Source organism: Aegilops tauschii, chromosome 2, assembly GCF_002575655.3.
Source record: "Aegilops tauschii subsp. strangulata cultivar AL8/78 chromosome 2, Aet v6.0, whole genome shotgun sequence".
NCBI classification, from domain to species: Eukaryota; Viridiplantae; Streptophyta; class Magnoliopsida; order Poales; family Poaceae; genus Aegilops; species Aegilops tauschii.
Genome location: NC_053036.3, coordinates 151,308,384 through 151,380,472, shown reverse-complemented (window position 1 = coordinate 151,380,472; position 72,089 = coordinate 151,308,384). Strand labels below are relative to the sequence as shown.

The window sequence follows — 72,089 nt, the reverse complement described above, 5'->3', positions numbered from 1 at the left end:
CGAGGGGAAAACGAGGGAAAACACAAGAGGATCTCTCAAACCAACAAGATATAGTCACACATATGCTAGATCCGAGTACACATAGAGATCACACGGTCCAAAATCAACAAGGGACGATACATGGGGTAACCGGTTCTTCTCCGTGAGGAGGTCTTGATGGGGCCACCCGTGAGGGGGTCTTGAATCCAAGGTGGATCTTCTCCGTAGAGGCGCGTGGTCTCTCTCGTCGAGTAGATCCGTATGGATGAGCAAAGCTCTATCTCAAATGAGCTAAACCTATGCTAACCCTCAAATGGAGGAGGGGGAGTATATGTAGTCTAAGCCACGAAGGGGTAAGTGAGGGGCGAAGGGGTACACGGGCCTCGGCCCAAGTCACGCGCGCAGGCATGGTCCGGATGATCCGGATGGTGCCCGGATGATCCGAGCGGCCGTCCGGATGATCCGGCTTCATCGAGCAGGCTTCGGGTGTCTTCGGGCACATTACCCGGATCGTCCGGGTCTGGGTCCGGATCATCCGGGCTTGGTCCGGATCGTTCGGCTGGGGATCCGGATGATCCGGGCAAGTCCAGTCTTGCTCCGATCTTCTTCTTCCTTCTCCTCTTCCATGCTTGGCCTTGGTCCTTGGATCCTCCATGGTCATCTAGGTTGTACCTGAGTATATGCAAGGTCCATGCATGAGGTAGTAACCATGTCTCATATGTGGAAAGTGACAATTCGAAGAGGAGTGAGTTCACCTTGTGTCCAATGGCGTATGGTCGAGGTCTCATCGTATGTCCTCTTAGGGCTTGGGGAGTAGTCGAAGTGTACATGGAAATGATCTTAGGATGCACCGCATCATCTCCCCCCCCCCCTGGGAAAGATCCGACCTCGGATCGTGATCCTCATCACCATGGGAACGGTTTTCGTGGACGGACCTGTAGTTGGATGGAGTTGAAGGCATGACGCAATTCAAGTACTCCAAGGTGTCTCCGGTATGTGGTACATGCAAAATGAGCAAACACAAAGTACACTTGGAAATACAATAGTTAGCGCACACAAAGTGTCCGTCATAGAAGAATGAGTCCGTGCGGCAAGATTGTTCGTGACAAAGTGCATGAAGCGGGAGAACCCAATCACAATGGTTGAAAACAGGCAAACCTCTCTCTCGGGCGACTCCGGGGGTCCCCGCCGCCACTCTCCGGCCGGCCTCCACTAGCCCACCCCTCCCCTCGCCGTCGCCGGAGGAGGCCGTCGGGCGAAGCCCCGCGGCGGACGGCGGCGGCGAGGCTGCGTGCAGCCTCCTCTCCAGCCTGCTGCGTTCTCTCCTTCTCCCTCAGACCCAAAATTCCCCCCACACCTCCTGCTTCCATGCTTGCTTGGCTATGGCTGTCGGCCGTCTAAATGCATCGGCTGCCCCTGCTCTGGCCCCATGGTTGCCGAATGTGGCTGCTGATCCTTGTGGACGGGGTGCTGATCGGTAAAAAATCAAGCTGACGGCTTGTGTGGACAACTGCTCGGTGTGGCGCTGTGAGGGCGCGGCTGAGTGGCCAGCGGTGGCCGCCGTGGTGGCCCCGCGGGTTCGATGGCGGGGGGTTGCGGGCACGGGCGTGCTGGCGCGGGGCGTCCTCGTCCTGGGTGCGCGCGGCCCTGGGCGTGCGGCGCGGTCGTGGTGGCACCCGGTGCTGGTGCGGGCGGCCACCGGCGCGCGTCGAGTCAGGGGAGCTGCGGGGCGAGGTGGAACTGGAGCGGCTGGCACGCCGGCTCCAGATCTGGTAGTGGTCGGAGCTTGCCGAGATCCCTGTCCCCGATTTGGCGATCTTCGAGGCGGTCGGTCATGGGACGGTGCTCGGCGGCTTGGTTGGCGCTGCCGGCAGTGTTGGTGGATGCCTGGCTTGCTTCTGGCTTGGGGCATGCCGGTCGTGATGGCGGGTGGCCTGGCGGCGATCTCAGGCTGGATCTGACCTGCAGTGGTCTGAATCGGGTCCTGTGCGGCGGTGCTCTGGGAGAAATCCCTGCTCACCCATTGTGTGAGCCGACCACGACGGCACCTCCCTGGCGTCGTATACCTTCCTAGAGGCGTGGTCTTCGAGCTGTTCCGTGTGGATCTACTTCGGCGTGGTTCAGGCCATCTTGCTGTAGGGATGTGCTCAAACTTCGGGTGAGAACCTTTCATCGACTATGTCGATGTCGGCGGCAGCGGCATCTATGGACGTCTTCTTCCTCGCAGGAGATGCCGCTGTGGAGCTCCAGCACCTATGGTATTTTGCTTTGTGGTCTCCGGGTGAAAACCCAAGATCGGGCTTGCCGGATCGGATGATGGTGTTGTGTCTTCGACAGCATTACCTCCTTGGAGGCGTCATCTTGGAGGCCCAAACCACGGCTCATGTTGCTGTTGTGTGGTTGAGGCTGGTGCGTTTGGTGGTGGTGATGCGGCCAGCTTGGGGCCGACGGTGGTGTGTTTCTTTTCCAGGTGTTTCTCTTGGTTGTCCTTCGCGTGGTCTCCGTCCTGTTCCTGTGCATGCTCAAGACCCTCCCATGGTTGCCATTGTGCTGTGGCGAGCTTTGGGCTCTTGGTGTTGTCTTGGTTCACCTTTGCTCAATGACGACGCAATCATGCCTCCCCAACCTGCTAATCGTTCCGACCGCCCGTGGCGGATCTTCCGGTCAAGGTTCGTGTTATGGTTTGGCACTCGTTGATTATGGTTGAACCTCTGTTGTGCCATGGGGCTCGGTACGCATGCCGGTGCAGTGTGTTAGGTTGTTTGCAGAGTCTTGGTATTGTGATCCCTCGACAGAACGCCACATCTACTTGTGTCTCTCGTGGTGTTGGTCTTTCTGCCTGCTAGCTAGGTCATGCCCTCTCCTGGGTGGCACTTTTTTCTCATCTTCTGTAACCTTGTTACATGTATGGTTTTCGGCCCGGTTTCCCTCATAAATGGGGTCATCTTGTTTAGGTTTTTGATCCGGTTTCCCTTATAAACTGGATCAGCCAAAGCTTAAGGGGTGACTCTTGGCTTTGGCAGCTTTTTGAGCAATATATTCAGGTGGGGATCCTCTCCCCCCCCCCCCCGGTGACCGTTCGAAAAAAAAACAAAGTGCATGAAGCTTATCAAGATGATCTAGAAAGATATGCAAAGCATTCATGGGCGGAAATGCAATCGTTGTGCACACAAATGTGTTGTGAATATGATCAATGCCACCACGGTGCAAAATGATGTCGTAGTGAGACGGTTTATCAATAGCATGAATATGGCAAGGGATGCTCAATATGGTTGTGTTATCATGCAAATGATGGTGGTGAATGTGATCATTATGTATGAATATGCCATCAAGGAAGATCACATCAAATTTGCTAAGGAAATGCACAAGTTCATATATCATGGATGACATAGAAATACAAGATGCAACAAGGCAATCATAAGGTGAGTCAATCCATGCATAAGATGCAAATTTGCTATGGGTATGATATGTCCATCGAGCATGACATGTGGTAGCACAATCAACAAATATGGATGTGGTGGTACAAAAAGTCAAAGGAGTGTTGATGTACCAAAGCTCGATGCCGTGGCATTCCTCAACTTGAAGGTCCATAGGGTCCATCTCCAATGTCGGTCCTCCCTCCAATATGTGTATCATGTAGACAAAGAGAAGAAAACAACAGTGAAAGAATGACCCATCCTGCGTAATTGAGGATGGCTCAAAGGGAAGGAGTTCACCTCATGAATGTTCTCAAAGATGTTGGAGTTGCGCATCATGTATGCCTTCACATAACCAATATGTCTCATGACGGTAATGCCTTGTGAATCCTTCAAAACGAAAGAACATGACAAACACTCGGAAAAACAGTTGAGGTTAGCGGAAATGCAAACCTATCATTCGTGTGGTAAGATATCCAACAAGTGTATGCATCATGCTCATCATAAGAAAGGACAAGGGAGCATTTCATAGTATGGACGCATATGATGCGAGAGCAACCAAATAAAACAGGCTCGATCAAACAAGCATGCATCACAAGTAATATGTCCAAGTCTCCATGATCAATATGCATCGCAAGTTGGCACTCAATACAAGGTCATATGAGAGATGCAACCAATGGAGACAAGAGACAATGATCAAGACAAATCAAGTGAGAGGCATGAACATATATGTCATCAACCCAAGAAAGCGAGTAAGAATGGAACATGGGTGATGCGACAAAGCAAGCAATCATAGCGATCAAGTGGTGTGAGCTAGTAGTGCGCAGATGCAACATACTAGAGGTAATCATGGAAATCATGTCATGTGTGCAGATAGTGTGCATGAATAATTCACATGACATAGCACAAGCATGAAAGCAAGATATGAGGAAAGTATCATCATTGTATTGGCAAGAAGTCCTAGGTAAATGGTAATGGAACATCATGACTCTCCCAACACAAGAATCAACAGTAGCATGAGGCACATGATAAACATGGCAATAGCAACAAGGATCTCCACCAAGCATGCAAATACACATATGAGTAGTAAAATGGTGAATCATGGGTAGATGCAAGCAAGGGTCACAATTGCATGGCAAAGGCATAGAAGCAAGCATAACATGCAAAGTGAACATGGTAAAATGGGCATAATGTGACAAGTGATATATAGCACATAGCCGTGTGAAAGCCAAGTAGAAGAGATGTGCGTAGTCCTTGCGCGAAGGGAATGGTGGTAAGGATAGTCCACGGGATCCCAAGTCATCGTTGCTCTCAAGAGCTCGTTTCGTCAACTCTTGGGATTGAGACGTTGACGAGTATACATGAGTACCTACATAAGACAAAGACAAAGGGAAAATTGTGTGTGCGTTGTAGATGTACACATCATCCATCATGATGCGCACGTGCATGTGTTGGTTAGCAGAAAATATCCAATGCTCAAATAAATGAGATGCGTGATATAGAAACATGTCATCCATCATGAGAGGTTTGTTATTATGTATAGGATAATGGAGACTCAAATTGTGTAATGCATCATGAGAAATATGTAGAGCATTGTTATTCATGGAATGCATATGGTGCACGCAATTATGGGAATCATGCAAAGTATGGAATGCATCAAAATCTCCTAATATGGTTGAGGAAACTATGGGGGTCTCCTCATGAGTATTTGTAGAAACATCACATGGAGAATATTGACAACATCCAAAACAATGCATATTTGGAACAATGTGATCATGGCATGTCATAGTAGATGACTTGCGCAAATCATGTAAAGGAAGCATGGCAATATCATCACATGAAAAACAAAAGCCAATGACCATCATCTCGTCATCTATGCCATAAGTGCAAATGGGATTTATTTTAATGGGGCGTGCATAGCTACTATGTTGAGATTGAAATGATGCAATATGGGAGATCTCACTCATAGCATATGACAAGTTCAATGGATTGTCAAACATGACATGACCAATAGAATTTTCACATGATATCCTATGGAGCATAGCATCACAACTAGGAAACTCAACATGCTCATCATCATATTCATCATAAATTGGTAAGTCATGACATGAGGGAGTCGCACTAGCATGAAGCATGGTAATAGGTGTGTCAACATCATGCAAGCAATCATTGGTAATATAGTCCACTGGTGGGACAAGAGAAGCACCATCACCTATGTTACCTTTAGAGCATCGCTCATTTGTTGTAGGTGAGGTGTCGTAGACCAAGTCGTGGTCATCTTCATCTTGATGGAACCATGTGGGGGGTGCATCATCGTCCACCATGGCCATCATCATCTCCATTAGAGGTATGGACTCGTCGAGGAAAGGCATGTCGTCAGGTAGGAGACCTAGCACCAAAGAAGAAAACACACTCAGAGTAGAGGTTGAGTCATTAGAAATCATAGTGGCCTCACGTGCCGTGTCAACTACCTCTCTCACTAAGTGTTGTGGCTCACTCACTCCCTCTTGGATGCTCTCACTCGTATGGTTGGTGGAGTCACTCAAATGGCTCTCAACCTCACATAGGATGTGTGGCATGCTCTCATGTGTGGGGCTAGTGGTGGTCACACTCATCCTCTCATAGGAAATGCACTCAATTTCACATATGGTGGAGTCACTCATATCACTCATGGTGGGGCGGCTCTCCTCACATGGCAATTGGTGCATCTCTTCATATGTCGGTGTTGGAGAGATGTTGGTGCAAATGTTTCCATGCTCAAGCATGTCGTAGTCGTAGCCGTGGATGAAGGCCGAAGGTGGCACATCATCACTCTCCTCCAAGAGCAAAGATAAGGTCTAATGTGCGGTCTCGTAGCTTGACTCAGAGTATGAGTCCAATATGGGCGCCGTCTTCATGTTGTTGAAGAGGTTCGTGCTCGTTGCCGTGGTCGAAGGGGATGTCCCGTGCTCGACCTTCTTGTCACCGTCTTGTTGTTGGAGGCCCATATGATGTGGCACCTCGTAGCTCGTCTCCATGACCGAAGGAAATTTCCCATGCTCGGCCATCTCTCTTGAGGGGCTTCCGGAGATGGAAGTGTCGCCCTCGCTTGTAGGTGGTCGCCTTGTTGTTGAAGATGTCGATGTAGGCGAACTCATGAGAAGTAGGCGAAGATGCCGTACGTCCAAAGGCGAAGATGCCTTGAGAACACTTGGCGAAGATGCCGAAGTGGTGGTGGTCGTCGTAGCTCCGTCTTGGTGGTGCTCGTCTCGCGGTCTTCTCTTTTGCTCATGAAGCTTGGACTTGGCATGAAGTAAATCTTGTTGGGACTTGTAGGTTTGCGCGTGTGGAGCATCTACATGATGATGGTGTCGTTGTCGTACTTGAGCTCGTAGTAGATGTCGTTCGTCGTCGTCGTGCACATGTTGCTTGGAGGTGACTTGCCCTTCATGACGATGTTGACGATGGTCGCCAAGGAGATGTGGACGTGGACGACTTGCGCTTGCATCTTGTTTGCGCTCCGAAGACTTGTGACTCGAATGTCGCCGCCTTGAGGATGATGAAGGGGAAGAACGGTTGATCAACAAGGTCCGAATCTCCTCCATCCTTGCATCTTGCTCCTCTTTTTGTGCGGAAAGCTTGTTTTCGATGTAGTCCCTTTTCCTTGCTTCGGAGTGACGAATGTCGATGGAGATGTTCTCGATGTGCTCTCGCAATCTTGATTGTGCGCCTTGCATTTGTCGTTGTAGATCGAAGATGGATGCTTTGGTGATGTAGTTGTTCACGCCGTCATTGTTGTCGAAGACCGGAGATGAAATGCCTTGCCTATCCATCACAAGACTCGAGCAAATATGAGTGGGAGAAAGAGAAGAACTTATACCAAATGTACCTTGACCGATGTTGAAGATGGATCAATGATCACTCAATAGTGTAACAAGGAAATAGCACAATTGGTACCGATCTTGTCAATTTCTCACACCTACACAAATAAGGCTTATGGTGGAGCTCGGTGAGGATAGTGGCGCAAAAATTTGATGCAAAATGTTAGCATGAGTCAGTAATGTTGAAAGAGATTCACAAATTCGCAAGTGAAATAAGTAGACCAATAGCAATGAATGGCACACGGAAACGCACACACGGATAGATAAATGGGGTCGTGCAACCAAGGAATGAGCACAAAATGTGGAATCCACGGAAAACGCTCGTGTTGCACAACTCAAGAGAGACGCTAGCACGATTGCTCAATACGCGGATACGACACTTGTGCACAATCTATAAGATGCAAAGATATATCAACTTCTATCCCAAGTATGCTATTATGTATGGTTCCCGGTGTTTCTCAAGATGATCCAAGATGATCGGATATGACAATCTTATATGCAATGTGGTATGATGCTATGGCACTTGCTTACAAGCTTCTTTGCTCTTTCTCTTTTGCTTAAAAGCTTATTCTTTCTTTCTTTTTTTTATATGGCCACAATGCGAAATGCACAAACAAGATAGCAATTGTGTATATGAGGGAACAATCTTGTGACACAAGGGATGATATGATGATACCAATATGAGATGGTATGTATGCAATGGAAGGGTGGATCACTAATGTGCACAAGTAATGTTGCCAGCAATACTCAAATGGCTAGTCTCGATAGGCAAGTGATGCAAAATGGGCTAGGGGTTATCAATGCAATTGCAAGGGTAATATACAATGATGTCGTCGAGGTTACCGTCTGTGTCGATGATGAGAGGCGGTGTTGTCGTTGTCGACCCGTTCCTAATTAGCCGAAACACTTTAGGAAACGGAAAAACCACGAACTCAAAATCTCCAAAGGCAAATGTCAAATGGTGGTAGCAGAAATGCAATGATGGTTTTGCGAGTAGGCAATGCGGGGGTGGAGGGTTATTGGATTATGTGAGTCGGATTTGAAGGTCACCGTCCCTAAGTAGCTGAAACACCTTAGGAGACACAACTCACAACTCAAACAAAATTGAGTTAAGTTGAGGTGGCGGAAGTGTATGGTGGGCAAGCCTATGCAGAAGTGGTGGTGGTTGATGAAGAAACAATCGTCCCTAAGTAGCTGAAACACCTTAGGAGACTCGAATCACTACTCAAGCAACCACATATGCAATGGGGATCAAAATGGGTTAGGTTGTGGAAGTCGGCGGTGGTAATGCGGATGATATGGTGGAAGCCCTAGGCAAAGATGCCAAAGTTCCAAAATTTTGATGGAGTAAAATGATGTTGGTGGTATTTTTGTGGGATGGGGGATGTCAATAGCTTCAAAACGAGGTAAAGAACGTCAAAAACGGACTCCGGATGAATTAGTTATGGCCGAAACAAGAATTCAGCCGAGTCAGTGTTAGGGTTACCCTGACATCCGGGAGGAGGTCCGGCTGATCCGGGTCAGGTCCGGATGATCCGGGTTCGTCAGCTCTGGTTCGGGTATTCGGGTGTGTGGGTTATCCGGACGTCCGAGGGGGTGTCCAGCTGATCCCGGGGATGTCCGGATGATCCGGGAGAAGGTCCGGATGATCCGGGCAGGTCAAACTGCTCGGGATTTCCTCTCGGAGACGAATTTTTGGGCGGAAATGGATGATTTTCGAGGCAAAATTGAGGAGATTTTGTGGATGGAAGGTGGGGAAACTTGGGGAAATGCTAGATCCACTCGAAACCAAGAGAATCCATGGATCAAAATCAACAAAACATCATGAAAATCAACAAATCAAAAAAAAATTGGGGCTATTTTTGGTGGGGATTTTTGAATTTAGGACGAAATCAATCAAAATAAGGCTAGAAAAAGAGGGGTAGGGGCTCCAAATTCGTGATCAACCTTGGTCTGATCCAAGATGATGTAGGGTGGAACCCTAAACGGCCAATCTTTCACGAAAGGAGCGGATCCCAACTAAGAACACGAGGGGAAAACGAGGGAAAACACAAGAGGATCTCTCAAACCAACAAGATATAGTCACACATATGCTAGATCCGAGTACACATAGCACTACAAAAAAGACACATCCGTGACATTTTGGGCCGAACGAAAAAAAATTCTGTCATACATATGACACTTCTATGACGATAATTGTGACAAAACCCGGTATCATCATAGATGTGGTGGGCTCCTACTTCTATGACAAAAAATCATGACAGAAAATGGGCTTTTCGTCCTGGGCGGGCCAGAGACGCAGCTGCATGACATTCTTTGGGCCGTCCATGACGGAAAAAACGGTGGTAGAAGCGAGGGCGAGGGAAATTTCGGGGAGTTCCCGGTTACGGTGGGAGGTCGGGGGCCGAGCGATGCGCGTTTCTCTCGTACACGTACGCGCGTGTGTGCGAGGCGTTGGCTCTAACTGAACCCGAGCGAGGCGTTGGGCTCTAACTGAACCCGAGCGATTGCACTGCAGGCTACACATTACTGAACCCGAGCGATCGATCGATGGCTGTTAACTGAACCCGATCGAGCAATTCCTTCGCTGCTGCTGCTAACTGAAGCCGATCGATTGGATGAACAGTGAGCGTTGCGGGGGGGGGGGGGGGGGGGGGTTGGATGAACAGTGAGCGGTGGCGTTGCCTCTGGATGAACAGGACCCCATGGTGTGGTGGGCTGGATGAACAGTAGACGGTGGAGGGGTGCCCGTGGAGGGGTGGTTGAACAGGACCCCGTGGTGTGGAGGGCTGGATGAATAGTAAACGGTGGAGGGGTGCCCGTGGAGGGGTGGTTGAACAGTAGCCGGTGGAGTAGCGCGCGGTGGAGGCTGGATGAACAGGAGCCCGTGGAGGCTGGAGGAGGTCGACGGTAGCCCATGGAGGCTGGAGGAGGTCGACGGTGGAGATGAAAAGTATCCCGTGGAGTCCCGTTTTGCGGTACGCCACACCCCTCCCGATCAACAGGACCCCATTTCGACCGTAGGAGGTCCGTTTCGTCCATTTTGCGGTACGCCACACCCCTCCCGATCAACAGGACCCCCGTTTCGACCGTAGGAGGTCCGTTTCGTCCGTTTTGCGGTACGCCAGACCCCTCCCGGTGAACAGGATCCTGTTTCGAACGTGGCCGGTCGAACACAAGGCCGTTTCCTCCGTTCTGCGGTACGCCAGGCCTTGTTTCCATCGCATGTTCCGTCCAAGCCCTCCCGATGAACACGACCACGCATTCCATTCTGATCCTGCCGGTTGGCTCCCACGCGTTTCGTTGCCTCCCGATGAACACGACGCATTCCGTTGCCTCCCCATGAACACGACGCATTCCGTTGCCTCCCCATGAACACGACGACGACGTTGTTTCTCCGTTCCGACCCAGCCATGTCAACGAGCCCTCGCCGTACGTATGCGCGAGTAGGCGTTCGAGACCCCGCCCGTAGGTACACATACATGGCCGTATTTTCTTTCTTGCACCCTGGCCGCTGTACGTACGTGTACATGCTACGTGCGCGCCTCTACTACAACACGTGCGCGCCTCTACATCCACCAGTATATATGTACGTACATGTTCGCGACCAGAATGACAACGCTACGTACGCTTCGACCAGGTGGGTCCCGACTGACAGGCACTTCCTTGCGTGCGAAGATGTAGCTGGTGGGTCCCAGCAGTCAGGGGGCGAATCGTTTTGTTTTTTTTTTGCCCGGACGCACTTCCTTGCGTGCGAAGGTGTAGCTGGTGGGTCCCAGCAGTCAGGGGGAATTGTTTTTTCGCGAAATACGATGGCCCGTCCGGTGGGTCCCCGCTGTCAGGTGGAGGAATAATTATTTTGCGCGTAATAAGGAGGCACTTCCTTGCTGCGGCCGTGGACCCAGCTGTTAGCGTCTCCACGCACAGTACTCTTCCGATGGAAGTCGGTCGTTGACCACATTGACCACGCCACGCCGAGAGCACCACGGCGGTGGACGACGGCGAGGCCTAGGAAGGGGACAACACGGAGGCAGGGAAGACTCGGCAGTTGTTTCCCACGCGGAGGGGAGTACGACTGTACGAGGGTTTACTGGTTCGTCTGCCGTTGCCGGAGAATAACAGCAGGTGTGGGTGAGTAGAGGGATGGCTAGGCCAGCGATGGGAGTACGGTGGGGCGGTGAGGCCTGCGCGGCAGCACAGCCGGCCGCGGGGAGGAGGGAGCAGGCAGTCCCGCCGGCACTTGTTTGAGCGGCTGGAGCAGGAAGAGCAGAGATTGAAGAAGCACGACGGCCGTTGGATGGACATCCAATAGTCAGTGCTTGTGCGTCAACCTTTTTTTAGGAAAGCCTCAAATCTGTGGAAAACAGCATACAGCCCATCTGCCATTATTTCTAATAATTTACAGCCCATTTGCTAATTCTTAAGGTTTTTTTTGGAGCCCATATTCTTTTTGTTAGCATTACAGCCCATATTGTGGCCACCGTTAAAAAATTATACGAAATTTTGCATATTTCGGTGCGGTCCGAACTGTTTTTAATCCCAAAATTTCGACTCACATTCAAACTGATTTTAAAAATAAATGTATATCAATATAAAATCCAACAAATTCTCCACGCATAAAAATTAATGTAATTTAAAATCTTGAAATGAAAAAAAAGATATTTGAAACTAATTGCCGGTTTGATGTGTTTTAAAAATGTACAGCCCATTTCTCATTACTGATGGGCCATTTTCTCGGCCAGCCGAATGAAAGCTCTCCTCGTCTTGAAAGATTTGCAGCCCAACAGGCCTGACAAAGCGACTTACTTGGCAAATCACAAAAAAACTGGGATGTGGCCATGGACCCAGCTGTCAGCCTCTCCACGTACAGTACTCTTCCGATGGAAGTCATTCCTTGACCACGTTGACCATGCCGCGCGGAGAGCACCACGGCGGTGGACGACAGCGAGGCCTAGGAAGGGGGCGACGTGGAGCCGGGGAAGACGCAGCAGTGGAAGCTCGCACGGAGAGTAGTACAAGGGTTCACTGGTTCGGCTGCGGTGTGAGGCTGCCGTCGCCGCAGAATAACAGGGGGTGTGGGTGAGTGGAGGGATGGCCTGGCCAGAGGTGGGAGTAGTATGGGGGCGGTGAGGCCTCCACGGCAGCACAACCGGCCACGGGAGGCAGGAGCAGGCGGCACGACCGGCGCTGCTTTGGGCGGCTGGACCAAGAAGACCAGAGGTTGAAGAAGCACTACGGCCGTTGCATGGACATCGTACGGTCACTGAAGCTAGAATCGTTTATATTGACTAAGTTGACAAAGCCCTTGGTACGCTCCAACTTAGTAGGCCCATAGGTCAGCCTCCGAAACGGTGCGCCCCAGATGTCAGGGGGAGGAATCATTTTTTGGGCGGCCGAAGCTAAGAATATCCGAGATTGAAGAAGAAGCACGACATCCGTTGGATAGACATCCAACGGCCACTGCTGCTAGAACCGTGTGTTGACTATAATAAGTTGACAAAGCCTTGCATACGCGTCAACTTATTTTTTTTAGGGGACGCGTCACTTAGTAGGCCCACAAGTGTGTGGCAGAGAACTTATAGCCCATTTGCGTTTTTTAAGAATGTACAGCCCATTTTTGAATTCTAATGGAATTTACAACAGCCCATTTACAGTTTGTTAAAAGTATAGCCCATTTTCTAGCTAGGACAACGATTAATAATTTCAACCAGCCGTTGAAGACAGAATTCAATAAAATTTCCCACATTTTGATGGGATCCGAAATATTTTTATCCCAAAATTTCTAGTCAGATTAAATATAAATTTGTATTACGTAAAAAAATCCAACGAAACATTGCGCGCGCAACAATGAAAATTTAAGATTTTCAAAATCCATAAATAATATTTTATAAACTAATTTTGTGTTTGGTGCATTTTTTTATAGTTACTGTCCAGTTTTTATAATTACATCCCATTTATTATTTTTTAAAGCTCATTTTCCTGTTAAGCCTAATGCATCCCTCCTAGGAAAGATTTGCAGCCCAGCGGGGCGGAGAATAACAAGTTGACCTTGCCTGGGTATTCCTCAAAAAGATGTATAGCTGGGCTAGCCATTTTCATCTTCAAAAAATTAGTATCTGGGCTGGATATCTGGCCTGGGCTAGACGGGCCACAGCTCGCCCAGTTAATACCCTGCTCTCCTCTGAACATCAACGAAATCATCGCCAAGAAAAACTCTGCAGTGCTCACGCCTCAAAAACACAAATACTGCTCGAGCTACTTGGTCCCAGCTGTCGGCCACACCTTGTGCAATTCTCTCATTTATATTGACTACATAGGTTGACAATGGTGTGGGACCGTGATGTCAGGAAACCAGGAGAAAGCAAAAAAATATAGTTGTACATAATAAGGAGGCACTTGCGTACGTACGGCTATGGCCCTAGTGGGTCCCTAGTGTCATCCAGTCAAAATAAAGTCATCTCCTGAATCCTCATGTTCGTTGACGATGTTAACAATGCTCGGCGCCACGGCGAGCGCAACAACTCGAAGGACAATGGAGAGGGCCTCGCGGGCCCTACGGATGGTCTGATACAGCGCCCGCTGCTCATTCAGGAAGCCAGGATCATCGGACACCTATGAGCACCTTAGAGAAACTGAGACGGCATGAAACGGTAAGGCCGCGCTTGGGAGCTCTGGTTTATTTCAAACATGTATTAACATACAAGTGTAATTTACTCGTCATCGGAAACAATGCGTAAAATATAGGCGTAATGAAACCGAGGGCCCGAGGTCTGTAAGTAAAACCGGCGGGTTATGCGTGTAATTTGAGAGACCATTGTATATTTTATGAGCACTGCTATATGGACGACATTACCAGACGATACATGCACGACGTGCGTATCATGCCATCCATGGGCAAGGCTGAAACAGTAGCTAACGGCTGGATTAGCAATCGCCCGAGTGTCGTTCAGCGTTTTTATCGTGTGTGAGGTACTTCCGATATTTTACTATTCAAAATAGAACAACCAAGCGCCTTCGCCCGAGACCATCTGCTTTAATTTACAAGCGTCAGTTTTACAAGCGGTTTTGGTTGGAAAACGGCAATCCAATCACGGCCTAATATCATGAGTTGGTCGGAAGATCATATGGTTTCACGTCTAACCTACCCGACTTGTCGTATAGGCTATGAATGAAACATCAGACGATGAACTTCTTAAGCATGGAAACAACAGAAGAGGATGATCTTCTTAACAAGCAAATCACTGGCATTAGATCGACATGCAAAACAATACGAAGCATTATTCTCAGGAGGCACGGTGAACAGCTCGTGATGCCGCATGCCACAACATTCCAAGCTCAACTTTGCAATCAAACACAAGGCCTGGCATTACATAGACAATATTCAGAACAAACTCTTAACACAGGAATATCTCAGCAGAGTAACTATTTACTTCTAAACTGAACACAGGAATAGGAAAAAACACTCGATGCTGCTCACAGCAAGGGCGTCCCACTCAAAAATATCAAATGCATGTCTTCTGGCTAACATCAATGAGCAAATTTTGACAAGGTTTTGCAATTCCAATATATTAAACTAACGTCTTCTTGCTAACATCAATGATTAAACTTTGACAAGCTTTTCCCATTCAAAATATGTAATGCCTATGATCGTGGAGTCCTGTCGTAGCTTCTTGTACTTGTTTGGGCACTTTTTGCCCAGGGCACTCCACGTGTTGTTAAATTGCCAATGGTCTCTGCAGACTAGTCATGTCACCGGTGTCTAATAATACTCTATAAAGCTTCTCGGTCATTCCTTCTGTAATGTAGCGCAAACAGTGACTGCTTCTTTCTGCAAAGTGGAACGACCAACTGGACCCAGTAATGCAGCAGTTTGCCTTGGACACATTGGCTCCTTTTGTGCAGTTCAACTAAAATCGAAGTCGGAATAAAACCGAGCTTTAATTTTGATATCCCTATAAGCAACAATAGGTATAAGGGAAACAATTACTAAGAAATAACGGTTGATGACTTGTACTCCCAGAAGAAAAGCATCTACTGATCTACTTTATCTTAATGGGAAACAAAGCAGGAGAGTAGCAATTCTCCATCAGTGTGATTCATTCATATTGACTGAGACATTATCTTAACAATGCCTTGTTTCAACATGTATAAAGAACGACAAAGCAGAAAAGTACCATTCCTGAAACAATGCAACTGATTCATTTTAACAGAGACATTATCTTAACAATACCTTGGTTAAACATGTAGAAAGAACTACAAAGCAGGATAGTACCATTCCTAACAAGTGTTGCAGTTTTGAACTAAGATTCAGTAGTTAATTAATTCTGAGAGTGGCATTGCTTAATTTTACCAGCGGCATTAGATTAACGAAAAGCATAAACAGTTCCAGGGGAGAGTGGGCGCAACAACAGTATGTGCTTCCATCTACTTATAAAGGGGGTGATGCAGAGTTTGTTGTAACAAAGCAACAAGCATCATGTTTGGGTTGGTCCCATTTTTGTTCACTACTTAATGGGAAAAGACAGCAATACAATAGCTTCAATTCAACATTTATTTAAAACTGTACCAATACAAGTAGCACAACATCTCAAAGCACACTGCACAATCATGTGGATGAAGGCCTGTACTGACCTTTCATGATACGGACAAAGATAAAATACGAATCTCGATCTCCTTTTGTGCAGTTCCACCAAAATTAAGCAAAGTCACCGGTGTGACATTCAAGTTGAACTACACAAAACACTCTTAAAACATAAGTGTTTCGAGTAGCGAAGCAAAATATCGCAATAGTAACAAGTTGAATCGATAGCCCTGTTTTAACAGAGGCAAAAAAGGAAACAATTACTTGCCGATAAAGGAGGATGAAACAAACGGTGACAGAAAGAAGCATCTAACTTATCTTGGATGGAAAACAAAGTAGGACAGTAGCATTTCTAAAACGGTTGCATTGATTCATATTAACAGAGACATTCTCTTGAAACAACATTCGTTAAAAAATGTAATTTACTTTTAACAGTGGCATTGCTTCAATTTTCCGGCGGCATTCTTAGATTAACAACAGCAAAATAGTTGTATGGGACGTGCCAGCACCATGTGCGTCCACACGTATAAATGGGTGATGCAGAGTATGTAGCCAAGCAGCATATATGCGTTGGTCCCATATTTGTTCTCTTTAAACCTTCTTCCTATGTGAGGGCAGCAAATATAGTCCTGCACAAACTACCCGACCCCCCCAGTTTCTTTCCCTTTTCAACAAAGAGATCGGTTCCTTACAGATGTGTGTACTGGGTTACCCCCTTTTTCCCTTTTCGACCTACAAAGCGGCTGGATAGCCAGTCTATACTACTTTCCGCCCCTCCTTTCCTCATTGAACCACGTCCTAGATTCTTGCTCCAGCTGTGACGCCCCCAATTCGACCGTACACTAATCATGCACGCAAATGTGTACGATCAAGATCAGGGACTCACGGGAAGATATCACAACACAACTCTAAAACATAAATAAGTCATACAAGCATCATAATACAAGCCAGGGGCCTCGAGGGCTCGAATACAAGTGCTCGATCACAGACGAGTCAGCGGAAGCAACAATATCTGAGTACAGACATAAGTTAAACAAGTTTGCCTTAAGAAGGCTAGCACAAACTGGGATACAGATCGAAAGAGGCGCAGGCCTCCTGCCTGGGATCCTCCTAACTACTCCTGGTCGTCGTCAGCGGGCTGCACGTAGTAGTAGGCACCTCCAGTGTCGTAGGAGTCGTCGTCGACAGTGGCATCTGGCTCCTGGACTCCAGCATCTGGTTGCGACAACCAGGTAGAAAGGAAAAGGGGGAAAAGAGGGAGAGAGGCAACCGTGAATACTCATCCAAAGTACTCGCAAGCAAGGAGCTACACTACATATGCATGGGTATATGTGTAAAGGGCCATATCAGTGGACTGAACTGCTGAATGCCAGAATAAGAGGGGGATAGCTAGTCCTGTCGAAGACTACGCTTCTGGCCATCTCCATCTTGCAGCATGTAGAAGAGAGTAGATTGAAGTCCTCCAAGTAGCATCGCATAGCATAATCCTACCCGGCGATCCCCTCCTCGTCGCCCTGTTAGAGAGCGATCACCGGGTTGTATCTGGCACTTGGAAGGGTGTATTTTATTAAGTATCTGGTTCTAGTTGTCATAAGGTCAAGGTACAACTCCGGGTCGTCCTTTTACCGAGGGACACGGCTATTCGAATAGATAAACTTCCCTGCAGGGGTGCACCACATAACCCAACACGCTCGATCCCATTTGGCCGGACACACTTTTCTGGGTCATGCCCGGCCGCGGAAGATCAACACGTCGCAGCCCCACCTAGGCTCAACAGAGAGGTCAACACGCCGGTCTAAATCCTATGCGCGCAGGGGTCTGGGCCCATCGCCCATTGCACACCTGCACGTTGCGTACGCGGCCGGAAGCAGACCTAGCCTAGCAGGCGTTCCAGTCCAATCCGGCGCGCGCCGCTCCGTCACTGACGTCAAGAAGAGCTTCGGCTGATACCACGACGTCGAGTGCCCATAACTGTTCCCGCGTAGTTGGTTAGTGCGTATAGACCAAATGGCCAGACTCAGATCAAATACCAAGATCTCGTTAAGCATGTTAAGTATCCGCGAACGCCGACCAGGGCCAGGCCCACCTCTCTCCTAGGTGGTCTCAACCTGCCCTGTCGCTCCGCCATAAAGTAACAGTCAGGGGCCGTCAGGAACCCAGGCCCACCTCTACCGGGATGGAGCCACCTGTCCTTTCAGCCCCCTCATCAGAATCACTTGCGGGTACTCAACGAGCCGACCCGACCTTAGTCACCACATGTGTCAAGTATACAAAGTACATAGTATATACCCGTGATCACCTCCCGAAGTGATCACGGCCCAGTAGTATAGCATGGCAGACGGACAAGAGTGTAGGGCCACTGATGGAACACTAGCATCCTATACTAAGCAGTAGGATAGCAGGTAAGGGCAACAACTGTAGCAACAATGACAGGTTATGCATCAGGATAGGATTAACGAAAAGCAGTAACATGCTACACTAATCTAATGCAAGCAGTATAGAGAAGAATAGGCGATATCTGGTGATCAAGGGGGGGGCTTGCCTGGTTGCTCAGACAAGAAGGAGGGGTCGTCGGTGACGTAGTCGACCACAGGGGCATCAGCATCGTCACGGGGTCTACCGAAGAGAAGAGGGGGAGAAACAATAAATACATAGCAAGCAAGTGCATAACAGGACAACAGGCAGAGCTAGACGTGTTCTAACGCGGTATGAGGTGATACCGGTGAAGGGGGGAAACATCCGGGAAAGTATCCCCGGTGTTTCACGTTTTCGGACAGATGAACCGGAGGTGAAATGTTGCAGGTTCACTATTCTAGGGACGCGTGGCGGTCGAACGGACTGCGTATTCGGATTCGTCTCGTCGTTCTGAGCAACTTTCATGTAGAAAGTATTTTCATCCGAGTTACGGATTATTTTATATGATTTTCTAAAGATTTAATCATTTTTTGAATTTTAATTAATTATTTAATTCAACATTATCCAAAACAGTGTTGCGATGACATCAGCATGACATCATGCTGACGTCAGCAGTCATCTGACACGTGGGTCCCACATGTCATAGACTGATTAGGGTAATTAGGGTTAACTAATTAATTAACTATTAATTAAACTACTTAATTAAATTAGATTAATCTAAACAGGGTTAATTAACTAATTAATTATTTATTTTTATTTTATTTTTATTTATTTATTTATATATTATTATTCCTTTTAATTCCCTTATTTATTTATTTATTTTATTTTTATTTTTTAACAAAAACGTTCTGGAGGGGTCCCATGTGTCTGTGGCCCAGAGGGGCCTATCGGGCGAGCTGGCACTAGCGGGCGCCCGGGCGCTAATGGGCGCTGGAGGCGGGCGCAACCCAGCTGGCCCCGGGCGCCGGCCGGGGCGGAGGTGAGCGCCGTGGGGGGAGGCAGGAGGGGCCGTGCGGTGTGAGGGCTCCGGCGGCTTGCGACCGGTGGGAGCGAGGCGGCGCGGCGGAGCAGATCGGCAGAGGGGAGCAGGGGCGGCGAGCGGTCGCGGTGGCGCGGCGAGGCGATTAGCGTGCGGGGCCGGCGACGGGGGGCGCGGCGCGACGGGACGGATGCGGCACGGGTCAGGCGACGGCGCGCCGCAAGCCGCGGCAGCAGTAGGAACAGCGACGAGGCTCGCCAGGAGGGGCGCGGGCGCAGCAGCAGCAAGTGCAGCAGCAGGGGCAGAGGCGCGCGCGAGCTCGCAGCAGGGGGTTCATGCGGAGCGCGCGGTGAGCGCGTCAGGGGCGCGGAGCACTGGAGGCTTGGGCGCGGCAGTGGTGGCGTCCTACAGCGACGGGAGCGGAGGAGAAGGGGGAAATGGAGGAGGGGCTCACAGGGAGCTGTAGGGAGGTGGAAGTGGGCTCGAGGTGGCCGGAGTCCACGACGGCGAGGCAAACGGCATCGGGGACGAAGAGGTCGAGGAGGTCCGGCGACAGAGAGGACGGCGGCGTCCGGCGCAGGGCGGGGCGTGGCGACGCCGGTGAAGTCGGTGGGGCGCGTCGACGCGACAGGGAGACGGGGACGGGGCGCCGTGCCCCGATCCAGATCGGGCAGAGGGAGGCGAGGAGCGAGGGGAGTGGGGGTTTCTTCCCCGATCCAGATTGGATCGGGAGGGGGAGAGGGAGTGGCGATGTGGGGAAGGGGTGCTAGGGTTTGGTGGTGGGGGCGGGTTAGCAGCCCAGCGGGGGGTTCGGCGCGGGTGGGTTTGCCTGATGGCCTAGCTGGGCCAAGGCCCAGCGGGGGGGAGGGGGTTCTTTGTTTTTTTTTGTTCTGTTTTCTGTTTTGCATTTTTTTCTTTTACTTATTCTCATTTACTGTTTTATTTTATTTCTTTAATAGTTATTGTTTTATAATAAGTTAAAGCCCACACCTAAATTGGAGTTGTAAAAAAAATTTAGTGACTAAATAAACTAGTTTAATATTTGTTTATATTTAATAACACTTATATAATTGTTTTTGCTACTGTTTTATTCATCTCATAGTATTTAAACATTTTATAAAGGTGTGGTTTCTCCACCATAATTATCTATGCAATATTTGCTTCACTCCGAACATTTTAGTTTTAATATTTGTAAACTTTTATTATTTGCTTTTATTTAAATTTTGAATTTGCTTCGGTTCTGAACTATCGAGAGTTTATCAACGGTAAACGGGGTGACGTGGCATCGTTAACGTGGGATTACTGTAGCTTAATTATCCGGGCGTTACAATTCTCCTCCACTACAAGAAATCTCGTCCCGAGATTTAAGAGGGGAGTACGGGGAAAAGTTCTGGTTACGGAATTCTAACGAATCTTCTCGGTCTTGGTTGCTCTTCTCGAAGAAGTTGATCCGTTACGTTGATGTCTTCATTTTTCCTGCTCAAGGTCATCATGATGAAGTTGGCATCCTTTCTTCGGGAACTCCATCGTACTTACGAAGGACAAGGGGTAACTTTGGAATAACAGACCTCTGAACGGTTGACTATCTGGTTGATAACAACGGGGAAGGTGGCGGAAAGTAACTCTCGAATGGAAATTTAAGACAATATCGAGAGCAAAGTAAGGAGGTATCGTGGGGAAGTTTCGAGCGGGCAGGCAATCGTTCGATGCCTGAAGGAGCTACACTACATATGCATGGGTATATGTTTAAAGGGCCATATCAGTGGACTGAACTGCAGAATGCCAGAATAAGAGGGGGATAGCTAGTCCTGTCGAAGACTACGCTTCTGGCCATCTCCATCTTGCAGCATGTAGAAGAGAGTAGATTGAAGTCCTCCAAGTAGCATCGCATAGCATAATCCTACCCCGGCGATCCCCTCCTCGTCGCCCTGTTAGAGAGCGATCACCGGGTTGTATCTGGCACTTGGAAGGGTGTATTTTATTAAGTATTTGGTTCTAGTTGTCATAAGGTCAAGGTACAACTCCAGGTCGTCCTTTTACCGAGGGACACGGCTATTCGAATAGATAAACTTCCCTGCAGGGGTGCACCACATAACCCAACACGCTCGATCCCATTTGGCCGGACACACTTTTCTGGGTCATGCCCGGCCGCGGAAGATCAAAACGTCTGTAACGCCCACGATGCGGCTATATCTCCCACGTGTCGAGGCACGACTTAGAGGCATAACCGCATAGTGGTTTTGTCGCAAGAAGGGTCATCTTCACACAATCCCATGTAATGAACAAGAATGGGATAAAGAGTTGGCTTACAATCGCCACTTCACACAATACATAACAAATATCATCATACATCATCCAAAATACAAACATATAGACTGACTACGGTCAAAATCCAGATGAAAATAAGACAACCCCAAATGCTAGATCCCCGATCGTCCCAACTGGGCTCCACTACTGATCATCAGGAAAAGACACATAGTAACGACCACGTTCCTCGTCGAACTCCCACTTGAGATCGACGCCATCGTCTGCGCTGGCATCGTCGGCACCTGCAACTGGTTTGGTAGAATCTGTGAGTCACGGGGACTCAGCAATCTCACACCCGCGAGATCAAGACTATTTAAGCTTATAGGAAAGGATGGTGCGAATAGGTGGAGCTGCAGCGGCAAAAGCATATATGGTGGCTAACTTGCGCAAATGAGAGCAAGAAGAGAAGCAAAGGAACGGACGTCATCTAGCAATGATCAAGAAGTGATCCTGAACACCTACTTACGTCATACATAACACAGACCGTGTTCACTTCCCGGACTCCGCCGAGAAGAGACCATCACGGCTACACACGCACTTGGTGTATTTTAATTGGGTCAAGTGACAAGTTATCTACAACCGGACATTAACAAACTCCCATCTGCCTCATAACCGCGGGCACGGCTTTCGAAAGATAATACCCTGCAGGGGTGTCCCAACTTAGCCCATCATAAGCTCTCACGGTCAACGAAGGATAAACCTTCTCCCGGAAAGACCCGATCAGTCTCGGAATCCCGGTTTACAAGACATCTCGACAATGGTAAAACAAGACCAGCAAAGCCGCCCGAATGTGCCGACAAATCCCGATAGGAGTTGCACATATCTCGTTCTCAGGGCACACCGGATTGTCCAAGCTTCCGATAGGCCAGTCCAGAGTTGCCCCTGGTGGCCACCGGCGACTGACAGTTTGGACCAATACTCAGAGGAGCACTGGCCCGGGGGTTTAAAGTAAAGATGACCCTCAGGCTCTAGAAAACCCGGGGGAAAAAGGTATAGGTCGCAAATGGTAAAACCAAGGTTGGGCCTTGCTGGAGGAGTTTTATTCAAGGCGAACTGTCAAGGGGGTCCCATAAATCACCCGACCGCGTAAGGAACGCAAACTCAAGGAACATAATCCCGGTATAACAGTAACTAGGGCGGCAAGAGTGGAACAAAACACCAGGCATAAGGCCGAGCCTTCCACCCTTTACCAAAATATATAGATGCATTAATTAAATAAGAGATATTGTGATATCCCAACATATCCATGTTCCGACATGGAACAAACTTCAACTTCACCTGCAACTAGCAACGCTATAAGAGGGGCGGAGCAAAAGCGGTAACTTAGCCAAACAACGGTTTGCTAGGAAAGGATGGTTAGGGATGACAAGGCTAAAATAGGAGACATGATATAGCAAGTGCTAGGTAGCGGAGCATGGCAATAGAGCGAACAACTAGCATAGCAAAGATAGAAGTGATTTCGAGGGGTGGTCATCTTGCCTGCAAGATTCTCAGAGTTGTCGAAAGCTTGATCCTCGTAAGCGTACTCGACAGGTTCCTCGTTCATGAACTCGTCTCCCGGCTCTACCCAAGACAAGAATACAAGCAAACGGAACCACAATCAATCACGAGAAATGCGCAAGCAACATGATGCAAAACATGTATGATATGCAAGATATGATATGCGATGCATATGCGTGCTCCGGAAGGAAAATGATGAACATGGCAGTAACTTGGCAAACCAAGCATGCCACTGGAAAGATGAGATGATTTCGGTCGAAATCGATATAAAGGTCACCGGAATCGGAAGCACGGTTTGCAAATGGCAAGCAAAACAAGAATGACACTAATCTGCGATAAACAGCAAGATAGCACTTAAAATACAACAAGTAACAATGCTACAGCACCCCAACATAGCAAAAAAGCATAAGACAGTAATCTACAGGAGATGCTTGACAAAAGATGAACACTGAGCTACGGCTAGTTCACAACATATCAAGCTCAAACAAGCATGGCAAAAGTGCAAAAGATTACAGGTTCACAGACTTAGTGAAAAACTGGACATGGCAGAAATCAGCATCAGGTAGCAATGTTCAGAGCACGAAAACAACAAGCTACAGGAACTTAACATAGCAAAACAAGGCATGGTAGTGTTATAATAAAAGCACATGACAAAAGTCCCTTAATGACCATAAGCCAAAAAGGACCAGAAGATATGATGGCAAGCAGGTAAACATAGCAAGTTTCGTTATCAGGTTTCAGACTTAGCAGAAAACAGAGCATGGCAGAAATATTAATATGTAGGCCTCTTTGTGAGCTTGATGCACTCACTACAGAGCAATGCATGACAAACCAAGCATACCTACAGCAAGATGGCATGTTTATGAAGCTATCCATGGCAAGAACAATTGCATAGCATGTATGGATCAACTACAATAAGCTTGGCAAAAATGCATATCATGTTAAGAATCTGCCAGAAATATTTTATAGCAAAAGTAGAGCAAGATTGAGTCATGCTATGGTACTCTAAAATTGCAAACAATTGCAGTAATGGATCAATTAAAACTATAGCTACAAAATATCCTTACTGAACATCTCCAAAATATGCATGGATCTCTCTGTAGCATCAAGTTTACATGGCAACAAAATTACAGCAGACAAAGACAGAGAAATCACTAAGTCTCTGAAATCAGAAATATTACGGGGCCTACTTTGCATGCTTGTGCTAGTCACCACAGAGATCACAAAAATACATGGACTACACCACTGGAAAGATGGCATGTCATACTTCAAAACACATGTAGAGCTCATGCTCAAAAGATGCACAGATTAAACGATACAAAAATGACAAATCTCCAACTAGCCCTCTTCCAACGAAGATTTGGGCATCAAGATGACCTCTAATGAAAATGGTGCAATTGAACAAAATGTAGAGCATCACGAGACGAACAATTTGACATATTACACGCGCGAATCGGAGCTACATGCACGAAGTTATCGCATCTCGAACAAGAGCACATGCTGATGGAATTAAGGACTTGGAAGAAAAAACTGGATCGCGAGAAAAAGTCAACGTACGGTGGAGTTGGATCTGGATCGAGCTGTTCGCTCGGGCTCGGGCTCGGGCCGATGGCACTCGGGCTCCGGTGGCCGGAGCTCGCCGGAGGGAGGAAGGAGGGCGGCGCGAGGGCGGCGGAGGAGGAGAGGACGCCGCGGGGGAGCGGCGGCGCCGGCCGGCGGCGGGCGGCGCGGGGCCGGTGGCGGCCGACGGCGGTGCGGGCTTCCGGCGGCGTGGGCACGGGAGGCAGGCGCGGGGCGGCGGCGAACGGGCCGGAGGGCCGGGAGCGGGCTCCGGCGGGCCGCGGGAGGAGAGAGAGAGAGAGAGAGATGGTGACGTGGCGGCGGCGGATTCGCCGGGGCGCGGCGGCGGACGTTGTCCGGCGCGGACGGACGCGTCCGGCGCGGCACGGAGGGAGAGGGTTAGGGTTCGTCTGAGATTTCGTTTTTCGGGATGCCCACTTATAAATAGGTAGAGGGAGCTAGGAGACTCCAAATGAGGTGCGGTTTTCGCCCACACGATCGTGATCGAACGACCTAGAGCATGGAAGAGAGTTTGGTGGGTTTTGGGCTGGTTTTGGAGGGGGTTTTTGCTGGACACTCAAATGGACTTTGCGGAAGCCCGGTTAACCGTTGGAGTACCAAACGACCTCCGAATGGAACGAAACTTGACCGGTAGTCTCTGGGTGGTATAAGAAGACCACTTGACAAGCCTCGGTCCATTCCGAGAAAGTTTGACACACGCACACGAAAGGAAACTAGAGGGGTGCACCGGAGGAGATAGGAGCACCGGATTGGAAAACGGACAACGGGGAAAATGCTCGGATGCATGAGACGAACACGTATGCGAATGCAATGCACATGATGACATGATATGAAAATGCATGACAAGACAAAATACAAAACGAAAGACAAAACCCGACAACGGAGGGAAAAACATATCACATAGCCGAAAATGGCAAGAGTCGGAGTTACGAATATGGCAAGTTACATGCGGGGTGTTACAACACTCCACCACTACGAGAGGATCTCGTCCCGAGATCTAGGACTGAAAGAACTCCGGATATTCGGAACGGAGATGGTCCTCGCGTTCCCAGGTGGCTTCCCGGTCGGAATGGTGCGACCACTTCACTTTCAGAAATTTGATAGACTTGTTGCGAGTCTTGCGCTCAGTTTCTTCAAGAATAGCAACTGGGTGCTCATGATAAGACAAATCTTCTTGGAGGTCAATCTCTTCGAAGTCGATAGTGCGCTCAGGCGTCTTGAAGCACTTGCGGAGCTGTGACACGTGGAACACATCGTGCACGTTCGCGAAGTTGGAAGGAAGTTCAAGTTGATAGGCGAGGTCGCCTCTTTTGCCAATGATCTTGAAAGGACCCACGTATCTAGGGGCAAGCTTCCCTTTGATACCGAAGCGACGAGTGCCTTTCATTGGAGAGACGCGGAGGTAGACATGGTCTCCGATCTCGAAAGCCAAATCACGATGTTTACTATCATAGTAACTCTTCTGGCGCGATTGCGCGGCTTTGAGATTATCACGGATGACTTTACACATTTCTTCAGCTTCAGTGATTAAGTCATTGCCAAGAAGTTGGCGTTCACCAGTCTCTGACCAATTGAGAGGAGTACGGCACTTTCTGCCATAGAGAATCTCGAATGGGGCCTTGCCCGAACTCGCTTGGAAGCTGTTGTTGTAGGAGAATTCAGCATATGGGAGACAATCTTCCCATTTCATGCCAAAGGAAATGACACAAGCCCTGAGCATATCTTCAAGAATTTGATTGACTCGCTCGACTTGGCCACTAGTTTGGGGATGGAAAGCTGTGCTGAAGCGAATGTTTGTGCCCATGGCCTTCTGGAAGGAGTCCCAGAACTTAGAGGTGAAGATGCTTCCACGATCAGAAGAAATCAATTGTGGAATGCCGTGCAAAGAGACAATTCTGGAGGTGTAGAGCTCTGCCAGCTGAGCTGCTGTGATGGATTCTTTGATAGGAAGGAAATGAGCCACTTTAGAGAGCTTGTCGATGACAACAAAGATAGCATCATTTCCGCGCTTGGACTTGGGAAATCCAGTCACGAAGTCCATTTCGATATGATCAAACTTCCATTCTGGGATAGCAAGAGGTTGGAGGAGACCAGCTGGTCGTTTGTGTTCTGCTTTCACTCTTCGGCAGACATCACATTCATTCACGAATTGAGCAATTTCTCGCTTCATTCGAGTCCACCAATACGACTGCTTGAGGTCATGATACATCTTCGTACTTCCAGGATGAATTGAAAGGAGAGAATTGTGCGCTTCGTTCATTATGACTTTCCTTAGATCACCTTTCGGAACCACAATCCGGTCCTCGAAGAACAAAGTGTCTCTGTCATCAATGCGATAGCACTTGTATTTGGAAAGACCCTTGTCGATACCACGTTTCACCTTCTTCACCATGGCATCAAGAAGTTGTGCCTCACGAATTTGATCTTCCAAAGTAGGAGATACAATGAGGTTGGCAAGAACGCCTTGAGGAACAACTTGGAGATTCAGCTTGCGGAAAGCTTCACAAAGATCCGGCTGGAAAGGCTTGAGAATTAAGCTGTTGCAATAAGCTTTCCTGCTTAAAGCATCTGCAATGACATTTGCTTTGCCTGGAGTATATTCGATACTCGGATTGTACTCTTGAATCATTTCGACCCATCGAGTCTGCCTGAGGTTGAGGTTGGGCTGAGTGAAGATATACTTGAGACTCTTGTGATCAGTGAAAATGTCCACTTGTCTTCCCAACAAGAGATGTCTCCACGTAACCAATGCATGGACAACTGCCGCCAACTCAAGATCGTGAGTGGGGTAGTTCTTCTCGTTGGGCTTCAACTGCCGGGAGGTATAGGCCACAACTTTCTTCTCTTGCATTAACACAGCACCGAGACCTTGGAGAGAAGCATCACAGAAAACTTCATACGGCTTGGATTCATCAGGGGGAGTCAAGACAGGAGCTGTGACTAGTTTCTGTTTGAGAGTGTTGAAAGCGACGTCACACTCAGGAGACCAGACATACTTCACATGCTTCTGTAGGAGGTTGGAAAGAGGTTTTGCAATCTTGGAGAAATTCTCAACGAATCTTCGGCAATAGCTTGCAAGACCCAGAAAACTGCGGAGCTGCTTGACATTTTGAGGAGGTTCCCAATCCAGAACTGCGGACACCTTGTCGGGGTTAACAGCGATGCCTTTGGCGGAGATGATGTGACCAAGGAAAATAACTTCATCGAGCCAAAACTCACATTTGGAGAACTTCGCATAGAATTGATACTCTCTGAGCTTGTCGAGCACCAATCGCAAATGTTTGGCATGATCCTGCTTGTTCTTGGAGAAGACCAAGATATCATCGAGATACACCAGAACGAATTCATTGGTATAGGGGTTGAAGATGAAATTCATCATCCGAGAGAACACCGGAGGCGCATTGACAAGGCCGAAAGACACGACAGTATATTCATAAGAATCAAAGCTTGTTCTGAATGCTGTCTTGGGAATATCTTCTTCACGAATGCGAATATGATGATAACCCATACGAAGGTCAAGCTTCGAGAATACTTTAGCGCCTTTGAGTTGCTCAAATAGCTCATTGATGTTGGGAAGTGGATACTTGTTCTTGATTGTCTTCTTGTTCAACGGACGGTAGTCGACACAAAGTCGGTCCGTGCCATCCTTCTTCTTGACAAAAAGAACACCACAACCCCATGGAGAAGAACTCGGTCTGATCAAACCCTGACGTTCTTGTTCATCGAGCTGCTTCTTCAGTTCCTTCAGCTCGTTAGGTCCAAGCTTGTATGGACGCTTGCAAACGGGTACAGTACCAGGCTCTAGTTCGATAACGAACTCAACTGGCCGGTGCGGGGGCATACCCGGAAGCTCTTCTGGAAAGACATCTTGATACTCGCAAACGACTGGAATTTGAGAGATGGCATCCAATTCGCCCTTCTCATTGAGAGAGAAAAACCGAATGGTTTCATCACGAGCGGCAAAAACAATCACATCCTCAGACGAGTGTGTCAATTGAATTTCCCTGGCAGCACAATCAAGTTGAGCCTTGTGCTTAGAAAGCCAGTCCATCCCGAGAATAAGATCAATATCCGAGTCACCAAGAACAATTGGAGAAGACTGGAATTTGTAGTCGCCCATCTTGATGGTAACATTCGGAACCATGGAACTTGCATTCATGCATTTGCCCGGAGAGACAACTGCTAACGGCCTAGGCAATCCTTGGAAATGCAATTCATGCTTGGATGCAAAAGGTCTTGATATGAAAGAAAGAGATGCATCAGTATCAAAAAGAACTTTTGCAGGAATATCATTAACTGAGAGATTACCCATTATCACATCAATAGATTCCTCCGCTTGAGCTGCATTCATCATGTTCACCTTTGCAAACTTTGGATTATGCTTGACCACTGCATTGCTGGAAGATCTGACAGGAGGAGGAGGAGGAAGACGCCTCTGGTTGAAGCACTTGTTAGCATAGTGACCTTTCTGCTGACATTTGTTGCAAGTCACCTCTGAGAGTGGACGGTGATAAGGAGCATTGGACTTAGGAGCTTGATTCTGAGACTTGTTCTGATAGCCAGAGTTGGAAGAATTGGAAGAACCATGGCCACCTTTGTTCTTCTGCTGGTAAGGCTGACGAAACGGAGGAGGAGGAGGCAACCAGAACTTCTGTTGCTTAGCTGACACAAGTGAGGAAGAAGAAGACTGAACTGCGTCTCTGACTCTCTTCTTAGAAGCCTCACACTTGAGCTGAGCAGCCTCTTGCTTTAGTGCCATATTGTAGAATTGATCAAAGTGAGTAGGCTCAACAAGAACGAGAGCGAACTGCAGATCCTCTTTAAGGCCACCTCGGAAGTGATAGATCATGCTCTTCTCATCAGGAACGTCTTGTTTAGCGAAGCGAGCAAGTTTCTGAAACTGAATGTTGTATTGATACACAGACATGTTTCCTTGCTTGAGATTGCGGAACTCCTCACGCTTGCTCTCAACAACACTTTGTGGAATGTGGTGCGCTTTGAAGTCCCGACAGAAGTCAGTCCAAGTGATCACACGACCTCCTCTGGAATCTTTGTATTGTTGATACCAATCAGCAACTTGGTCCTTGAGCTGGAAAGAAGCGAACTTGACAAAGTCCTCAGGCCTGACATTGCTACATTCAAAATGCTTGTTGATGTCCACGAGCCAATCATCGGCATCCGTGGCCTCGGCACAGTAGCTGAAAGACTTGGGCTGATTTGTGAGAAACTGGTTGAGAGTGGCAAAGTGAAACTGATTGTTGCCTTGATCTTGATTGCCTTGATTGCCTTGCCCTTGAGTACGTTCTTGCAAGAGTTGCAGAATCATCTGAGCATTGGCGTTGGTGGCTGCCATGATTGCTTGCCATGCCTCCGGAGGTGGAGGTGGTGGCGGAGGGTTCGCTTGACTCCCTTCATTGCGATCCGGATTCTGACGCGTTGGCGGAGCCATCCTGAAGAGGGTGACATCCGTTAGCATCTTGATAGACAAAAGATAAGTAGAATCAACGGATAGAAATTGCAACATATAGTCTTCACAATAAACATTCGAACGAAGATGAACAAATGAATTCCGTAGTAAATCATCACACTTCCATAAGTTGAGAAGCCACTTGAAAAAGATATGGAATGGACATATGAATTCGAAGCAACTCGAATACCACAATACAAAATAAAACAAAGTATTGGCTTGCAGAATAAGCCAGAACAAACATATGATAGATATTTCGTCCGAAGTTTTCGTGGTGGGGCCCACACGGGCTCAATCGTACAGCACCATCATGTACAAGGCTGTGCACATGATATACGAAGCGTCCCTGAGTCGGCAAAGCCATGGACTCTTTAAGACACAACGAGACCACTGTAAAATCAACCGTATACAGGCGGACCACTAGACGTCGAACCCCAATCTCATATCATGCATCTGTCGGAAAGAAATCCTAAGGCTACTTGAATTCCCACTTATAAACTCCCGAAACTTTCTGGTTATGCAATCTGGTGTTGGGGATACAGGGGACACAAAATATATCACCCAAACTAACAATCCCTAGATCCAGCTGTATCCATCCGTCAACACATAACCAAGAAATCTTCGGAAATCGTTTACCTCAACCTTCGAAAAACATCCATTATACAAGTTATGGCAATACTCCCGAACTCCCGCCCCAGTACTGGGTGGCGTCGAGGTGATCTCACCAACAACTGCATAAAAGAGATTTCGATGTCGGCGAAACTCAGGTATTCCAGAACTGCAACGATAAAATTGTGACGACAACACCTCGGAGCTCAACTCCCCGGGACACTGCCACAACCCCTAAATGTCAGGAGGCACCAAGAACAATGTTCTCGTCACAAATCGATCGGAACGATTCCAAGATACCCGCGTGATCCTAAAAAAAATTTAGTGAAATTTGAGGAGAGAGTAGTCAAAACTTCTACGTCAGGAGACCTCACCAGAGCGACGAAGGGACTGAGGAGTAAAAAGAATCCTACTTTCCGATATATATAATCCTAAGACTCAAAACAGTTTTGTTCTAGACTCAACAACGCCAGCGATTCGATCAAGCAGGGGGCTCCTAAGTCGGGGATGGCTCTGATTACCAACTTGTAACGCCCACGATGCGGCTATATCTCCCACGTGTCGAGGCACGACTTAGAGGCATAACCGCATAGTGGTTTTGTCGCAAGAAGGGTCATCTTCACACAATCCCATGTAATGAACAAGAATGGGATAAAGAGTTGGCTTACAATCGCCACTTCACACAATACATAACAAATATCATCATACATCATCCAAAATACAAACATATAGACTGACTACGGTCAAAATCCAGATGAAAATAAGACAACCCCAAATGCTAGATCCCCGATCGTCCCAACTGGGCTCCACTACTGATCATCAGGAAAAGACACATAGTAACGACCACGTTCCTCGTCGAACTCCCACTTGAGATCGACGCCATCGTCTGCGCTGGCATCGTCGGCACCTGCAACTGGTTTGGTAGAATCTGTGAGTCACGGGGACTCAGCAATCTCACACCCGCGAGATCAAGACTATTTAAGCTTATAGGAAAGGATGGTGCGAATAGGTGGAGCTGCAGCGGCAAAAGCATATATGGTGGCTAACTTGCGCAAATGAGAGCGAGAAGAGAAGCAAAGGAACGGACGTCATCTAGCAATGATCAAGAAGTGATCCTGAACACCTACTTACGTCATACATAACACAGACCGTGTTCACTTCCCGGACTCCGCCGAGAAGAGACCATCACGGCTACACACGCACTTGGTGTATTTTAATTGGGTCAAGTGACAAGTTATCTACAACCGAACATTAACAAACTCCCATCTGCCTCATAACCGCGGGCACGGCTTTCGAAAGATAATACCCTGCAGGGGTGTCCCAACTTAGCCCATCATAAGCTCTCACGGTCAACGAGAGCGGCAGTGGTGGCGTCCTACGGCGACGGGAGCGGAGGAGAAGGGGGAAATGGAGGAGGGGCTCACAGGGAGCTGTAGGGAGGTGGAAGTGAGCTCGAGGTGGCCGGAGTCCACGGCGGCGAGGCAAACGGCGTCGGGGACGAAGAGGTCGAGGAGGTCCGGCGACGGAGAGGACGGCGGCGTCCGACGCAGGGCGGGGCGTGGCGACGCCGGTGAAGTCGGTGGGGCGGCGTCGACGCGACAGGGAGACGGGGACGGGGCGCCGTGCCCCGATCCAGATCGGGCAGAGGGGGGGCGAGGAGCGAGGGGAGTGGGGGTTTCTTCCCCGATCCAGATTGGATCGGGAGGGGGAGAGGGAGTGGCGATGTGGGGAAGGGGTGCTAGGGTTTGGTGGTGGGGGCGGGTTAGCAGCCCAGCGGGGGCTTCGGCGCGGCTGGGTTTGCCTGATGGCCTAGCTGGGCCAAGGCCCAGCGGGGGGGAGGGGGTTCTTTGTTTTTTTTTGTTCTGTTTTCTGTTTTGCATTTTCTTTTCTTTTACTTATTTTCATTTACTGTTTTATTTTATTTCTTTAATAGTTATTGTTTTATAATAAGTTAAAGCCCACACCTAAATTGGAGTTGTAAAAAGTTTTTAGTGACTAAATAAACTAGTTTAATATTTGTTTATATTTAATAACACTTATATAATTGTTTTTGCTACTGTTTTATTCATCTCATAGTATTTAAACATTTTATAAAGGTGTGGTTTCTCCACCATAATTATCTATGCAATATTTGGTTCACTCCGAACATTTTAGTTTTAATATTTGTAAACTTTTATTATTTGCTTTTATTTAAATTTTGAATTTGCTTCGGTTCTGAACTATCGAGAGTTTATCAACGGTAAACGGGGTGACGTGGGATTACTGTAGCTTAATTATCCGGACGTTACACCAGCCCACCGCACCCTTCTTTCCTCTTTGAACCAAGACCTAGATTCGACTACAGATCGAAAAAGATCCACATGCAGCTAGAGCAACGACGGTTTCAAAGAAACTTATACCTTAGGGTCGTCGGGATGTGGCAAGGCGTGCAGCGGGAGGCCGGATCTGCCCACACTACGTACGGCAGCGAGGAAGAAGGGGTCGGTGACCCTCCCGCGCAGGCGCTGGGTGAAAGAGAACAGCGCAGCCGGCAGTGGATTGCCTCCCTCGCCGAAGGCGATAGAGTGAACGCTGCACCTCCTCCCCTTCCCGGTGCGACGGGATACGGATGCCTCCTTCACCAGCTGTGAGGGGGGAGAGAGAGACAAGAGGCCAACGCAGTCTTGTTTAGATCTGGTGAAGAGAGGGTGAGAGACTGTGAATATAGCAAACCCTAGCAAATGAACGCTGAGCCTCCAGCGTGTAACATATATGTAGTGCGGCGAGCGTGTGGAGAGTGCAAACCCTAGCGAACAAGCGTTGAGGCTCCCGCTTATATATATACTACTATAGTACGGACTGAGCTCCGGTGCCTTCACTGCACCTGCTTTTGGCTGTATTACAGGTGAGCCAGCCACATTTTGGGCCCACCTGTCATAAATCCAAAGGCAGGTGCACTAAGTCAATGAAGCTGCGTCCATATAGTACTCTCGTGTATACGACTAATATATAGTGGAGTGGTTTTCTTATTCTCTCCATAACAATCGTTTGAAATTGTGTAAGTACGAAACGAAACTCTTTATTTAATGTACAGTGAAGAAAACTAGTACTACTTCCGATGAACTAACGATCCACGCCCACGCGTCCTGGTCGCACTTCCTGTCCTTCACGTGTGGTACACTACCCTGCCTTAAGTGAACAACCACACATGCGCCAAATTATCAGAAACGTGTGAGAGTGTGTACAAATAAAGAATTTTAATTTCAATTATCGGAAAGGTTTGAGAGTATTACAAAGTTTGACTTCAGTCAAATCTAATATGCGGAGTAAATAAAAATGGAGGGCTACTACGTCCATCCGGGTTTTTAGTCCACACCATTCAAAGTTAATAGCTGGACAAATAAAATTACAGGGGAGCTGGAGACAAAGTTGTGAGAAGGCTTAGAAATCAATACAAAACGTATGCTCTTAGTACCAACGTCGATCCTTCTTCGAGGAAACATTTGGTTCATAGCCAATTGTGTGATAAAATTGCACCAACGTGAAAGACGACTGTGTCTCCAACGCAACCAAGGTGAACTGACGAAGGATATCATCTTTGTGCGTAACAAGCAAAGAGCACTGATGGAAGATAGCTTGTTTTTCATTGAAAATCGATCAACTTCACCAGCCGACGCAACCATGAGGCGCAACCATGAGCATCGATAGGTCATCGTGGTGATGCATCATCCATTTGGCATCAAGTATGGAGACACGCATTGCTGTTTCCAAAAATATAAAAAAGGGTTAACAACGACATCTCAATTGTCAATAAGAATTAATGAAAAGTACACCAACAAACAGAAGCATCATAATTATCTTGATGGGAACTAAACCAGGATACCCGAGAAAAAAAAGCATTTCTTCATTTAACCAGTGATAGTACTACCACCATATGGACAATGACCGCACAACCACCATGTACTTTTTGTCGAAACAACATGTATACCTCCACCGAGGCATAAATCAGGACAACTTTTCGAGTGGCATTTCCTCTATAATAGTACTAGTAGGTGATGTTGGACCAGCCGACGGACCCTAGCTACTATGCATGGGGAGCTGGGGAGTAGTCGCATAGAAGAAAACCCGCACGCAGCGACCTGGGGAGCTGGACCAGTACAAGAAGTTATACCTCAGGTGGGCGAGATGTCGTTTAGGCGGGCGGGATCTGCCCACACGACGGCAGCGAACAAGGGCGCGGAGGATCTTCGTCCGCGCCAGCGCCGGCTCCGAGAGGACGGTGCGCATCGGCTTCCTCCGTCGCCGATGGCGACAACGTCAACGCTGCACCTCCTCACCTCCCGCAGCGGACGGGATTCGGCCGGATCTGTGACCACCGGTGAGGAGAGAGATAGAGTGGACACTGTCATCTTGTTTTGATATGGAGAGGGTGAGAGAGCGAGACGCGAGAAACTCTATCAAACAAGAGGCTATAATGGAGTAAAAAAATCTCTCCATAGCAGTGTTTTAAATAGAATACGCGTGTTCCCGGAAAAAATAAACGAAAACTGGCGGACAATTTTTTAAGGGTCTGTCTAGGACACATCTAGATGTGACATAGTTATGTCACATCTAAGTTGATGTCCACTCTGTTTGTGGTCTATTTTTTTCCTAGTTTTTTTTGTTTCTTGTTGCTACATTATATACTTGTGGGAGCTTAGATGTGATATCCTTAAATAACATCTAGATGTGAATTAGACAAACTGATTTTCTAATGTACCAAGAAAGAAAACTCGATCAAAAACACGCCCCCGCTTCCAGGTCGCGAGAGTCGTCGCGCACACACACATAGACATAGACATGCATATCCGTGTTTACGTAAAATTCCATTTCCATCTCCATCTCCAATCATATTTGTCCAACTGGCACATTATTTACGTTGTTAATTATATACGCAGCAATATTAACGTACAACATCTCTTGTTTGCGCACGTCCGGACCGCTGCCACGGCCGGTCCTGACCAACTCGAACCCTCTTCATCACCCGCGCGTGCTTCCCGCCCGAAACGGTCAGTGCCGCATTCATGCCCGGCCAGAGCGGACGCGACCTCTCACTGGCGCTGGCATTGAATGGCGCGCCGGCCAAGAGAGCGTCGCCGCGCCGCTTCCGGGTGCACGCGGCTACTCCGCGTTCAAAGGTCGCAATAGCCGACTACAACATGCATGTAAAAAGTTCTTGGGAGTCCGTGCTACAGCTAGTTGTCCTCCCCCAACTCGTCAATCTCTTCCAGTAGTGCTAGTACTCCATGGCGCGATCCATCGACAAGCAGGCGGAAAAATTATCGTATACTCGGTTTGCGGTGAGTGGCATGCCGAGCGACCGTGTGGGGTCGAGCCGTGGAGGAGGGTGAGACACGAACACGACAGACGTGATTTAAACGTTGGTTTTGCTCGATGGCGCGATCCAACGAAACGAAACATTGGTTTCTCTCCGTTTCCATTTTTTCTCCGGAAAAACGGAAACTTTCCACTCCGTTTTCATTCCTATTCCAAGGTTGCCCCGTTACAACATTCCATCAAATACAAAGGAAAACTAACACGCATGCTGATGCATCTCAATGATTCATAGATCATAGCCAATATTTACTTCACAACTAAAGAAAAAAGTTGTGAGAGCGTGTACGAAAGAAAAACTACTGATGGGGTCACTACGACTTAAACCCTAAACCCTAAACATGATTTAATTTCATGGCCAGGTAGAACCTGTCGAAGGAAAGACGGCTGGCACCCTCGGATCATACGATGCTTTTGTGCAGTTCCACTAAAATCGACCTGAGCATCCCTGATGGCAAAGATATTGAAGAAGTGTGATTAGAATAATAGTACTGGCACTAGTTCATGAGACATAAACTCATCACAAGTAGAAGCCGGTAGAAGTAGAGAAAGATCGACATGGAGATGGAGCTATGGCAGTGGAGCAAGCCAGCTCCAAAAGGAAGATGGACTACCTGGGACGTCGGGCTGTAGCTAGAAGGGCGGTTGGGACGCGGCATCGGCCCATACCGCGGTGACCCCCGATTGGGACGCACCGACTGTGGGTTTTCTCCCTCGCCGATGTCGACCGCGTCTACGCAGAACATTGTTCCCTTCCCCCAGCTGCGGGATCAGGCCCGTCGTTCTATGCTTGTGAAGAGAGCAACCTAAGCAAGCAGGCTTGTAGCTTAGGCACCTGCTAGTGTATATATAGTGGTTTTCTTTTTCTCTCCATATCAACCATTTTACATTGCGTACGTGTCATTCAAGAGTGAAATGATGGTTGCTTCTTCCGACTAACTTACTGTGTGATTTGACTGCTCCTTAGTGGCCCCTACACGTACTCAATCAGGGTGAGCTAGTGACCGTATAAACACCGGAAAATATATATATTGAGCGCAATGAGCGTATTATGAAGTCCACTAACCGTATTTTTACAAATACACAGTGACAGACAGTGTATTTATCTCGTTTGAAATTAAGCCATATTAACCGGAGAGGAGGAAGTATGGACTAGCATTACTTTGTTGTGTCCCGTCAACTTGCCGAACGAGGAGAAGGTTGCAGGACGGGAGAAGCTTGCGCGCGGTGGCTCGCAGGACAAGGAGAAACTTTTGACTAATGCAAGCTCTCCCTCGCTCAGGCGGTGGACGTGCAACAGTTAATTCGGTGTCAGATTGCCAGAAGCATACACTATACTACTAGTGCTATTATTGTTCGACTTCCCGAATACGCGAACAGCCAAGCGCAAAGTTTACTAGTACTACTACTATAGTCTATAAAGGTACGTACTATACTAGTACTAGGAACCGGATGGAGGAGCGTCTGCACTCTTATTATAATTTTAAAATGTGATAAAGCAATCTTCAACACATTTGGTTCTCTTCGAGGGTTCTCGCATGTGATAATGGAAGTTGATTGCATGGAACACTCGCCACAATTCTTGCTTAATTCTGGCTTATATCCTGTTACAAATAGTAGCGCTCGGTAATATTTCCTCTTTTTTTGTTATTCAACATGTAAACAGGTCAGCAAACCTTGCGGCGCATCTTCGTGCGAACCGTGCTTGCTGCACTTTGAATGTGGCCGAGAGCTGGCTTGATGAAACACCTCGCTTCCTACTTCTTTTTTGCGGGGTACCTCGCTTCCTAGTGACCAGTGTCTTGGCTGATCATCCTAAGAATGCTTATATATGAATAAAGCTCTCTCATTTACCCGCAAAAAAGATTAAGCCATATTAACCGGAAAGGAGGGAGTATGGACTAGCACTACTTTTTGGTGTGTCCCGTCAACTCGCAGAACGAGGAGAAGCTTCCAGGACAAGGTGAAGCTCGCTTACGCCTTTTGACTAATGCAACCTACCCTCGGTGGACATGCATCAGTCCATTCGGTGTCAGATTGTCAGAGGCATACACTGTAGTACCCAACATGCGGAGTACCATCATTGTTCGACTTCACGAAGAGGCGAAGAGCCAAGCGCAGTAGTACGAGTAGTACTACTACTAGAACCGCATGGTGGAGCGTCTGTACTCTTTTTTTTATCTCTGATAAAGTACACGTTTATTCCGGAGAAGGGCGGAAAACGGCAGCCCAACATGTAATGAATGATATCCATCAACCAACCATGCTCGAATATAACTTGGCCTCCGTGCGAGCCCGTCTGTGTGTTCTCGCTCCTCGTCTCTCTCAAGGAACGGCGGGTTGGCTCTTTGCCGTCAATTGAGATCGGTTTGCTCACACTCCTGTCCCACATGTCAGTGATATGCCAAGAGGAGGTGCGTTGACCGACTGGCCATACGCGTACTTGGTTTTGCACCTTCATACTACTCCTCCCTCCATCACAGTTTAGAGGGTGCGCTTCATTATGATGCATTTCTCTCAATGCATTTCCACCACCAGAGAGACTTTAGACGCGTTTGGTTTAATGCTCAATTAATTAGGGCGTGGTAACCGCAATCAAGTCCACAATTTTCTCTCCATGTACTGTACTACTACGGAGTGGAGTAAGTTCATGCATGTGTGTACCCGGGGTGGAAGCATTGCATGCATGTGTGTACGCATTATTCCCTCTAGTAATAGATGCCGTGCTATAACTACCAATGCTATTTTTCAGGCCGATCGCTAGTCGCCTTGGTCCCACAGATTTTTTTCTTTTTTCTGAAGCGCGCTGTATAAACAGTGACGGATGGAGTAGTATGAGCGGATTCAAAGAAGAGCGTATTGATGGTTGCTTCTTCAGAGCAACTTACAGCGGGAAAGGTGGGGCTTATGATTTGACTGCTCATTACTCACTATTAATGCGGCGCAACGACCGGGCTGAGTCTCCCATGCGGTTGTGCACTACCCCCTCGGTTCTTAAATATACTCCGGAGTATTTGTCTTTCTAGATATTTCAATGAGTGACTACTCAAATATTTGTCTTTTTAGAGATTTCAAATGGACTGGCACATACGGATGTATATAGACATATTTTAGAGTGTAGATTCACTCATTTTGCTCCGTATGTAGTCACTTGTTGAAATCTCTAGAAAGACGAATAGAATATTTAGGAACGGAGGGAGTACACATACGAAGCAAAATGAGTGAATCTACACTCTAAAATATGCTCGTTTGAAATTTGTAAAAAGACAAATATTCAGGAACGAAGGAGTATAATTTTGTGCATGGCACATGGACCCGGATGATGAAGAGGCTTCTGGCAATGCTATCAAGCTTCCATCATTTGTTTACGTAATTGTACAAATAATTTTCCAGCGACATGAAATTGTACAATGGTGTGAGCTTTCAGCTTTTGTTTCGCGTGTCTTGCCATCGATGCTCTTTCGGAAACAATAAAAAACTAACTTCCTTGCTAATGCATGTCAATTATTAGCAGATCAGAGCTAATAATTACATCACAACTGAAGACAGAGTTGTGAGAAGGTGTTAAATTAAAATTGATCCATGCTTTCATTGGCAGCAACGTCCCCCCAGCTCTGTCTAAATCAACAAGGCATGTTGGGAAAAAAGTAGCTGTTTGGAGAATGCAACATTCCGATCATTTTGTGCAGTTCCACTAAAATAGAGCTGAGCGTCCCTGTTCCAAAGATATTAAGTGTGATTACGATAATAGAGGACTGCTGATGAAACAATAAACACACAAATAGAAGCCGGTCACCTTTGTAGTCTCTCTTAATACTAACTAGTTGGAGAAGATTAGGCTCGGAGTTGGATGAGGAGGATAGAGCAAAACCAATCTCCCTTTGTGCAGTCGCACTGAAATGTAGAGACGTTGCCCATGTGACATTTTAGTACAACTGCACAAAACACTCTTAAGAAAAAAGTGATTTGTGCAGTTCACCAAAAGGTCGCAATAGCAACGAGTAGAAAGGAAACAATTATTGGCCAATAACAGTTGATGACACATGCGACGAAAAAAAAAGAAGCATATTCCTTGTCCTAAGGGAAGATAACAACACGGTTGTGTTTGTCTAAAACGGTGTGAGGACGAGAATGCAATATGGAAAGTAGGCCGGACGAGCTACGTTTTGGGCAAAGAACTATGGAAGATCCACATGCAGCGACGTGGGAAGACGGGCAGTGGAGCAAGGCCGGAGGGGATACCTGGAGGTCGTCGGGATGTAACTAGGTGAGCGGCGGCGGGCGGAATCTGCGAGCAGGTGGCATAGGCCCTGCCGTGCCGGAGCTTGGTCAGAGAGAACGGCGTGTACCGCAGATCGGGACGTGCTGCCTCGGCGCCGTCAAACGGAGAAACGATGCACTTCCTCCCTTTCCCCTGGCGGACGGGATGCGGCCGGATCAGTGACCAACAGTGAGAGAGAGAGAGAGAGGCCACCGCACTCCCTTTCCCCCGGCAGACGGGATGCGGCCGGATCAGTGACCAACGGTGAGAGAGAGAGAGCCACCGCAGCCTTGTGTGAGATACTCTAAAGAGCCACAAACTAGGCAGGCAGGCTCCATTGTATATAGTGAGCGGACTACCTTTTTCTTCATAAAAATCATTTTATATTCTATGTACGTGCCATTGAGCGCTATAACTTTATTTAAAAATAACGCGGCAACGCGTCAAGTCAAACTTTGTTTCGTGCACGCGTGGTTCACGACCTCCCTAGGTAAACAACCGCTACAGGCGTTCAAATTAGCACGTGGGCTGCCATTTCGTAAAGAAATGAGCTCCACCGTGTACCCGCGCGGGTGTGGCTGGGCACGAAGCGTGAGTACGTGCACGGTGCACCTATTCTCTTCTTGTATATGTACACCACCTACGTGGGGTTGTGTGAGAGAGATACAAACCTAGAGAGATATATTGTGTGGGTTCTTCAGAGTTTTTTTGGGGGGGGGGGGGTCAATCAAAAAATGTAACATATGCAATGTGTGTGAAATAGAGTCCTGGATATAACATATATATAGAGGGGGCGATCCACGAGAAGAGAGTGGAGGTATCATCGGCTTGAGGTGTCCATAGAATCGAAGAGAGGGATGATGTGTGTGTGTGTGTGTGCGCGCGCGATCGATAAAGAGTGCCATCGAATTTGTGTGTGCCCACGTCAAAGATATAGAGTGGCTGTCCTACTGGAAAGTGAGATGGGACATGTGCAGTTTGTCTCTGTGGCATGGATACCTACCTGCAGCGCTCGACTATCGGTGTGTGGTGGGGGAAGAGGGAGGCCCAATTAACTATAGAGGTACAATGGCTGGTATATGTGTGGAGGAGGAGAGAGGCCTACCTCATGTATTAAGGAGATCGATCTGCCTCATGTATTAAGGGAGATCGATCGGCATCCATGCATATGTGCAGGAGAGGAATAAGGTTGGGAGAGAGACAGAGCTAGAGTGTTGGAGGGGGTGGTAGTGGAGTTGCTTCTAACAAATGGTAGGATAGGCTTGCTAGACAAACGGAGGGCACGCCCGCAATATCAATAAGAGAGGAGATGGATGCTTGTTGTCTGTGCACGTGCGTGTGAGAGACGGGTCAGGAGGCATGCACGAATGATGAGGGGGGACGATGTGGTTGTGGTAAGCAGACGTAACTACATAGGAAGATCAATCGCCCTTTGTTAGAGAAAGGAGAGACATAACTTGTGAGGTACGTCGATCGATGGGGGGTAGTTAAAGTCGATCTAGGTATATGTTGGGAGATCGATCGGTATACATGCATGTGTGTGTTAGAAGCAAATGAGGCACGAGGAGAAGGATAGAGAGAGAGAGGTATGCATGTAGGAGGTGGTACGAGAGGCATACTATATCGAGGGGGGAGGAGTGTGCGAGTACGAGAACGATGAAAAGAGTGGTGGGAGTGAGGCATGGACGGTGACAAGAGAAGAGGGGACGCTTGTGTTTGTGCTAGGCACACCTGGCTAGAGAGGCATATCGATCGATGTGTGCTGTAAAGAAGGAGCTGGGGGGCCTACACACACCGTGGGTGAACGACCTAAAGTGAAAAGACGAATTTGCGTGATGGAGCTAGAGAATGCTGAGGTAGGGTGAGAGGGATGCGGGCGTGTGCATGCACAAGAGAAAGTTAGCGCTAGCTACAAAGATAAGAGGGTTGTGTGGGTGTAAAAGACGAATAGAGATCATATATACTTCATTATAAAAAGTGAATTCGGATATTTGAAGAATTTATCATAGTGTTTCAAAACGACGCATGTGTGAATATATATAACGGTGATACACATGGTGTGGTTATGAACATGTTATACTACATTTTATATATTTTATCTCTACTCTTATAAAAAACGGAGTTGTTGATGATGGTGTGTGCCTGCCATCCTGCATTATAGGTCGTCTGATTTATATCTGGCGGATAGCAAGGAAACTATGATGGTTGAAGTTGGCAACAATCATGATTGTAGATTCTTATTGAAATAGAGAAACGAATTCAAATTTAGTTCGAATTTCAGCGGTAGTATAGACATTTGGAATGCACTAAAATGTTGGTATGAGTAGGTTACATGCATTATACAGCAAGCGAAAAAATTTAATCGGACATAACATGGATTCATACTCCCTCCTTCCATCTATATAGGGCGTAATGAGATTTTTAAGACCGCCTTTGACTATTGACAAGATTAATAGTACATGACATGCACAATGTGAAAATTATATCATTGAAAGAACCTTTCACAGACGAATTTAACGGTGTGCTTTGTGTAAGTTGCATGTCATATATCATTGCTCTAATATTTGGTCAAAGTTAGCATTGAAAAACGCATTAGGCCCTATATAGATGGAAGGAGGGAGTAGCTTTGAATAGCATTTGTATAGTAAAACGGGGCAAGACTCTCTCTTTGTGTGGTGTGAATAGTTTTATTTTTTTCGTTTTCTTTTTGGTTGAGGGAAGTGCGAATTGATTTGGTACGTACAAGTACAATATTACTACACGTTAGGCTTGTCCCTAAAATTCAACCCGCATCTTGTTATATCCCGAAAATTCAAATATCGTGCTCCCAAAACTGACGCCTTCACAACCCGCGCCTTTCTATCCCGAAATTACAAGGCGCGCGAAAACTCCCTCCAGCTGCCAAATCTCGACACGCGAAATCCCCCTTCTAACCCTGAGCCGAAAGGGCCGCTAATTCAAATCGGTGGGGGGTACTTTTGTAACACATCCTACATTTTGGACAAGCGCGTCCCTAAGTCATGCTTCACCCCCTCCCATCGCCCCCTTTTCGCCATTCGAAATCCCAGGCCGCCATAACCTCTCTGCTCCAGCCGCGAAACCCCACCCTCCTCCGTCCGCCACGTCACCGCTACCCAGCCGGAGCCTCTTCCCCGACGATGTCATCCACTGCAACAGCTCGACGTCCCTCGTCCACCTCCCCGGATGAGGATCCGTCGTCCATCTCGTCGTCCCGCCGGTTCAGCCGCCCCGTCCTCCACCTCCAAGGAGCTACTTCGACGATCGCCTCGTCTATCGCGGCTACTCCATCCCCACAACGCCGCCTTAACCTGCTCCATCGGAACCGCAGCATCCTCACCGACTCCTCGGACGAAGCCGAGGCCTACTCGGCGCCACCAAAGAGGTTGTACACTCATCGCATCGCACCTTCTCCTTAACTCGACCTCCCGGCACCGACGGTGCTCCATCCCGCACCCCCATCGAGCCGCTACCTTGAAGCCGGCACCGCGGGCGAAATCTCCACGGCGGCTCTCCCCAGTGCGAGGCCCCTTCGGCGGGGGCGGCCATACCAGCCGGATCTGCTGCTGCTGCTCCGGCTCTCACTCGCTCGCTCGCGCTGCTGCTGCTGCTCCGGCTCTCGCTCGATCGCTCACTCGCCCAGCTGCTGCTGCTGCTCTCCCCCTCGCTCGTGCTACCGCTCTGCTCCGATTAAGCCACACTTCAGTCGACTGAATCGACTTTTGGGTCAGTCGATTTTCAGGGGTTGGGGGGCTCGCCGGAGTTAAGGAAGAACCACCCGCAGCGGGGACGGGGGCTCGCCGGAGAGGTACCCCACTATCTATCTTAGGGTTCAGGGTGGGGGCGGGGGGCCTAGAGGGCTGGCCGGGGCGGCGGTGGCGAGTTGTTTCGGGGCGGCGAGGCGGCGCTGGGGCCGGCGGTTCGGCCGGTGGTGGCTGGCGGCTCAGGGGGGTGCAGGTTGAAGATGAACTGCAGGCCATCCCTAAACTACATGTCAAGTGCCTCTCTACTACCATTGCGTTCAGCTTCGACAGTAGCATTCAGATTCCACAGTAAATTTCAGTTTCGACAGTTAAGTTCAGAGTCAACAGTTTTTACCATCTATTGTAGTCAGGTGGTTTTTGGTGATGTTAATTTTACATCCATTTTACATCATCTATTGGAGATGCTATTAGAATCCCACTTGAGATTGACGATGTCTGTCTTGTGCTGCTTCAGCCTTGACGTCTTACGGCTCACCGGAGCTGCTCCAATGACAGAACGATCCATCACAACAGAGGAGTGCCCTGGACGCCGTCTACAGATTCCTCAGATCTTCCTCCACACCTCCGACAGCCACCTCTGCCTCAACTGCTTCAGCGACCAACCCAATGATGCTGAGGTCGACACGGCTACGGCAAAGAGGTTGTACACTTGTTGCATCACTTATTACTATACATTCACGTCGATCCATTAGGGCTATTTTGGTTCAACGGAAAAACGTCGATCCACTGGTTGTTACCATCACTCTAAATTTCTGCATGCTCTCCTTACATAATCTCACCATATTTTTTTCGTATGCATGTCAGATATTGTACACAGTCATGCTGAACATGTAGAGAAAAAGAGAAGAGTTCTGCGCGGCAATACAATGTCATGCAGACATCGCTCCATGGTGGGTTCAATGGCAAACCCTCCCCACCCCTCTCCAGATTGTAATCCAGAGGAAGATATCTGTTCTGAGGCGGATTCAGACGCCACTGACCACTCCTATTTACCCCCCCAAGGTGTTTGCTCTACCTTGGCATGATGATGTTAGTCATATCATGCATATGTTGCCTTGCAGTGCCTACTTTTGACATCATATATGTCATCTGCTTAGTTTAGACATGTTCTGTAATGCCACCTATTTAGTTTCTATATCATATATGGGAATTATGCAGTCTCGTGTCTTTTAGCCAGCCATAATATATGTGAAATGTGCAATGCCATCTTGTTTAACCAGGCATCATATATTTGAATGATATCTTGCCCATCCTTTTCTTCATTACATTTCCATTTGTCGACAATGTTTGTACATTAAACTACTCTTCATGTGAATCAGCCATTTGGGTGGGAGATGGAAAAATCTGGAGTGAAAACAAGGCCTTCAGAGCAGACAGTGCTACCTGTCGAAGCAGATCTCTTGTTGGGTCACGATAGCTCCTCAGAGATGGATTCAGAGACAGATGACCAGTCCTATTCCCCCACTGAGGTGTATGCTCTAACTTGGCACGGTTATACTGCTCATATCATGCATACGGTGTCTTGCATTGCATAGTTTAGACATCATATACACAATATTCAACACCATGTTCTTAGTTCAGACATCATATCGAATGCCCTCTGTTTAGCATATAAATCACATATGTGAATTAAATGATGCGATCCTGATTACTTAGATAACATGTAGGTGAACTATGTCATGCGATCCTATTTAGTTATTCATCATATCTTTGAATTATGTTATGCTATGCTATCCAGTTTAGATAGACATCATATATGTGAAATTATGTCATGCTATCTGTTTTAGTTAAACAATATACATGTCAACTATTTCATGCCCTATTTTTTCCACACTATCTATTGCATATGTCTCTCATCTCTCATACAATGTCTGTTCATTCAACTATGTTTCCTGTTTATCAGCCATTTGAATTGGAGAGGGTGATGCTAGTATCTAGCGGACTAAAAACACGGTCTTCAAATAAAACAGTGCTACCTCTTGGTGAAGATAGCACCCCGGTTGTACATGCACAAGAACCAGCCCTACCACACATAACCCAAACTCCCGCAGATTGTACCCCTACTGCGATGGACAGAGAACCAGCTTCACCCAATCTAACCCCAACCCCAGCCGATAGTAACCAAGTTCCTGTTGACACAGCACCATCTCCATCACAGAGCTCCCAAACAAGAGCAGTTAGTAAGGCAGCTCCAGTGCCCAAAGGGCCAGTACTATCACGGCGAACCCCAACTCCACCAGTTAGTACGCTTATTCCTGTGGAGGACGCACAACCAGCTAGTCGTAGTTTAGCATCTATCGCATTTGATGTTGTTAAATCATATGTGCGTATCTTCCCATCTTGGAAATATTATACTGAAGATGAAGGAAAATGCCAGTTGCAGGTGTTTGTCCAGGAGTTATATGTAAGTAATGTTATTCATGGCAATTACTTTGCTTCGTCCCACACATCCTACCTCCATGATGGTTATAATACAGCAAATTTTCCCATTTTTCTCTATAGAGAAGGACCGATTTGGAAACTCAGGATGAGGTAACCTGTGCTAATACCTCTGCTATCTTTAAGAATGCTTGGTGGTAGTATCGGAATTACCTGAAGAAAACGTACTTCACCGGCAAAGGAACTCATCAAATTCCCTTACATTCTCCTGAGACACATTTACTGGACGATGACTAGGAACGCCTTGTTCTGTACTGGTCCCGAACCAAGAATGTGGTAAGGTCTATGAGCTCATTTTCTATTTTTAAGTATTATATTCTTGCGTCTTACTGTACTCTGTTCATGTAGAACAAGTGCCTAAATCTGAAGAACAACTGTTCTAATTTAAGATTCCATTGCTATCATAGTTCAAAAAAGTGCTAGGCGTTAATTGTGCGTTTTGCCACCGCCTTGCGCTTTACTGACCAAAGCGCATGCTTATGCGCAGTTATGCACAGATTATGCGTAGTTATGCGCAATGCGTTTTGCCAACGCCTAGAGCCTAGGCGCGCTTAAGCGCTCGCTTAGGCGCGCCTTTTTTAACTATGATTGCTTTGCTCTTGTATCACTGTATTTACTCATACAAACTTATTTTTAAATTCAAGGATCCAATCGAAACTCCAATGGCACAGCAGGTGTGTTCACGCATGTTTCTTTAACATATTTGCTCTTATCAATAGCTCTGTTGATTTCAATTTTAATTGTGTATACAGTTGACTTTCATATCATGCACATTACTAGCATCACAACAGAGCCAATAGTATTGTTGTACATGTAGACCCGTGGTACCCATCTGAAATCTTGTTGTGCCGTGTAGTTTCCCACGCTTTGTATTCTTTCACTGCTGCTTTGTCTTGAACTGATATGATTTGAACCGTGTCTCTATTTTGATTTGGCAAGACAATGCAGTGACCATAGGACATAGATATATGTTTGTTTGATGCTTTTATTATGTACTAGTACTTGGCAATAGAAGACTTGGTAGTTTAATCCTGTCCACCTTACTAATGAACTGGTTCACCGAAATGAGTTTCATATACTAGTACATGCTAAACTTGTTATGTGTCTGCTTGTTTCTTCTTTTAGAATGCTGACAGAATATTGGGGAAGAGTGCCTTATTAAGCAATGGTAAAGGAAGTAATGCAGATAAGGTTCAGGATAGTGACACATCCTTGTTGGTCTCCAACAAAGCTGATAAAACAGCTAAGGAAGACTATCTTGAAGACAGCGAGACAACCCCAAAGTCCTGTCTTGGTTTAGTGTTCGAGTTACTGGCCACTACCGCTTGCACAAGCTATTCAAACTCACTGTCTGAATCAGTTCGGTTTCTTGAGTATCAACTACAAGCTGAAAGACATCGATCAGCTGTGCTGCGACAAGAAGTGGAAGGACTGCGGAAGTCCCTGGAGCATTCAGATGCATACTTTCTGGTGCAACAGCAAGCGTTGGAGGATTTTAGCGCCAAACAGGACAAAGCTAATCAGCTTGCTAAGCTTATTGCCAGCATGGTGGATACCCAGGATAACGTTTCTTGAGCTCTTCTGAAGTTGTTTCAGTTATGCTCTTGTTTTGCTGCCGCGTTTATTTGCACTGGTGGCCAATTTTGACGGCCAGTGTATGTAATGTGCTGCTTTGTTCCCTATATTTGCACTGGTGGCGAACTTTGATGCCCAGTGGATGTAATATGTGTAATAGCGGTAATAGGCTAGCGTTAATTGCTTTCTTATTTATTTCCTTATTGTCTTGCCTAGTTGTTTGCTTGTAGTCACTGCAGTTCTTTTTCTGTTTTTTTCTAGTGGCCACAATAGCCTATTTTTGGTAACTAGGCCAAAATAATCGTGGCAACACACGGACTGTTGTAACCATGGGCCTCCTGCAGGCCGTATGATCCATGGGCCTTCGTCCGGCCGTAGGATCCATCGGCCTTCTATACGGGCCTTAGGGTCCATGGGCCTTCTACGGGTCGTAGGGTCCATGGGCCTTCTACGGGCCGTACGATCCATGGGCCTTCTACGGTTCGTACTATCCATGGGCCTCATACGGGCCGTAGGATCCATGGGCCTTCTACGGGGCGTATCATCATTTCGCCAATCATGGGCCGTACTATTCGTGGACCATAACGGGCCGTTAATAGGCCATATTTGATAACTCTATGAAAACAGCCCAACGGGTTTTTTTACATGAAAACGGCCCGACGTATTAATGGTTCGCAAACGGGCCGACTATAACGACGGGCTGAATTTGGCCCACAAGCAGAAAATGACAGTAACGGGCCGTATGTAACTGAATGCTGCAAATGAGCCCAAGAATCAATGGGCCTTGAGAAGGCCGAAAGATAACTTGGGCTCGAAACGGCCCAACGGAATAACGGGTCGTTAATGGGTATAAAGTGATACACTGTTCATTACGGGCCAGTTTCACCACGGGCCATTAATGGGCCAAGAGTTACAAAGGTCCTCATATGGGCCGAAAGAAGTCATGGGCCACACATGGGCCGGAAGTTAAAACGGGCTGAATCATATTGGACGGCCCAGATGACGCTACTGGGCCTAATTCGGATAGGGCGTAACGGGCCCTGGGTTAGCGGGCTGTAAATGGGCTATATGCGAACAGGCCGTTAACAGGCTTTCCGTGGGCCGGGCCGCCACATTTTGACCAAGTCAAACGGGCCGGCCTTTTCACAGGAATGGGCCTCTGTTGGGCCGTGCCATGTGTTGCCGTATCATAGGCGCCTTCGGTCCAATGAGCGGATGACATCTGTCCCAACGGTGAGCCGACACATGTTTCCTCCAGCCAATGATGATTTTACACGTGGAAAATCCCCATTGGTCGGGGCTGTTAACGGGTTATCGGATCCAAAACCCGACCCGATAGCTTAACGGCGTTCCGTTACGGTGGATGCCACGTGTCGGTCACCCTTGACGAAAGCACTTCTGTGACGCGCGATTTATCGTCATGGAAGTGGACACTTCCGTGATGATAATTTTGGTAATGTCATGTAACACTTCTACGACAGCACAGGTATGACTATCTTGATTCTGTCATAAAATCGTCATGGATGTACATGCATGACAAAAAACGCGACCTACTGTGACAAACACGTATCATCACGGAAGTGTATTTTTTTGTAGTGTAGAGATCACACGGTCCAAAATCAACAAGGGACGATACATAGGGTAACCGGTTCTTCTCCGTGAGGAGGTTTTGATGGGGCCACCCGTGAGGGGGTCTTGAATCCAAGGTGGATCTTCTCCATAGAGGCGCGCGGTCTCTCTCATGGAGTAGATCCGTATGGATGAGCAAAGCTCTATCTCAAATGAGCTAAACCTGTGCTAACCCTCAAATGGAGGAGGGGGAGGAGTATATATAGTCTAAGCCACGAAGGGGTAAGTGAGGGGCGAAGGGGTACACGGGCCTCGGCCCAAGTCACGCGCGCAGGCATGGTCCGGATGATCCGGATGATGGCCCAGATGATCCGGGCGTCGGGAGTCCGGATGATCCGGGCGGACGGCCGGATGATCCGGCTTCGTCGAGCAGGCTTCAGGTGTCTTCGGGCACATTACCCGGATCGTCCGGGTCTGGGTCCGGATCATCCGGGCTTGGTCCGGATCGTCCGGCTGGGGATCCGGATGATCCGGGCAAGTCCAGTCTTGCTCCGATCTTCTTCTTCCTTCTCCTCTTCCATGCTTGGCCTTGGTCCTTGGATCCTCCATGGTCATCTAGGTTGTACCTGAGTATATGCAAGGTCCATGCATGAGGTAGTAACCATGTCTCATATGTGGAAAATGACGGTTCGAAGAGGAGTGAGTTCATCTTGTGTCCAATGGCGTATGGTTGAGATCTCATCGTATGTCCTCTTGGAGCTTGGGGAGTAGTCGAAGTGTACATGGGAATGATCGTAGGATGCACCGCATCACAAACGAGCGTGCGAGACCCGAGCACGTACAACATCAGAACGGCCCCATGCGATGCGAAGACTTTTGCCAGTGAGCGAACACACTAACGCACCTGCATGATTGCGAGGCCGAAAAGGGTCAGGCTCATATAGCTCCTCCAGCCAGAACCTTGTGCTATATTATGAACTTTGAAAAACAAAAATCAATTAGAATCGAGAAGAAAAAAATCCTGAGTCCCAGATTCTTTCAGCTAAAAATTGCCATGTCTATGAAGCAAACCTAACCCGATAAAAAGTCAACATATACTTAAATTTGCCATCAAAACAACTATCTAACATTATATACATGAAAAAGCATGGTACTCAGGGTAAAATTAGAAGATTGTTCTCTAACTCATGGCAAAATTTATAGGCAGATGACAAGTTTAGAAAGAAAAAATGGTGTTCCTAAATCATGGCAAATGTAGGGATTTTGTCCTCTAAAGCATGGCAATTTTTAGAAAATGTTAATATTAGTGATCTAAACGATCTTATATTTCTTTGCAGAGGGAGTATAAAACTAATTTTCATGAATGAAGGCAAGGTTAGAGAAAAAAAGTCGCATGGAAAATATAGACAATTATTTTCCTAAATCGTGGCAAATTGGGAAAACTTGTAAGGGTGACATGGCAATGTTTGAAGATTTGTGTTTTACTAGATGACTCGTTGCGCCAATGGCACAAAGGCCGAGAGGGAGCCAAGTGTTGTGAGAATATTTAGACACCCAAGTCTGAAAACCAAATGTGGCCAACACTCCCGCATCCTCTGCTTGGAAGCCGCCTTTTCTCATCGGATCTAACATAGATACATGATTCTTCCAGAGCAAATTTCAGACAAAATATAAAGCATGGAAGGCTTTAAGTTGTACTATTGAGACCATACCACCATATCTTCATTTAGTTTCTTTGAAAATCTAAAGGTCTAAGAGGACGGTACATGTGAGAAGCTGTGAATCCACAACAAAAAACTAAACTAACTTCCAAACAAACACTTTAAGTTTGGAAGCCACAAAGAAGCAGCCCAGATCTCTCGTTGTAGTGCACGTTCAAGAAAATGGGCTGAATGACCATCATAGCAACATGTAGAAGCAGCAAAAAGATAGGCTTGGTCTGTAACTGATCATGAAACATAGCTTGGTCAATTTCTCCATTGTTGGCTTATACTGAGCAAGAACATCAACCTGCAGAGAAGAAAAATGGAGGACTGCTTTATTCTACGGTACATCCACAATAGTACAGCAAATAAAGTAGTTAAATGTGCGTTAAGATGTAAGACCTTTTAGATCACTATTTTAGTGATCTAAAAGGTAAGTAGTGATCTAAAAGGTCTTGTATTAGTTTGAAGAGGGAGTACTTAATAAGACTGTAAGCCAGTACATCAAAATAATGTCGGCTTCCCATTGATTTGATCAAACCAATATGACAAAGGGAAGGTGAAACTTCAGAAGACCATATAAATTGACCGCATGTCTTAATTTAAAACTCTAAAATGAAGTAATAAACATTAAGTCTGAATGTTGTCACTAAAAAAGCATAAAAAAGACAGACCGGCCAGCAGTGCATCATAATTAGTGGTTCATCATGCGCAAACCAGGCAGCAGTAGCCTAATAACTTAGACGAAAAAAATGCAAGAAGTCAAAGCACAAGGTGGGAAATAGGACCGAGCATTGACAGGTAACCAAATAATGAAGGAATATCCCCATGAAAATCAAGAACGATAAATTAGCATCCAGAAGTACATAGAAACAAACATTCCGCTTGGCAAAGTGTGATCTCAGTAATGTCAATAGCTGGGACTAAGAAGGTAACCACGTAGAGTGTCACACCTAAGGGCGTTTTCTTACGTCTCTACTCTCTAGTAATACAACTCACTATTGATTGATTTAACTAAGGTATTCTTCAGCTGGGTATTTATAAAGGAAATTCACTATGCTTCTTTACCAGCGAGTAGAGAGCAACTGAAAGACTTATGTTTTTAAATGCAAGAACAAACCTCACCAGGCTGCTGTGCAGACTTATTATCAGTGGAAGATGCTACAGCTGAGCAAAATTGGCTTGGGATTTCTTCTATGCCTGCTGCTCCCTCCTGCAGCAATTATTTGGAACAACAAAACAATTTACTATGAGATGAGAGAAGGCACACTAAAGAAGCACATCCGTAAGTGCTACAGCGATGGCAAGTGCCTCAGGTGGGCGGGCAGTCTACCGGGATTTATATGACCGATAATCCCTTCACCTGGAGTGATAAATCTAAAGGTAAAGAACACATAACATTTGAGCATATATTGTCAAATTGTACAGCTACAATAGTCAGAAAGACATGACACCAAAAGGCTAAAGGAACTACAGCTTCAAAAAAAGCTATAGGACCTAAAGCAGAACCATCCATTGTTGCAACGCAGAAATTAGAGATATAGCAATATTATTCTTTGGGTGGAATATTACTCACATAGCAATATGCAAAAAAAATACAGGGACCATTTACAATAACAATGTTACTGATTAGAGAGATTATTTATACTGCAAGTGGATAACTAACATCAATTATCTGAGGAAGCAGATGCCAACATAGGGAAAACACACATGTTAAACTGCTTCCCTCACCAGCAAATAAATGTCCACACGAGACTAACCGGCTAATTTGAGGAAGTTCATAGTACATGATTACATAATTACTAATATAAATTAGCAATTTTCGTGAATCTCAACATGATACTGCTTTGTACACTTGAAGTACACAACTTCATACAAGAAGGCAAATGAAGTCAAATCAGAGGAGAAAGGAAGTAATTGCCAAGAAAAGAGGGGAAAGGAAGGAAGCGTGCACCTTGAGCAGGAAGCCTCCAAGCTAGGAGAATAAATTCACGAACTGGGCATGATCTCCTGTTGTTGCTCCTGCATGGCCACTGATGATCCTCGTCCCTAACAATCTGAACACCAATTGTATCTGGAACAAATACAAATCAAATGTATAAAGAAATAAGACGAAGACCAAACCCTGCAGCTACTGTTCCGCATCGCATCAAACTAAGATTATTATTTTTGCCAGGATTTGGTAGACTATTAAGTCTTAAATACGACAAGCGTGTTTGGAAAGTATACATCAAAGTGTATCACAAAAAATCACTGGCTATCTTTGATTTGGTGACATAAATTCACACAATTCTTTTGAAGCAAGCACATCATAACATGGAAGCTGGGACTACAACGAATGCACATAGGCTAAATAAAAATGGCAAGATAAATGCACTATAATCCATAGGCTAAATACAAATTCAGAAGATATGTATCTTTATAACTGTAAGCCGCTACTCCAAAGGGCAAAGTGTCTCAAGAATTTCAAGCAACTGGCATATCAAATTTGGATTGGAACAGATAAAAACATCGAGAATAGCTACAATGATCTACGCAGTGAATTTCTTTCAGAGAAAAAAATATGTACAATTCAAGGACACACACTCCACCACCTAACTGCCATGCTCAGTTCCTTGCTTGAACATACCTATGCTTTTGTTTCGGATAAGTGAATACCTTCCTAAACCATTGCCAGACATATCATATCCCTTTCTCCAATTGTATCACCAGGTACCAATCATATCTCCTGTTTGATCTGATTTTCCAAAATTAAGAATGTCCTAGTAGCATTCTGATTTCAAATAAGAAAATAGCATCATGATTGTCCGACGGCCTTGCTATCGCCTAACGCACACACTGTTCCATGGATTGAAAGGAATTGCCTGCAACACATAAAATTTATATTTGTTCAGAAACAAAAAAAAGTTATATCTCGAAGCTATAAAATACAAAAGTTTAGCGCTCCACTAACCCACAATTAATACTGGCAAGAGTGATGCAATAAAAAGAAAATAATTGCACTTTTATAGTATTTTGCTTAGAAGCACAATCAGATATTCAGATTAAATAACGAAGCTATTATCATGAGTAAGTTAGTTATTTAGGTAAATCATTGTCTAACTAAGATTACTTTAACAAGCAGTGTTTTCTATCACTTAGATTAAAAGTGAGACACTAAATTCTCCTGTTAACAATTTTTCAGAAATGAACACTGAACATGTAAGGAGGATATCAAATCTACTTTCAGGAAATTCTTGGAAATCAGATAACATACATTCTAAAGAAAGCATATGTGGGCACACGGCCATTTACTAATCTACATCAAACTCCATGGAAGCCATGGTATATTAGCCCAGGTATAGGTTTTGGCATATCATACTTCAAATAATGCATCATATGTCACTTAATATTTATGTTACAGATATGCGCAATCTAAACCCAATCAGGGACTTAATCATTTTGGCGCCTGCTTCGGTTTGCAAATTCTGTATCATTCTTTGCACTGGATATATGCAATGAACATCTGACAGAGCTCTTGGACTCACTGCCTGTTGGGCATTCATAGCTGTATGTAACATAACTAATCAAATGGCCGTTGCCTGCCCATTCGTTTGGTAATTGGAGCATGTATCGAATAGTTCAAATGACGAAAAACATCATTTGTCTCCAGCCGCTATACACTAACTATGGGGGCAAAATTTCTACAAAAGCAAGGGTTGGTCCGTTCTAAACTTGGTCTGATGCCTGCTCCACCGTGCCACCTCTACCTGGACTGGTGTGCAAAGAGGAAGAAAATAAACTGACCTGATCTTGTCGAGGTTAGAGGATGCGCGGGTCTCCGCGAGCCGCAGGCCATCGAGGTCTCCTCTTCCTACTCGAGCTCCTGGGCGCCAGAAGCGAGGGGAGGCGAGCACGGGTTGAGAAGGACGACGTCCAGCGCGCCAACAGCGCCCCTGGCCGGCGGCGCCGTCTCCATGAGGGCTGACCTACTCATTCACCCCGTCGTCCTCCTCCTTCCTCTTCCCTGCAGCCTCACACCATCGCGACGGGCCGGCTGCTTCTTATCCTCTTCGCCCGCCTCCCCTGCCCCTTGACCCCACCACCGGCCTTACTTGAACCACCTCGACCAGCTTATGGAGTCAAGTCGCCGCCACTGTCCCGATGCTGGCTGCTGCTCCCCTCCTTTCCCCTCCTCCGTCGCCGCCCCAGATGCCGAGACCCGATCGAGGCCGCGCTCCTTGGCTCGAGGTCTTCCTGCCGAGGCCGGATCGAGGCCGTGCTCGTCGAGGCCAACCACGGGGTGGCCGCATCTGGGCCACTCTGCGTCGCCGCGACGGCCGGCGGCACGAAGAGAAGGGAGGGGCTCGCGGCGGGGGGGGGGGGGGGGGGGGGGGGGCGGGCGGGGAGGCAGGAGGCTAGGGTTGGTGGGAGGGGATCGGGGAAGAGAGCAGAGTGGGTGGGTGGGGGCGCAAGTGCGGGCTCGAGTGTGGGCGGAGGCAGCGGCTAGGGTTTCTCCACGGGCGGGCTGCGTTTTATACGCCCGTATGCAAAATGACGAGAATGCCCTGGCGGGGCACGGAATTTACAGGCGGTGGCACGAGTACTGTTCATGGCGATTTAAAGGCGACGTGGCCACCTTCATCCTGCCTAGCATTTCTTGAGGGTTTATATGTTCAATAAGGCATGGCAGTTTATAGGAAAAGATGTAATGGTCACATGGCAAATATAGTTGTACATCAAGGCAAGTAATACTGTTTGTAATATAAAATCTGAAAAATCATGGAAACATGGCAAATTTTGAAAGGGAAAAATGGTGGAAATTTTAGAAAAAGTTTGCATAGGTCACATGGAAAATTTAGAATGTTTTTGTTTCCATTCATGATGGCAAAATCTGAAATTGTTGTGATGTTTCACATGGCAAAGTTTGGTTTCTTTCGAATATGATGGCAAATTTAGAAAATGTATGTGATGTTGACATGAAAAATTCAAAAACTATTGCTATATAGACCATGGCAATGAACCTAATAGTAACCATAGCTTAATCGTTTAAGTTGCCATTTTATTGCCACTAATTGATATGTTATGATGGGTCTTTTCTCTGCTACCTAATTGCCACCTTAATATCGGTTGCCATGATAATTCAAAATGACTTGCCATGTGTTGTGAAGAAAAGCTACAAGCTAGTGGGATGATAATTTGCCGTTTTAGAAATAAAATATGCATATCCAAAGTTGTCATGTAACAAAACAGAAAAAGAACTACTAATTGCCATGGTGTCAAAAATTTAGTTGACATATGACATGCCAACAAAATTGAAGATGACATGGCAAACGCATCTTAAGTCATCCCATAATTTGCCATTATTATTTTGTGGTCAAAAAATAAAATGTTGCCACCACAAAAAATGCAAACTACTAATTGCCATGAGTAGGAGTTTACAAGTTGTGCGTCCCGTTGAGTGAAAAATGATCGATGTTGCTTCATACTACAATATAGAAAATGTAGTACCTCTGTTTTCTGCCCCACCTGAACTCCATGTGTTGCATATCCTCCCGAGATGGGCATCTGTTGATGCTCCTTGGCTCCTTGCTTATTTGTGACACCGCGACGTGCCATTTGCTGATGCTCTCCTCGAGCCAGAGCTGCGGGCCACCTGCTGCCACTCCACAGCGTCGGCGCCAGTGCCCCCTCTCCACGCGCCCAGCACTGAAGACCCTCTGTTGCTGCTCAACCACGCCAGCGTCGGCATAGTCCTCTGCTGCAAGTCGCCCCCGAATAAGGCCATCATAAATCCACCAATTGGCGCGTTCGTCTTCTCAAATCCCCCTGTTAGTTGTGCAAATCGAGCATCTGCGCGCGCTACAGGTGCTGGGAGAGGCCTAAAGCTGGGAAAGAGACACGTTTGCCGTCGGCACCCGTGAGCATTGAGTGGTGGAAGGTGGGGAGGCGTACATCAGAAGTGAGGGAGAAGACGATGACCGAGATCATGAGAGGTGCAATGCCATGGTGGATGGCCCGGGCATCCCGTAGATGGCCATCGCCGGCGGCGGCGAGAGATGGGTGGTGGACTGGTGGGTGGGTGGATCGATTCGCCGAAGTGCATGGACTTGGGGAAGAGCAGAAACAAGGATGGGACAAGAAAGTGAGGTTGACTAACAGCTTCGGGTTAGAGACAACTCGTGGTGGCGGATCAATGGCATCGATGGGGTCGCGCAAAAAAGTTTCGTTAACATTATCATAGTTTTTTTTGGCCGATAACTACTCGGAGCGTGGCGTTTTGACATATGGGAACATATACTCCTGGATTTTAAAATGTGTTCTAAACATATTTTGAAATGTCACAAAGTTCTGAGAAAATTATTCTCGCGTATCTGACATTCTACGTGCATACAAACTCGTTTTGTGGAAAACCGACAACTTTTGTGTCACATGCAAAAAAACACAAAATTTAGTGTTAAAAAAGGCTTTTCATGAGACTTTTTTTACCTTATTTACACAAGGCATATAAAATGTCGGTTTTTCACAAAACTTGACATACACACATACAATGTTGAGATGTGAGCGTAAAATTTGTGTTTGAAATTTTTTGACATTTTGAAATATGTTCTTCGACGGCAGGAGCATATGTTCCCATGTGCCAAAATGAATTTCCAATTTTAGTGATATTTTTTTTTTGAACATCAGTACAGACACAAACGCTCGTATATATACGGGCATACATCCACCCCTATGAACGCACACCGTATCCCTATGAGCACCTTCTAGAGACTGCGCCGGTATATCATCTTGACATTTTGGTGATATTTCTTAGTAGTATAACTTGGTTATTATTTTGAGAATCACTCATGACACGTCATTTATTCATATGTTATGACGTACTCCCTCTGTCCGTTGACACTTATTTTGGAATGGAGGAAGTATGAGTTACCTGATTATTGAACAGACCGTCATATGTACGATTTGTTTACGTCGAGGCTCGTACCCCCACACCCCAAACCAAATCCACTCGCAGAAAATTCATGGCTTCTGGCGGGAAGGGATTCAGTAGACGTATTATGCCAATTTGCTACCCAAATTCATATGCTCCGCTTCGATGTTACAGAGAACTGTATCGCAGCAATTATAGTTTTCGTTAGTGCTTCATTTTGCAAACTGATAATCATATAGACCAGATAAAAAATGGCACGCAAATCCAGAGAAAAGGCCAAAACAAAACATAAACCTAACATTAGGTTATATCTTCAATGTCTACAATGTGCATTCACAAGGACTCAAATGCAAGTTACTGGAGCAAATCAGACAAGCTCCATGGAGACTTGCTCGGAAACGTTTCATGTTGGACAGTAAGTTGTCAACCGGCAGCTTACTCCACCTCTTCCAAGAAATCCTTGATCTCCGCTGGAGTTAGAACTCTGCATTTTTGTATGGTTCGTGTTACTAGTCAGAATGTAGACATGAATTTGTACTCTAATCAAAAAGCCCTATAATGGCAGTTACAACCAATAAAACGGGAGCATAGGAGCACAAACATATTGGACATATAATCAAAACAGCAGGCTACTTATGATGACATTGCATCTGATAATTATGTTGTAAACAGCATAAATGACTTTGTATACATACTTGAATTCACGGTCAGCTCGAATAACTCCAATTTCAATGTTGTTGGCAGAGATTTGACCTTCATATCTGCGAGTCCAAAAACAGTCAGTACTCAATATAGATACCGAATTGGCGACATACGTCATCTACTAGAAAAATGTAGCTACCCTTCTTTCAGAGTCAAAATTGCAGTATGGATGGCATCATCAAGCTCCATATCTTCTGTGTATCTATAAGTAAAAGTTATGTCAGTTAAATCATATGATCATGGAAAAAGGAAAAGAGAAAAAGAACCTTGGCGACATACATGCTGCTTGTATTAATGAACGGATGGAAGATTAAACAGCATATAATGCAATTTATTATGATCATCAGATTAAAAAAACGCACTGAAGCCTTAACAGTGACGAATACTAGTGCTAGGATAGATAGATCCTCCATCTACCTTTTCTCAAGAAAAGTCTTTGCATTTGACACATTTTTTCCCATAGCTGATGCTTTCCAGGAGAAGTAAGACCCTGATGGGTCAACCTAAAGAAACAATCAACAATGAGAAATCCAGCATTTTTATTAGCTTTTACCATAACAATATATGATGGATGAAATAACAGTCATAAGTAGATGAGTGGTAAACCCAATAATACACATCTGGTGCCTTATTGTTAAGATGCGACTGAATCTGGAATAGTGGGAAGGAAAATAGCAAGGTCTATCATGTGGGCCTTTGCACATACCTGATACAACTGCGGGCCATTGTCATCATAACCAGCAATCAACAGTGATACACCAAACGGTCTTACGCCACTGCAGGAATAAGGTTATGAGTATAACACTGTTACATGGTATGTATAAGGAGTAAAATATAGTACTGGTTTCTAACATGATGCAGGCCTCGATAAGTATACATTTCTATAACATTCGCAAAAAAAAAAGTATACATTTCTATAAAGTTTGAACTGAACGTTTGGCTGTCATACGCAAAAATGTTTGGGTTATCAGTCATCAGGGGAGTGGAGATTAATTGGCGAATGGACCGGTTAACTGAATCACTCGCTAGTTTTTCCAGGGCCACACCAGCATATACCTAGATTATTCTACTTCAAGGAGTCCTCACACTCCTGAGAGGAGACAGCGGAGAGATCAGCAGTGGAGGCCACGTCCCGGTGACTTGGGGAGAACTTAAGGCGGACAGGAAATGCAGACTCCAGCGTCTACAGATGGAATGCAGTGTGAGGGTGCTGTGTGTGGGGGAGGGGGCGGGGGAGTCCCTCCCAGCGTCCGGCCGAATCGACCAGGCAGGGGAGCAGGAGCATGCCCCAAATTTCCAAGCCTAGTCAAATTATTTCAACTTCTTAACACAATAGCACGGTAGTAGGGCCCACCAGGAATCCTAGGATCCTGAACTGCGACATTACCATATCCACCAGCATATATGTATGTGGCCCCGCAGTCATCTACTTTAAGCCACTAAATGTGAGCCGTCTGATTAGAATGATCGAACGGTCCATAGGCTTTGCTATTGGTACTACTATATATAGAAATTATCAAGCAACTTGTTTTTCTTATAGCAATTTGGTATAGCAAATGCATGACTGATTTTAACAATTTAACTTCATTAGTAGTATACTAAAAAAAGGTGTAGAGCATAGTAACATACCCAGATTGAGTGAACTCCTGCATAACAGCAGCAGTCTCTCGGACAAGCTGGGTAACAGGGATGGTTTCCTGCATTTCGAAATGAACAATAATCAGAAAAAATATTTACATGGGAAATAATAACAGAACATGGGTAGAGGTGACCCGCACATTATCCATAGCAATTTATTTAAATGGCGTCTTTACCAAATGTGGAAGTTTTTTTTAAGTCAAAACCAAACACTCATGAAGATACCTTGTACAACCGATAATACTGCTGTGCCTGCTTCCGACTTTTTCTGACAAGAACACGAAAATCTGGACCCATCCCACTGAAAACAATGAGTAGGTAAGTGCACAGACATGCAACAAGCGACACTTGGGAGATTGGAAGACACACCAAATGTCAGTAACATCGATTGGAAACTGTATTGATGGAGCCACATTGGCAAGCTCGGAGATACAATAAACAATTGGGAAAAAATGTGGTTATTCTGATTGCTTAGCTGTTGGCGGTTAGCACTACAAGTCTAGCTGTTGATCTCCAGTGTGCACTTCCATGATCAAGGAATGCTCTAGGTTAATAACTCGCACCAATGAGTTGACCCTTTTCACATAGTTTGCATGGTAATAACAAACAGAAATTTTCTATTACCTTCTTGCACAGTCATCATGTTGCCTAAAAAGGGTGGGTTATTCATGCTATCTCTAAGATACTTTACACCGATTGATCTTAACCAGCTGGTTCCTTGCATACGCTACATGGGTATTTCAAATTTTGCCTTCAGGTGAAACACTCAAAGGCAGGAAGCCAGGAACCTTTCAGATAAATTGTTCAATTTATCCTTCCATATATACATACACCAGCTCATCAGTGATGGAAGTGGGAAAACATGTTGCAGCGCACACAGCAAGACTGGCTCAAACATAATTGAAACTCAAGAACATTAACCAGTATAACATTTAGTTGGGGTAGGGTAATACAGCAACAGAAGTAAATATGGTTACAATAGTTGAAATGAAATTTCTCCAAGATAGGAAAATGAATTACAAAATTAAGCAACACTAGAAAAAAATACCTGTAGACAACACCGATATTTGGAGTTAACGACTGAATCTTTTGCACCTAAAAATTTGCAGAAACAGATTAATAAACATTCTTTTAGATAACAACAAACGATGACAAGTAGAGAAGAAACTGAAACTGGATAATGGTACACTTACAGATGTTTCGTCCACTAAAATAGAAGGCAGTTTCTTCTCGGTGGCAATAACTACACCATTGGCAGCTACAAACATGACACATATCTCAGAAAGGGAAGTGAAAAGGTTGTACTTATGACCATGACCGTGTATTATAGATAGAATAGAACAGTGAAAAAACTGATAAAAATGCGCGCCATACGTATGAAGCTAAGATTCATTCAGTCAATTAGTTTATAAAAGAAGGTAGTAGATTGGTGCTAACTCATAGCTGTATAAAGAATGACAGCAAACATTAAGTTTTCTCTCGTGAATAGAAAAACTTGGCAAAAAAAAAAACAAGAGATTGCCTTTTAACTTCCACAACACAAACACGACTGCTTGATATGCTGAAAAGCAAACGAACTGGTATGCTGGAAAAGAAGATACTAATAATGTGCACTTTTTGCACCTTTTTGTCATGAATATACGGTTATAAATCCCACAGGGCCTCGGTGAATAGACATAAGGCCAGTATAGCAGTAAGCAAAAATAATTGAACAACTGTTAGGTCGATATAAATCCAACTTTGCAGAGAACGTGCTATAACAGTTTCCATGGAACATCCAAATGCAAGGTGGAAAGAACTCCAAACTTTACAATGGACATGCTACAAACTAAGCAGTTCACAGATAACATCCAAATACTTCAGAAAATGTGTCAAACCAAACATCAACTTCGCACTCATAAGCAGAATGTAGCATAATACAACTTAAAAATGAACATGATCTGCAAACCCGTTGAGATCAAGAAACCAGTAAGGCGTGTGTCTATCAAATGCATTGTAACCAAACATCAACTTCGCACTCATAAGCAGAATGTAGCATAATACAACTTAAAAATGAACATGATCTGCAAACCCGTTGAGATCAAGAAACCAGTAAGGCGTGTGTCTATCAAATGCATTGTATTATTAGCTCTAGTGGTATATCAGTCTTCGTAGACATCAATAAGCTCAGCTCAAATCCCAAGTCCTATACATCACTCTCTCAAACTTAATCTAAAATAACAAAACTTCCGCAGCATAAGACCACTAATAGCAAAAACTAGGGGGCACGATTACTGCACAGAATGCACCTTTGATGCCAAGGGAGGTTTGGCCTGATCCGACCGCTGTGAGCGCATGTTCGATCTGCACCAGCTTCCCCGATGGGCTGAACGAAATCAGGGGAAAAGTTAGATATTCATTGCAAATAAGCAAGCCAAGCACATTAGCTATCCAGCATGGAGATGAACAACAAGCCACACTAAATATAGGTGCAGAGCAAGAAGCGATAATGCCGAGGGCCAGGAGGGAGAACCATCACGGGAGAACGAGGATCCCGATGTCTCGTTAACCTAGCTTTAGGCGAACGATCGAAATAGAAGAAAAGGAAGACGAAGCAGGAACACCCCGTGGAGACAGCACTGGAGCATAGCACCATTAGAAAACAAGGGAGCAAGGACCGGCAGCCACGACGGCGAGACAGCCTTCCACCGTTGTCCGCTGATCTGTAAGGGCCGGAGCGGCCAGCGCCGGATCTGAACAGGGAAGGCGCAGGAAGCCAGCAAGGAGACGCCATCGGCCGGACAGTGGGGGCTACCGAGGAGAGGCTTCTGGGAGAGCTCGCTCATGGAGGCGGCGCAACTTCGCCCTGGGACGGCGCGGGACGAGCACGGAGATGGCGAGCCGAGGTCGAGAAAGACAGAGAAGGGGGAAAGGCCGAGGAGAGAGAGGAGAGAGAGAGCAAACCTGAAGGTGGTGAGGGAGAAGGAGTACTGGCTGTCGCCCATGGCTACCTCGTCGGCGTCTTCGGGTTGTTGTGGGCGGAGATCGGATGGGACGAACAAGACGGCTGCTGAAGGAAAGAGAAGAGAGGACCTAAACTGTAGATACACACAGAAAAAAAAAAAAGGTAACTGTACCTGGCGAACGTTCGCTGTAAGGGGTGGCAAGCGAACCATTGTTTGCAGTTTTTAGGGCATGTACAATGGTTGACATGATAGTCTTATCTTAAATCTTGCATGTAATTTAGAGATGACAATAAAACATGTATACAATGGGTTATCTCTCAGCCTTATCTAAAATAACTAGTTATTCCTAAAATTATGGTGACACATATTGGGCTAAGAGACCATCTCTTAAATAAGAGAAGACAAAGCCTTTTCTTATGGATTCTCTCTCCTCCACCTCAACAATTATCCTACGTGGCAACACTTAAGATAGTACCATTGTACATGCCCTTAGGGCATGTATAATGGTTGATAAGATAGTCTTATCTTAAGTTTTGCATGTAATCTAGAGATGACAAAAAAGAGAGTCTATAATGGGTCGTTTCTTAGTCTTATCTTTAATAACTAGCAATTCCTAAAAACGTGGTGAGACATATTGTGCTAAGAGATCACCTCTTGTCTTCTCTTAAATAAGAGAAGACAAGCCTTTTCTTATGAGTTCTCTCTCCTCCACCTCATCATTTATCCTACGTGGCACTTCTAAGATAGCACCATTGTATATGCCCTTAAGTTGTAAAACAGGATCAAACCACAACAGTTTTTAAAAAAAACTACCTTATCGAAAAAAATGCCACCTCTCTTACCCTCTCACAACTAAAACTATCATGGAACCGTTCGCAAATACCACCCTCCGTGGCAAACGTCCGTCGGCTAAGGGTGTTCAAGAAAAGGAGAGATTCGGGTCTGACATTCCTCTCTCTAACTGTAAAAAATAAGTTTTTCCTTGAGCCGAACTTTGAGCGGGGTTGGCTACTTCGCTTCTTACGGCTCGTCCGGTATCTTAAGAGCATCTACAACCACAACTAGCAAAATACGGGCCCTCAAACATTTGGACAGTGACCGACCATCACGCAAAAAAATGATTCCACAACCAATTACCTCAAATTGAAATCATCAAATCCATACAATTATATGCAACGTACAACTAGGATAAATTTGTGCTGGCGACCGTCCTTGTTGGTCTGGTCGTGTCCATGTCCACGGTGAAAGGATCGATATAGTTGACTAGAGGGGGGTGAATAGGCAACTAACAATTTTTAGCTTTTCTTTACCAATATAAACTTTGCATCAAAGTAGGTTGTTTAGATATGCAACTAGGTGAACAACCTATATGATGCAACAACCACAAGCACACAAGCAAGCAAGGAATGTAATACAAGATAAGCTTGCACAAGTAAAGGAACGAGATAACCAAGAGTGGAGCCGGTGAAGACGAGGATGTGTTACCGAAGTTCCTTCCCTTTGAGAGGAAGTACGTCTCCGTTGGAGCGGTGTTGAGGCACAACGCTCCCCAAGAAGCCACTAGGGCCACCGTATTCTCCTCACGCCCTCACACAATGCGAGATGTCGTGATTCCACTATTGGTGCCCTTGAAGGCGGCGACCGAACCTTTAGAAACAAGGTTGGGGCAATCTCCACAACTTAATTGGAGGCTCCCAACAACACCACGAAGCTTCACCACAATGGAATATGGCTCCGCGGTGACCTCAACCGTCTAGGGTGCTCAAACACCCAAGAGTAACAAGATCCGCAAGGGATTAGTGGGGGGAATCAAATTTCTCTTGGTGGAAGTGTAGATCGTGGCCTCCTTAACCAATCCCTAGAAAATCAACAAGTTTGATTGGCTAGGGAGAGAGATCGGGCGAAATGGAGCTTAGAGCAACAATGGAGCTTGGGGATGGAAGAGGTAGTCAACTCGGAGAAGACTCCTCTTATATAGTGAAAGAACAAATCCAACCGTTATCCTCCAACTCAGCCTGCGACACGCGGTACTACCGCACCATACAAGCGGTACTATCGCACGGGCCCGCGGTACTACCGCGAAGAACTGCGGTACTACCGCTAGCATGACAGGGGCTAGAACCAGCCCAGATGCACTAAGGCAGGGAGCGGTAGAACCGCTGGCGCGGTACTACCACGCCCCCTTGCGGTACTACCGCAAGGCAGGACTAGTCTAGGCTGGGAAGGCACGGACATATAAAAATACATCTGTGACTACTTCCGCTGAGTTTTGATCTAAAAATCCGACACGGTACTAACGCAAGCCTAGAGCGGTACTACTGCGTAGGGTGCGGATGTAAAAAATTACATCCGCCCCTACTTCCGCTCATGCTGCTGCGCCTGGCCAGAGCCCACGGTACTACCGCGCCAACGGAGCGGTACTACCGCGTAGGGCGCGGATGTAAAAAATTATATCCGCCCCTACTACCGCTCGAGCAGCTGCGCCTGGCCTGAGGCCACGGTACTACTGCTCCCAAGGAGCGGTACTACCGCAAGAGCCTGCGGTACTACCGCTTCGAAGAGCAGTACTACCGCATGCCCCAGATCAGCAACACTAAGAGTCCTTCATTTTGCAGAGACACGGAGAGACGGAGGATGCTTCAAAGAGCCAAAGAAAAGGTGGTGTGATACGTCTCCGTCGTATCTATAATTTTTTATTGTTCCATGCCAATATTATGCAACTTTCATATACTTTGGCAACTTTTTATACTGTTTTTGGGACTAACATATTGATCCAGTGCCCAGTGCCAGTTCATGTTTGTTGCATGTTTTATGTTTCGCAGAAACCCCATATCAAACGGAATCCAAACGGAATAAAAGCGGACGAAGAATATTTTTGGAATATTTGGAGAATATGGGAAGAAGAATCAACGCGAGATGGTACCCGAGGGGGGCACGAGGCAGGGGGCGCGCCTGCCCCCCTCGTAGGCCCCCCTGTAGGATCGGAAGTATGTCTAGAGGGGGGTGATTAGACTACTTGACCAAATAAAAATCTAGCCTTTTCCCAATTTTAGTTCTTGGCAGATTTTAGCAACTTAGCACAAGTCAAGCAATCAACCTACACATGCAATTCTAAGAGTATAGCAGTGGAATGTAAAACAATTGCATATGAAGGTAAAGGGATGAGTTTGAAGGAGCAAACGCAATGTTGACACGGAGATTTTTATCCGTGGTTCCGATAGGTGGTGCTATCGTACATCCACGTTGATGGAGACTTCAACCCACGAAGGGTAACGGTTGCGCGAGTCCACGGAGGGCTCCACCCACGAAGGGTCCACGAAGAAGCAACCTTGTCTATTCCACCATGGTCGTCGCCCACGAAGGACTTGCCTCACTCGGGTAGATCTTCACGAAGTAGGCGATCTCCTTGCCCTTACAAACTCCTTGGTTCAAATCCACAATCTTGACGGAGGCTCCCAAGTGACACCTAGCCAATCTAGGAGACACCACTCTCCAAGAAGTAACAAATGGTGTGTTGATGATGAACTCCTTGCTCTTGTGCTTCAAATGATAGTCTCCCCAACACTCAACTCTCTCTCATAGGATTGGATTTGGTAGAAAGAAGATTTGAGTGGAAAGCAACTTGGGGAAGGCTAGAGATCAAGATTTATGTGGTTGGAATGGAATATCTTGACCTCAACACAAGTGTAGGTGGTTCTCTCTCAGAAAATATGTGTTGGAAGTGTAGGCATGTTCTGATGGCTCTCTCTACGAATGAAGAGTGGGTGGAGGGGTATTTATAGCCTCCACACAAAATCTAACTGTTACACACAATTCACCAAGCTCGGTGGGACCGAATCATGAAACTCGGTCGGACCGATTCAGTTCAAAATGTGAACGTTAGGATTCTCGGTAGGACCGACTGGATCAACTCGGTGGGACTGATGTCATTAGGGTTAGGGCATAACGTAATCTCGGTGAGACCGATTACACAAACTCGGTGAGACCGATTTTGGTAATAGTCAAACAGAGAGTTGGTCAGGCAAACTCGGTGGGACCGATTCGCTCATCTCGGTTGGAACGAAACGTTACGAAAGGGAAACAGAGAGTTTGCATTGCAATCTCGGTGGGACTGATCGCTCATCTCGGTTTGACCGAAACGTTACGAAAAGGAAACAGAGAGATTACAACCCCATCTCGGTGGGACCGAGATCCCTATCGGTGAGACCGAATTGATTAGGGTTTCTCGCAGTGGCTATGACAACTGAACTCGGTGGCTCCGGATATGAAATTTCGGTGGGGCCGAGTTGGACTTTTTGGATTAGGACATATGTGGATATGAGAAAGTAGTGGAGGGTTTTGGAGCATATCACTAAGCATTTTGAGCAAGATCCTCATTAAGCAACACCTCATCCCTTCTTAATAGTATTGGCTTTTCCTATAGACTCAATGTGATCTTGGATCACTAAAATAGAAAATGTAGAGTCGTGTGCTTTGAGCTTAAGCCAATCCTTTGTCCTTAGCATTTTGAAGGGTCCACTTTCTAATCCATGCCATGCCAATCATTGAGCTTTCCTGAAATGTTTATCTTGAAATAGCATTAGCTCAATGAGCTATATGTTGTTAGGAATTACCAAAACCACCCAGGGATAGTTGCACTTTCAATCTCCCCCTTTTTGGTAATTGATGACAACATATAGATCAAAGCTTCGACAAATGATAATAAGATTAAAAAACATCGTCGCTTTGAGAAGTATGTGATAAGCAAGAGCTCCCCCTAAATTTGTGCATTATTTAAGATTCGCTTTTGAATGCAAATGCACAATCGATTAGGATCATGGGTTACTCTTCCATGTCACTTACATCTTGGTGGAGCGCTCAAAATGATAGAAATTGAAGACATGCACTCATCACCAAGCAAAGTGAATGATCATCTAGAATATAAGAGATAATATCATCCAATCAAGCATTAAGGGTAGCATATGATCAAACACATGATCAAACAAGTATCTCACAAGTAGCTCACACAAGCACGCAATAAAGTTTCAAAACAAACCAAATAAGTGCAAAGAGAGATAAAAACCAACACTCTCTCTCTCAAAGCCTATGATCTATACATCTTTCTCCCCCTTTGGCAACAAGTTACCAAAAAGTTCAAAAAATTATAGTGCTAAACGACTCTCAGGCTTGATCTTCGGGAGGTGGTGTTGAGAGAACTCCAAGGACGAAGGCTTCTGATGAAGTAGCTGGAGCTGGTGGACTAGCTGCTGGAGTTGGAACTGGAGCTGTAGCTGCTGGTGCTGATGCTGTAGCTCTGGTGTCAGTCACTGGCACTGCAGCAGACCTCTATCCTCTGGGCACTCTAGCAAATGCATCTGTGGTAGACTTGCCCTTCTTATCCTCTGCTTCCTCCTGGAGCTGCTCAACCGCAGTTTGGATTTCAGTTACCTTGACATCAAGGTCATAGAATTTTGTCTCAATAATCCTTTCCAAGCTCTCCTGGTTCTTGGTCAGGGTGGCCAAGCCCTGCTCAATCCTCAGAGTGGATTGGATCAGATATCCAAGTTGGTCTTGCTTGCTCTTCAAGAATACCTGAGATGCCTCTTCCACAGTTGGCATCTTTGCAGCCTTCTCTCTCTTTTCTTGTGCTTGCACAGATGATGGTTCATTCTAAGTCATGACAACTGTGTTGTCCTCAAATTCAGGGTAGATGGGCAGGTGCTCCTTATCCAAAATGTACTTGCCTTTGCCCATCTTTGAGTTGATGAGCTCCTGGATGTGTGGGGCATATCCACAACTTCTCTTCTGATCAGCTGCAGTCCTCTTGATTGTTTCCACAATCAGGCTCATAACCTTGAACTTCTGTGGGACATCAAATATGTGCAACAAGTTGATAGCATGTCCTTTGATCATCTTGTGATCACCTGACTTGGGTAGCAGTGTGTGCCTTAGAATCCAGTTGATTGTTGGCAGACCAGACAACAAATAATGTACAGATCCAAACTTATGTGTATCCAAAGCAACATCTGGGATCTCTTTGTACATGTTGGCCATAGAGTTGTGGTCTTTCTTCTTCTTTGCATAGATATCCAAGTCATCCTCATGTTCTTCAGGAGCATTGATCAATTGAGCCCATTCTTCAACTGTAGACTGGTACCTAGTACCCTCAGACATCCACACAATCCTTCCATCTGGATAGAAGTGGGCAGTGGAGTAAAATTGCATAATGAGCTCATCATTCCACTTGGTGAACTTCTGAGCCACAAACTTATCCACTCCACATGCCTTAAAGCTGTCATATACACCAGGGAAGTGATCCTCATTCTCCTTGATGAACTCCCAGTCAACCCATCTCATGTCATACACTATGGGCTTCTTGTCAAGCAGAATTGTCTCATAGAAGTCCTGATGTTCCTTAGTGTGGAATCTGTAGTCCACAGCAGTCCTTCTCCTGGTAGCATATGGATCAGACTCTCTCCATAGTCTCAATCCTGAATCCTTCCCGATTTTCATATTCTCTGCAACTGGGTGTGCATCATTGTGATCAGGGATCTTGGGCTTCAGCTTTCTCAAAACAACAGAATCATCATCTTCTTCTTCTTCTTCTTCAGCAGCTTGAGGCACTGGGGCCTTGTTTTTCTCCTCAGCAGGGATGTTCCTAGTGCTCCTCTTGGGTTTTGGTTTTGGAGCTGGAGCAGCAGCCTTGGGAGCAGCTTTGGGCTTAGATGGAGCAGCCCCTGATCTGATTGCATCTCCCATGAGCTTTTGAGCTTTGGGTGCTGGTGCAGCATCCTCTTCCTCTTCCTCTTCTTCAGAATCTCTCATCATTGATGGTTTCCCAATAACTCTGGCAATGGTCTTCTTGACCCTTTCTTTCCTCTTCTTGCCATCTCCAGTTTCCTTGGGTTCAAGAGTGAACTCCCTTGTTTCTCCTGTGGCAACTTTTCTTGGTTTAGACATGGGTTGTCTTCTTGCTGGCATCTTTGTTTTCAGACCTGGCTTAGTTGCTGCAGCTGAGCCATACTCTTTCTTCAACACTTTCTTCTTTGAAGTGGCTTCATCTTCAACAGCCACATAATCTTCATCTTTAGAGTCAGAAGTCCTCTTCTTCCTTGTCCTGGTAACAGCCTTTGGCAGATTGCTTGGAGTGCTCCTGCTGCCTTCATCATAGTTGCTAGAGGGACTAGTGCCCTCACTCAACTGAACCTGTTCCTCTGACTTGTTCTGGCTGTCACTTTGGTCAGACATCTTGCACGCAAACTGTCAGCAGACCCTGTGAATAGGTTATAGATGAGGTAGAGTAGATGAGCATCACAAAGTACAGGAGTTTTTGCAAAAAAGGATGACTTAAAACTTAGTTTTAGTTCTTCACAGAAAGCATCTCGGATCTACCGATTTGTAAACTCAGTGATACCGAAGCAACTTTTGGAACCTGAACTAGTGAACTCGATCAGACCGAGTCACAATTCGGTGGTACCGAGACTGCTAGGGTTTCACAGAGAATCGAACTCGGTCACACCGATTTGCAATTTTCGGTCGGACCGAAAATGCGTGTGCTCTGGCCTAAGCCAAAATCGGTGAGACCGATTTCTACAACTCGGTCGGTCCGAGATGAGTTCGGCGGAGACCTAACCCTAAATTTTCAAATCAAAACTAATCTATGGGATGATTTCGCTGGACAGGATGATTTCAATCATGGCAAGAATCACGGCAAAACAATGTGCTAAGAATCGGAGTTAAGGATTAGCACAATGATCAAGTTCGTACCCTAGTTCGGCGACGAACTTGCTACGGCGGCAACGGCGGTGAAGATTTTCGTTGACGGCGGCGGAGACCAGCGGCGGGAGGTCGCTGGCGATGAGAGGATGATCCGGAGACCAGAGGAGGCAGAGTAGGTTACGCGCGGGCGAAGGGGTTCGGAGAAATTTCCAAAATTTGACCCGGCGGTATATATAACCTGACCCTATCGATGTGACCGAGTGGAACGACTCGGTGGCACCGAGATGCAAAACTGCAAGCAGTTACTGCAACTCGGTGTGACCGAAAAGTTCTAATCGGTTGCACCGAGATTGAAAACCCTAGATCAACTTGGTGACTCGGTAGGACCGAAAAGGATGAATCGGTCAGACCGAGATGCACAAAGAGGTTTTGGAGGTTTAAGTCTATGACGAATCAGGATCACCGAGTGCTCCTCACACAAAGTGGTTCGAATCTGACTTGATCAAACTTTGTGATGTAGCATGAATAGAGTTTGAGACGAGAAAAGCATAGATAGCTAGAGGGTGTTCTTAGGCATTCTTGTCCATCCATTTGGCAAAAAGAGAAAAAGGCAAACAATCAAAGCAACAAATGGATGTCCTCGAATGAGTAAAATATGCAACCAACATGCTCACACAATAAAATGGCAAATGAAATATGTGACAAAGCATGCACAAACATTCTAGCATCTATCAAGCAATTGGCGATGACTAGGTCATCTATATATGAGTATATTGACTTAGGAGTCAAATGAGAACACTTGATCATAGGTCATACTCATC

At 46.4% G+C, this 72,089-nt stretch overlaps 1 protein-coding gene and 1 long non-coding RNA gene across 7 annotated transcripts; both read right to left on the bottom strand.

Annotated features, from left to right (window-relative positions):
* Positions 1–49,738: 49,738 nt before the first annotated feature.
* Positions 49,739–57,153, bottom strand: LOC109741043 (uncharacterized). Of its 6 annotated transcripts, none has more exons than XR_012202145.1 (5): positions 56,866–57,153; positions 54,005–54,239; positions 53,330–53,449; positions 52,496–52,588; positions 49,739–50,576 (listed from the first exon to the last, which is right to left on the bottom strand). It is a non-coding gene; the product is annotated as an uncharacterized lncRNA (long non-coding RNA). The 6 variants fall into 6 exon arrangements; XR_012202146.1 differs by having other exon boundaries at positions 50,411–50,576; positions 52,501–52,588; XR_012202142.1 differs by lacking the exon at positions 49,739–50,576 and adding an exon at positions 51,269–51,682.
* Positions 57,154–58,410: 1,257 nt separating this feature from the next.
* On the bottom strand, positions 58,411–63,791 carry LOC109741035 (proteasome subunit alpha type-2). Its single transcript, XM_020300111.4, has 11 exons — positions 63,569–63,791; positions 62,914–62,990; positions 61,819–61,883; positions 61,674–61,720; positions 60,851–60,926; positions 60,617–60,684; positions 59,694–59,763; positions 59,405–59,490; positions 59,127–59,189; positions 58,981–59,046; positions 58,411–58,769 (listed from the first exon to the last, which is right to left on the bottom strand). The coding sequence occupies exons 1-11, from the start codon at positions 63,778–63,780 to the stop codon at positions 58,721–58,723; spliced, it is 879 nt and encodes a 292-aa protein (XP_020155700.2). The 5' UTR covers positions 63,781–63,791; the 3' UTR covers positions 58,411–58,720.
* Between the last annotated feature and the right edge of the window lie 8,298 nt (positions 63,792–72,089).

Excerpts from the sequence above, each read along its gene's own strand:
- LOC109741035 (XM_020300111.4), bottom strand. The coding sequence starts at position 63,780 with ATGGTTCGCTTGCCACCCCTTACAGCGAACGTTCGCCAGGTACAGTTA. Across the intron at positions 61,721-61,818 it reads TTTTAGTGGACGAAACATCT|GTGCAAAAGATTCAGTCGTT; the intron begins GTAAGTGTACCA and ends GCAAATTTTTAG. Across the intron at positions 59,764-60,616 it reads CAGGAGTTCACTCAATCTGG|TGGCGTAAGACCGTTTGGTG; the intron begins GTATGTTACTAT and ends TTATTCCTGCAG.